Source organism: Dreissena polymorpha, chromosome 14 (assembly GCF_020536995.1).
Source record: "Dreissena polymorpha isolate Duluth1 chromosome 14, UMN_Dpol_1.0, whole genome shotgun sequence".
Classification (NCBI taxonomy): domain Eukaryota; kingdom Metazoa; phylum Mollusca; class Bivalvia; order Myida; family Dreissenidae; genus Dreissena; species Dreissena polymorpha.
The window spans coordinates 12,925,314-12,986,261 of record NC_068368.1 but is presented as its reverse complement, the minus strand read 5'-3'; the positions used below and the strand labels follow the sequence as shown (position 1 = coordinate 12,986,261).

The window sequence follows — 60,948 nt, the reverse complement described above, 5'->3', positions numbered from 1 at the left end:
AAGCAAACTTTCAAGTAAAAGATAGGCATTACATAAATCTAAGCATTAGGTTGTGAATTGTGGAGTGTGCATACTATATTATAGTTTACAAACCAACATTATCTAGGGTTTGGGAACATGGTAGCTTAGCAAAGAACGCCGACTTTGATATTATTTAACATTAGTTTAAACATATTTATTTCTTTTGTCAAGTACAATGTATCAAAATACACAATACAATATATATCAGAAAAGGATTGAAACGAAAGAAATAATTCTTATATGGTTTCTCTCCTTAAAATTATTTAAAATTAATTATTTAACATTGACGCTAAGTTCTATGAATGTTACTCGTTGGTTTCTGTCGATCATTGATTTTAATTCGCAATTGGTCATATTAATATATTTAGATATAATGTCCATAGTCATGCAAAATCTACCAAAAAACAATCACATTTTCTATTTATTAAATACTTTTTTTACTGTTTATTCAAATTTTAAGAGCTATCCTCTTACCACTAAGATACGTATTTATCCCTTTACCACTAAGATACGTATTTATCCCTTTACCACTAAGATACGTATTTATCCCTTTACCACTAAGATACGTATTTATCCCTTTACCACTAAGATACGTATTTATCCCTTTACCACTAAGATACGTATTTATCCCTTTACCACTAAGATACGTATTTATCCCTTTACCACTAAGATAAGTATTTATCCCTTTACCACTAAGATACGTATTTATCCCTTTACCACTAAGATACGTATTTATCCCTTTACCACTAAGATAAGTATTTATCCCTTTACCACTAAGATACGTATTTATCCCTTTACCACTAAGATACGTATTTTTACGCATTTGAAGTCCCTTAGAAAGTTACATATAATTAACTACCTTTCTTACTAGATTCAAGTTTTAAAGACTTCATTTCCAACCCTTAGTTACTGATGAGCAGCAAACAGCATAAAACTTGAACAGACTGCGAGTTACTCTCAGGCTGTTCGGGTTTTATGCTGGTCCCATGAGCCATTTTAACTTTGCTTCTTATGGGGGAAAGGTTTAAGGAGAATTTTGTAATAATGACGTCTGAATGCACTGTAATGAGATTTTGATTGAGGTCTGTAAAGAGACAAATTTTATAAACTTAAAAGACAAAAACATTGATAAAACTGGGCCACATCTTATTCAACAACATAAGGGTATATATGCCTAAAAATCATAAATTCTAAGCAACAACATTTATGACAACATGCACTCAATCAATTGAAATTAAACTAAATAAATTGTTATCAAATGATGATATAAATTGTTAACATGGTATGATATCTTAAATTCCCTTGGCCTTTAAAAATATAATGTGAGTATATGCCAGAAAAATCTTGAGTAACTCTTTAAATCTTAAGTTGCCAGGACCTTTCAACAATGAGCAAGCAACTAGGTATAACCTTAAACATTTCCAATTATGAACTAGAGCTTTGTCACAGACATGACGTATACCCCCACATGCCGCATTGACACAGACTATTTTGCATGCTATCTTAACAAAACAAGAGAATATAATTTATGGCGATTTTTAAGAATTATTATGCCATTATCATTTATGGCCCTTTTGACCCTTGAACTCTTGAATTCTTTCGCATGACACACCGTCCAATGACTGTGAACAAAATTAATGTACAGAGTCATTTTAAAATCTCACAATGAATGACATAGTTATGGGCCGGACCAACTCATTTATGGCCATTTTTTACTTTTTAACTCAGAGTTTGGCCTTGACATTGCAGATATTGATGTAATTCTTTTGTGCAACACACCGTCCAATAATGGTGAACAAATGTGCCAAATGATTTTAAAATCTCACAATGAACGAAATAGTTATGGCCTGGACAAGCTCATTTTTGGCCATTGTTGACCTTTGAACTCAAAGTGTGACCTTGACCTTGGAGATATCGACATAATTCTTTCGCGCAACACACCGTCCAATGATGGGGAACAAATGTGCCAAATGATTTTAAAATCTCATAATGATTGACATAGTTATGACCCGGACAAGCTCATTTATTGCCATTTTTGACCTTTGAACTCAAAGTGTGACCTTGAAGATATTGACGAAATTCTTTTGCACGACACAATGTTCATTGATGGTGAACAAATGTGCAACATGATTTTTAAATCTCACAATGATTGACATAGTTATGGCTAGGACAAGCATTCAACCTTTGAACTCCAAGTGTGACCTTGACTATGGAGATATAGACGTACTTCTTTTGCACCACACACCGTCCTATGATGGTGAATAAATGTAACAAGTCATTTTAAAATCTAACGATAAATGACATAGTCATGGTCCGGACAAACTTTTGGTTTTAAACGCACTAAGTGACCCTATGACCTAGTTTTTGATCCGGCATGACCCATAATCAAACTTGACCAAGACATCATCTAGATACAACTGCTGACCAAGTTTGGTGAAGATCGGATGAAATTTTTGAGACAGACAGATCGACAGATAGACAGACCGACAAAGTGACACCTATATAGCCCCCATTACCAATGGTAATGGGGGTATAATTAACTGGACTATGATAACAGACTTTGGATCATTTGCTTTACCTTCTAAGAGAGGTAACAGGCATTTATAAAGTTTTGTTTTTCAAATGTTCACGCACAGTAACAATGTAAGAGGCCCCTTTTATTGGCTCACATTGTTAACATTGAATATACGCAACATAAAAAATAATAACAATAATTATAACAATAACATACTAAAATACTATTTTTGATATTGGTTGCAATCATACATGTATAGGCACAATTCTATGTAGAAAACACATAAATAATACCATTGTTATTTACAATATTAACAAGAGATGTGTTTGACAGAAACAAAATGCCTCCTAATGCACTGCTTTGAAGCCATATATTTTACCTTTGACCTTGAAGAATGACCTTGACCTTTCACCACTCAAAATGTGCAGCGCCATGAGATACACATGCATGCCAAATATCAAGTTGCTATCTTCAATATTGCAAAAGTTGTGACCAAGGATAAAGTTTTGTGACAGACCCACAGAATGACAGACAGACAGGCCAAAAACAATACACCCCTGATTATGCGATCCAGGGGCATAAAAAGTATCTATTTTCAAATTGCACATAATTCACAATAAACAACTGGTTTTTGTTTAATATGCATTAAATAATTTACAAAAAGACTGTTTAAATAATGGTTAAAATATCTAACAATTGCACAATGACTGAAAAAGAAAATGTTGCATTTAAACACAAAATATCCCATCTCAAGAAACAAAAGAACTTGATGACTCTGTTCAACAATATAGAGATCATTTTAAAAGGTCTTTATTATTCCTGCAAAAAATAAACCTTTATAAAAAAGTGATAATTCGATTAGTCTTATATATCCAACTAAGCCTTGGATACAAAAGTACATTGGGTCTTTTATCAACCAAATATTTTGTTACACAAATGAACACGTAAAAACTTTTAACAAAATTGAACAACACCGCTGAATTTATTTTAAACAATAGCAAAAATAGATTTTTCTTAAAGCTTATAAAGTTTTGACATAAAACAGAAAAAAGTGAAAAGAAGTGGGCTTCATGTATGTGCGTAAGTGTCATACCAGATTAGCTAGTGGTAGTAGTGCTGTCTGCACGGGCTTATCAGGGACAACACTCTCCACCGGGCTTATCAGGGACAACACTCTCCACCTACACTGGATTTTCATTTAGAAGAGATCTTTTTTGAATGAAAAATTCCAAACAAACTAGAAGTTTTGTCCCTGTGCTGACTGCACAGGCTAATGTGACCACACTTTGTGCACAGGCATTAAACCCAAAAATGCATTTTCCAAACATAAGGCTCCTTTTAAATTTAATTCATTTTGTATCCTTAAATCTGTGCATTCTTTCAACTGTATCATCCTTTTCAGAAAAAAAATTAATGTCTAAAGATGCTTTGAGAAATTAACCCATAAATAAAAAATAAATAAAGAAATCCTAAAACAACTGCAAACAAGCACATTTGTTGGACTGAAATCCCCCACCAAGTAAATTTTGTTGATGGATGGGTGCAAATCCCTTGATATATGGTAGAATCTTAACAAAACTAAGGGCAATAACTCTTATTTAAGAAAGTGTAGGGTTACTGCTCTAGTGGATAGTACTCCTTCTTACTGATATCTATACACCCATGAATTTTCATGTTGAAATCTTGCATCGTATCTGAGATATAGCACTGAAAAGTTACATCACATTAAAACAACAAAGGACAATAACTCTTTGTGTTTTATAAAGTGTAGGTTTATGGTTCTTGTGCATAGTACTTCTCATTGATATCTATACACCCATGAAGTTTCATGTGGAAATATTATATACTTTCTGAGATATAGCCCTAACGAGACATAAGTTTGTGAAGCACAAGGCCCCCTACGGCGCTTTGGAGCCGCAGAGCAGCTATTAAAGTCCCAGGCTCATAACTTCCCCAAAAATCAATGAACCAATATAAAACTCACTCTTCATTTGTAAGTCATTCAGGTAAACTCACATACTGAATATAAGCTCAATATCAGAAAGTATTTCATAAAAACCTCAGGAAAACAGAAAATGTTGAAGTCTAAGGCCCATAGCTTCTCCAAAAATCAATGGACCAGAACAAAACACTTCATCTGTAAGTCATGTAGGTAGACTAACATACCAAAAATCAGCTCAATATCTGAAAGTGTTGCGCAAAAAAATGCCTGAAAAGAGTTATTACAGGGAAAAGTCCAAGGCCCAAAATTTGCCAAAAGTTAATTGATCGGAAAGAAGCTCACAATTCATCTGTAGGTAATGCAGGTAGCACTCACATACCAAATATGCTCAATATCTGAAAGGATTTTAAAACAGAAAATGTCTAAGTCCAAGGGTCATAACTTTGCAAACAATCAATGAACCAAAACAAAACTCACACTTTATCAGAAAGTCATGTACTACGACGCACATACCAAATATCGGCTAAATATCTGAAAGCATTGCGTAAAAACCTCTGGAAAAGGAATGCTGGACAGACAGACTGCTATAATTATGCCACCCTACCTGAGGCATAGAAAGTGTGCCACAGACAAACTCACAGATTGACGGACTGACATAGAACATCAATACTATATCCCTACGCCTTTAAGGGAGATAAAAAGCATGCCACTATCAAACATGACTGTACAACAACCCAGATCTTCGAGACTTCACTGCCTGTAGACGTTTGCCGTGCAAGCTGAACTGTGTCCAGACGATAAGCTGAAGGACAGCACACGCGACTGGCACATATATGAGAAGGTTAAAACAACCCTGTTTGAATGTGTCGTCCCTTTGAGATGTATGTGCCCCATCATTGTTCAATGGTTTGATTGAACCCATGTCATGACCCGATTGGAATATATCGTGACCTGGAAGTAACACAAAGTTAATTATTTATGTTGTTATAACAGTTATCCATTCAGTGACACTGATCAATGTTTGAGTGATGTGACCAACCGATTGCCTAATAGTATCAACCGATTGCGCAACAGTATCAACCGATTGCGCAATAGTATCGACCAATTGCAAAAAAGTATCAACCTATTGCGCAATAGAATCATCCGATTGGGCGATAGTATCAGCTGATTGAATAATACCTCCAATTTGGCATTTAAAAAAACGGGGGTGCATTTTATTAACTTAACCCTTACAATGCGGGAACCGAATTTTTAAGGCCTTTGCAAACAGTTTGGATCCAGATGAGACGCCACAGAACAAATTTCCCAGCATGCAAAGGGTTAATGGAGGTTTATAAACATACAAACATTAACATTGAAGCTAAGCTGGTTACAAGTACATTTAATTGATTTTGTGGGTTGACAAATCAACAAATTAAACACATCTGAAAATGATCTACCCTAATTCCTCTTTTTTTTCCACCCAAAATCAGAAATGTGAAAATGTACTTGCCCACAAGAAGTCAACTTTTCACAAACACCAAATTTCATGCCAAAGAACATGAGTGGCTTTTCTGTATATATATTGCCAGCACTCACTCAACAATAATAAGAGGTTAGGGGCAAATAGTTGTAGAAATTGTTGCATGAACTGTTTCCTCATCACAAGTTAACCCTTTCCCCCATCAGAGGCAAAGTGAAAATGGCTATGTGCAACCAGCATAAAACCAGAACAGCCTGCAAGTAACTCGCAGTCTGTTCAGGTTTTATGTTGTTTGCTGCTCATCAGTAACTAAGGGAAGAAAATAAAGCCTGTAAAACTTGAATTTAGTTAGAAAGGTATTTAATTAAATGTAACTTTCTAAGGGACTACAGATGTGTCAAAATACGTATCTTAAAGGTAAAGGGATAAAAACAAATCTAAGTGGTTAAGGGTCAAATACGTATCTAAGTGTTAAAGGGATAAGATGGAATGATCTAAGGTCGCGCCAAACACTGAATGACAATCCTGTTTTCTACCAACTGATCAAGTCAGACTGGCATGTTAACCGTTGCAAACACATCATTTCCATTTTAGCCGGAATAAAAAAGCAGCTTGTAAAAAATAATTGAAATTAGCAGAAATTATTTCTATGGGTCTTGAGACATATAACAGATTCTTGTAAAATAATGATTGTGTCAATTATTGTGGCAAACATTGTAGTTCTATAGAGTTAATTGCTAGTAAAGCCCCTGAAGTAAATTTGTTGAATTGATATCCCCTGCTGAATAAAATGTAATCATCAATAGGTGCAGATGGATTAACAGGGCAATAACTGTACAAAATAATGGGTTGCATAATCGTGTTATGCATTGCAATTCTCATTAATATCTAAACAGACATAAAGTCATGATGAAATCTTGTAAAGTATCTGAGATATAGCCCTGAAAAGTTGCATCATAAAACAAGAGGGCCTGAAAGGCCCAAAGTTGCTCACCTGAGATAACAAGATATTATTGGGACATATCTTCTGACCAAGTTTCATGAAGATCGGAAAATAAATGTGGCCTCTAGAGTGTTAACAAGGTTTTACTATAGCCATATTAGGAAAACTGCCCCGCCCCCTGGCAGCCATGTTTTTCAACCAACCAGCATCATTTTTGTACTCATCCAAGATCTTAATGGGACAAATCTTCTGACCAAGTTTCATGAAGATCGGAAGATAAATGTGGCCTCTAGAGTGTTAACAAGGTTTTACTATAGCCATATAAGGAAAAATGCCCCGCCCCTTGGCAGCCATGTCTTTCCACCAACTGACATCATTTTCAAAATCGTCCAAGATATTATTGGAATTAATCTTCTGACCAAGTTTTATGAAGATCAAACAATAAATGTAGCCTCTAGAGTGTTCACAAGATTTTTACTATAGCCATATATTGCCATAATAAGGAAAAATGCCCCGCCCCTTGGCAGTCATGTTTTTCAAGCAAACGTAACCATTTTCGAACTCATCCAAGATATCATTGAGGCCAATCTTCTGACCAAATTTCATGAAGATGTGGCCTTTGGAGTGTTCACAAGGCAAATGTTGACGGCGCACGACGCACGGCGGACAAAAGGCGATCACAAAAGCTCACCATTAGCACGTTGTGCTCAGGTGAGCTTAAAACAATAAAGGGCAATAACTCTTTTTTAAGAAAGTGTAGAGTTATGGCTCTTGTCCATGGATCTAGATATCTATACACCCATGAAATTTTATGTTGAACTCTTGAATCGTATCTGAGATATAGCCCTGATAAGGTATGATGATGGCATTTCAGTTTCTGAGATATTGCTCTAAAAAGTGTGTGACAGACAGATGGACTGATGGACAGACAGATGGACAGACAATGCCAAAAGTATATCACTATGCCTTTGGCGGGAGATAATTATTAAATTCACGCCAAGCTTACAATAATGTAAATATTTCATTCTAAAGCACTTTCAGACATAAACGCAATTAACAAAAAAAAAAAGCAATTAAATGCAGTTTTTCAGTTAAATAAACACACTTTTAGTGTGCATTAAATTATTTTAACCCTTTACGCTCAGAAGCAGAGAGAAAATGGCTACATGCAACCAGCATAATACTAGAACCCCCTGCCAGTAACTTGCAGTTTGTGCAGGTTTTACGCTGTTTGCTGCTCATCTGTATCTAAAGCTTCGAAATTAAGCCTTTTAAACTTGAACATAATAATAAAGGTGTTCATTTTAATTTTATTTTTTAAGAGACTGCAAACGTGTCAAACGTGTGAATCTGAGTAGTAATGGGATAAATGGACAGCAGCTTTTACAAAGACTGAAAAGCACAAAAGGACCTTCAAGAGGTCGCCATGGCATAGTGATTATGGTGTTCACCTAGTGACCAGGGTTTTGATCCTCACTGTGGGAGCGTTCTTTAGATCTCCCCATAAGAAATCAAGTAGTGGTTCTTCCCAGGAAATATACTTGAGAGCATTTCAATAAGCCTTAGGCTTTCAGAGCAATCAAGGTAAAATAAACTTAAATGACCCACCAGTCTGTTGTGCCAGAAGCCATGTGCCGACCAGTGGTGCTAGCGTCTGACCCGGTTTAGAGAGCAGAGCCGCAGTGCCGAACATCAGCGCAGACACTGCCTGGGAGCGATGGTGCAACACGAAGTCCTCGTCGACTAGATCACTGATGACCAGAGTCAGTAGTTTGCATGTGCCCTCTGTGAACACTCGATTACTGTGAACAGAACAGACCTGATGTGAACAAATCAAACATTGTCATGGAGCAGTGAATTTGTTTGTTTATCATGAAAATTGGTGCATTGTGAGGACTATATTTAGTAGTTTTCATGTACCCTCTGTGAACACTTGATTACTGTGAACAGAACAATATGATGATTATGTTGAACAGCCATGATGCAAACAAAGCAAACATTGTTGTGGAGAAGTGAATTTGTTTGTTGTTTTTTTTATTATGAAAATGGGTGAATTGTGATGACCAGATTAAGTAGAAGGGAGGGGGGTGGGTATGTCATATTTGGTTGGTGAACATTCCACATAATTGTGAACGAAAACAACTAAACCTCTTTGCTGTGTATAGAAATGATTTGTCATTTATCAGGACAATAATGCAAACCTGCCACAACATACACCCTTTTAAAGATCATGGTAAATTGGGCACATTTAAGATAATTGAAGAGAGTTAAGAGTTTTAGCTGGTTATTGTACTTGGCCAAGATTTTAGACCAACAAAAATTATGACCAATTGTGATGCAGATACAATCACAAGAATATTTAATTTAATTGGCTCACACATTTAATTATGCAAATTATTTATAATTAACCCTTTACCACTTAGATACGTTTTTAACCCTTTACCACTAAGATACGTATTTAACCCTTTACCACTTAGATATGTATTTAACCCTTTACCACTTAGATACATTTTGTCACGCATTTGTAGTCCCTTAAAAAGTTCAATTTAAATAAAGACCTTTTTTTTGGCTAGATTCAAGTTTTAAAGGCTTCATTTCCAACCCCTAGATACTGGTGAGCAGCAAAAAGCATAAGTTACTCAGTTCAAAGAGAACCTGTATGTACCTGAGGAAAAGAGGAAAAGTTAAAAGAGAACCTGTATGTACCAGGAAAAGTGGAAGAGTTCAAAGAAAACCTGTATGTACCAGGAAAAGTGGAAGAGTTCAAAGAAAACCTGTATGTACCAGGAAAAGTGGAAGATTTCAAAGAGAATCTGTATGTATCAGGAAAAGTGGAAGAGATCACAGAGAACCTTTATGTACCAGGAAAAGTGGTAGAGTTCAAAGAGAACCTGTATGTACCAGGAAAAGTGGAAGAGTTCAAAGAGAACCTGTATGTACCAGGAAAAGTGGAAGAGTTCAAAGAGAACCTGTATGTACCAGGAAATGTGGAAGTCATAGTTCAAAGAGAACCTGTATGTAACAGGAAAAAGTGGAAGACAGAGTTCAAAGAGAACATGAATGTAACAGGAAAAGTGGAAGACAGAGTTCAAAGAGAACCTGTATATACCAGGAAAAAGAGGACGAGTTCAAAGAGAACCTGTATGTACCAGGAAAAGTGGAAGAGTTTAAAGAGAACCTATATGTACCAGGAAAAGTGGAAGAGTTCAAAGAGAACCTGTATATACCAGGAAAAGTGGAAGAGTTCAAAGAGAACCTGTATGAACCAGGAATAGTGGAAGAGTTCAAGGAGAACCTGTATGACCAGGAAAAGTGGAAGAGTTCAAAGAGAACCTGTATGTACCAGGAAAAGTGAAAGACATTACTGATTTGTTTAATCTTACCCCCCAATTGCAATCTATATATAACGACTGTTGTCGTCCTTTCATGATAATGTCACTGTAATTTAATTCAATTTTTTTCTGGCTATGAAAAATTTCCTCTGGCTATGACATTTTTAAAGTTTCATAGCCACAATGGCTACAAAGACAAAAAAGTGAGTTTTGCAGACTGAGACAGAGTTTGAATTGGTTGCAAGGGTGAAAATATATGTACTGTTAAATGTGTAACCTGGCGTGTCAGTAGCCAGAGATTGACATAATGACGTCACTTGTGTGAACAGGTGTGGAAAAGTGAGAGAATGAGTACATCAGGTATTAAAGCCCAAGAAACACTCAAAATCAACATATATTTTGTTGTTAATGTTCGAATATTGTCGTGGGAAATAAAAATGGATCATATAATATTTTTGTCCAACAAAAAATTAAAAACAAGCATTTGTATCTCCTTAAATCTATGTTACAAGACCACATCTAGCGCTGACATTTTGGCTATTGCTTTAAGGAACACTGATTTTGTATGGGTTTACTTAATTTGACAAATTAGTTAACAAAATATTCATAGATTTTTTGTGTTTATGGGGCTTTACAAATCTATACTGTTGATATAATTTATGCATGGTTACATGTATGTCTTTATGAATAATTATAAATTAACAAACAAAATAATAAATACAATAAAAACTGAAAGCTTTGTCACAAATGTTATTCATACTCACCCATGGCTTGTCCGCTATTTTCAAGGACAATTAAATCGGGAATGTATGGATAACAAAGTTATATTGATATCTACACTTCATGAGGATGGCATATTTTAAATTTTAGCTTTCCATTTAATTGGTTACCAAATGTGTATGAACTTAATTAACTCCACAAGCTTAATTCTGTTTACTCAGCTGACAGAGGGCATTATTAACAAACAACATAACAATTACATTTCCAATGCTACAGCTAAGCTTATGCATTCTGCACAGGCAAATCAGAGAGGACACTTTCCACTTTTATGGTATTTTTCATTTACAGAAAGTTTCATCCCTCATTAGCCTGTGCAGACTGCAAACTTTACGAACATGCATTAAACCCTTTTTTTCACAGAGCGCCGCTCATATGTATATACATGTATACATATCTTACACATGCTAGATTGAAAATATGCCAAAAAGATAATATGACGCACCCTGCCCTTTACTAATCCAAACTGGGGCACTGTGTTTCTAATTGAAAGTTGCTCTGGGAAGACAGGGTTTGATGCATGTTAGAAAAGGGTTATCTCAGGTTAGCCTTTGCAGCATGCACAGACTCATCGAGGACGACACTTTCCGCCTTATCTGGATTTTTGTTTAAAAGAGACTTACAGTAAATAAATTTTTTGAAATTGTCATCCCTGATTAGCCTGTGTGGACTGCACAGGCAAATCTGGGATGACACTTTATGTATTAAATCTCATTTTCCCAGTGTGAAGCTCAATTTTAATACGCACCTTGCAATGAATATACACAGTATCCAGACGTGGGAAGGGCCAGAGAGGAACATGAACAAGCTGAGCACCAACTTAACGATGAACAACAGTCGTATGACGGCATACACCCCATAGAGTCGACATAGAGACAGGAAGTAGAGGTTGTTGACATGAGGCGCAACAAACGAGATCCCTGAAACATAAGAACCATAGAGTCGACATAGGGACAGGAAGTAGAGGTTGTTGACATGGGGCGCAACAAACGAGATCCCTGAAACATAAGAACATGTACATGCTTACCTTGCTTTACCTTGACCTTGAAAACTGGAAATGTGAAGCACGAACTTTCGTGTTTATACAAAAAATAATGTACATTTGTTTTGTTTTTATTTTGCCTGTTCATTCTCGGTTTGTGTTAAATTTGTGGAACTTTCAGTCCATTATATCAACAAAAACTAATGTCCACTAATAATAATTATATATGTTTATTGGAGTACAAGTCCTTCTCCCTTAACGAATCAAAGTTTACAAAAGGCTGCAAAAGCATACTTCATGGACAGAAATACCTGACAGAATCAAAATAATAGCTTAACTAAGAGTAGTGAACTCAACTGAGACGCTTTAAAAGAACATCATTTTGTTGCCTTACACTTTTGAAAATACTTTGAACAAAACTTCCACAATGCAATCCCAAATCATAACTTAGGTTCTTATTTTAAAATTAAGAAACAAACAAACTTGTTACCAACAGAACACAACATTTGCAACAATTCTGACTAGACCAAATGCTGACTAAAACACACTCACCTATCAAGAATGGCCCAAATCCTGGGCTAATTGAATCTCCCAGCAGACTCTCCAGAAATAAGGGGAAAAAGTTGCTGTTAAAATGACAATGGAAAACCTGAAAATGAAACAAAATGTTACCTTTCTGAAAAGAGAACAAGAGGGCCAAGATGGCCCTAGTTCGCTCACCTGAGAGGAGTCAGTTCATTCAATCTTTACCTTATGTCAAACATGACCTAGATATTAACCAGACAACCATCCTGTTCAAGTTTCATCATTATTGAAGAAAAACTCTGGCGTAGGGAGTGTTTTTGTTTTTGTAAGATTTGAAATGGTGACCTATATTTTGAGTTGACCCCCCAAACATCAAACTTTGCTTACAAGGATTTTGTATAATATAATGAAAATTTGGACAATCTAAGGGCAATAATAATGGCATTAATTATGTGATTTTGCTCATCACCAAACTTGACTGAGATCTTTCAGCAACTTTGATAAAGATTGCTTGAGAAATGTGAATGCTAGAGTGTTTACAAACCAAATGTGGACGGACGGACAGCGGACAAAGACCAATCCTTAAACCTCACCTGAGCAATCGGGTGAGCTTAAAAGTGTGTTTCACCGATCTGAGCCATTTTCCAACTTGTCCAAGAAATCAATAAATGTGACTTCTATAGTGTTCGATCACAAGGTTTCTCTCTAAATAGTCACAGAAGGAAAACTGCCCCACCCCCCTGGCAGCCATGTTTATTGACCCATCAGGACCATTTGCAAACTCATCCGAGATATATATAAAACAAATCTATTCACCAAGTTTCATGATGATTGGGCAAAAAATGTGACTTCTAGAGTGTTCACAAGCTTTTATTTACTATAAAAATATAAAAAAACTGCCCCCACCCCCCGGCAGCCATGTTATTCAACTGACCGGAACCATTTTCCAACTCAACTCTCGTATGTTTTTTCACCAATTTGGACCATTTTCGAACTCGTCCGACATATCAATAAAACCAATATTTTGATTAACTTTCATGATGATTGGGCAAAAATTGTGACTTCCAGAGTGTTTACAAGGTTTCTCTATAGCTATATAAGGAAAACTGCCCCGCCCACTGGTGGCCATGTTTTTCAACGGACCGAAACCACTTTTAAACTCAACCAACATATCATTAAGACAAACATTTTGACAAAGTTACATGAAGATTGGGCATGAAATGTGACTTCTACAGTGTTTACAAGTTTTTTCTTTTTTTTGACCTAGTGACCTAGTTTTTGACCCGGCAAGACCCAGTTTCGAACTCGACCTAGATTTCATAGGGACGAAGCTTCTGACCAAGTTTCATGAAGATCGGACAATAAATGTGGCCTCTAGAGTGTTTATGAACAAATGTTAACGGACGGACGTACGACGGACAAAGACCGGTCACAAAAGCTCACCTGAGCAATCAGGTGAGCTAAAAATCCAGTACAAATGATATTGCGGCCAATGTTTGGTTAAATAGATAGATTATGTTGTCCTAACAAAATGACCTCAAAGACGTATGTAAAGTATACATGTATACTGAATATCTGAAGTAAAAACATGGAAATGTAATTATTGTTGGCTAGTTTCATTTTTTCATTTCTAAGTATTAAAGGGAATATTTCTTCTTCTTTTTTTATTGTTCAGGCATACCTGAATAAGATTCATTGCTGCAAACCAAAGAAAATTGGTCTGTCCTGAAAGTTCTCGTACAAATGACAGCAACTTGTGTTTATCCGATTCCATGGAGCTGAAAACATTATATTAAAAAAAAGAACACGAAAATAACAGCACTGAAGTTAAATGTGGGAAGACATGCAGTTAGCAAAATGTTTAGCTCTAGAACAAATAGCGCAATGGTGTAAGTCAACTTAAAATCTATGAATATATAGCCTAACTCTGGCATACAGGCCTTAATGCATGTGCGTAAAGTGTCGTCCCAGATAAGCCTGTGCTGTCCAAACAGGCTCATAAGGTTAGACATTTTCTTCCTAGACTTAATTTTTTACAAGACGAAACTTCCTTACCATGCAAAATTTCAGTTAGTCTGTGCTGACAGCACAGGCTATTATAAGACAACACTTTTCGCATGTGAATTTAACCCTATTTTAACCCTTTCAGCGTGGGAACCAAATTTTAAAGGCCTTTGCAAACAGTTTGGATCCAGATGAGACGCCACATAACGTGGCGTCTCATCAGGATCCAAACCGTTTGCTATTCTGATAGTATTCTTTGAAAAAAAATCGAAGAAAATGCTAATTTTAGAAATTCAGCAGACGACATTTTAGCAGATGACAAATTTCCCAGCATGCAAAGGGTTACCAGAGCGAGGCTCGTATGTTTAGAAGACACACTTTGTGTTATCAGATTTATATTTCGTAAATAGGAATTGAAATGTCATCGTTATTACAAAATCCTTTTTTAATAACTGCATTTTGATGTAAGGATTTTTAAATAATGAAATATATATGGGTCAAATACATTTGATCCGTCTCCTCTTTCAGTTCGATCCTCTCCACGTTCTGTAGGAAAGCCTTTCTTAGCACCCTGGTCATGACGTAAAATCCGACAAGACTCAGAACCGCCAAGACGAGACAGAATATCCTGAATGTTCGCAGACTGTCTTTATTCCAGCAAGCGTAGGACAGAAACACTGATCCTGATCCTAAGATGCTGAACATGGATGCTCGAGAATTTAGCTTAGTACGTGTCTCAGCCGCTATTGCCAGGTCGGCTAACAGCGCGGAATGATGAAGGTCTACCATGGTTAAAAATCCATCGTAAAGGCATAGGCAGGTTACAAACTGAAGGCCAGGGTTGGTCCATTGGATCCAAAAAGATAAAAACGATAACGCAAAGAGAGGGCCTGTCCATGTCAAAGCATCCATACGCTGTAGAACGACTTGTTGGAAACCAGTTGCTTTTCCCGCACCCGCTGACAAATAACGCCTGTCGCTAATCCATCCGAAAACTGGGTCGTTTAAAGAGTTCCACACTAAAAATACCATTTCCCCAATCCAAAATGATGTTTTGTCTATTTTGTAAACTGAGACGAACATGTCGACGTGGTACAGGAGGAAAATGTTGTGTAGTATCGTTGTGAATAATGCCAGCGATCCATATGCCACGTCCATCGGAACAGAGAATATGTACCTATTCTTTGGCCACATGATTATTTGTTTAATTATCTGCTTTCACACTTTTGATTTAATAAATAAATAATTTGTAACTTTTCATAAAATAAATTAACAACTTGACACTTTTGATGCCTCATTAATGAGCACATTATTCATGCAAACTTTTGATAGGATCATTATTTAAAATAATTTTCAATAAATCATATGCAAACCTAAATTAATACATTATTTTGTACAAAGTGTAACATCATATCACATAAATATATCACACTAGCCTTTTGAATTCTAATATCACAATAAATTTATTTTACCATCAACCCATCCACAACTTAAAAATCAATGCATTTCAATACTGTTCATTTGATGCATTCATTTTTTTTTTTATTTTGAGTTTTTTTCTTTTTTTAATCCATGTAAATGTCAGAACTATGAATGATTTTATAAAAAGTTACAGTTTCATCTATCTACCACACCATATTTCATTAAGTTTTGCTGATGTGGCTTATTTAAATCATAGTAATTTAGTCATGTACACGGAAATTGATCATGTGCATAATAATGTAAGGTAATTATATGCAATCCATCTTCATTTAACAAATACATGCCGCTGTTTCTCTAGCATTACAGGTCATCAATTTTCTGATTCATCGTTGCATGTTCAAGAACTTGAACATTTACAGGTAGTGTGTTTTTTTCACTAAAGGCTGGTTTCAGTTTTGGAGATACCTGCTTTTTTCATATCTTCTTTAGCCTTTTTGTCAGACTGCTTGTTTTCTACAACGAAATAAAATGCATTAAACTCCAATTTATATTGTTAACTAGTTACACTGATACTAGCATCAGCATGCCATTGTGTTTTTTTTTTACACAATTGAATATTGAACAATTTAAAGGGCTTTTTCTTAGATCATTCAAGCTTGCTATATTTAATGTGTCGTCAAGTATTGCTACATGCAAACGTAAATTATTGATTTAAGTTAAAGTGAGAAACCACCAATAACAGATAAGACAACATTAAATTGGCAAATTTAAATTGCAACTAGAAATGGCGCGGCAGAGGCCGACGCGTATCCCCACGCCGAATGTTTGACCTAGGTGTGCCCCAGGGTTGGTAATGGGGCCATGCATAGCTGAGATTGACCGTATTGTCATAAGAGAAGTTCATCATCAATTAGAAGTGAATTGGTGTAGAAATGAAGAAGTTATAGTAAAAGGCAATTTTGGGTGGGTGTGACATATGTGGGCAGGGCGCCCCAGGGTTGGTAATTGTGCCATGCATAGTTGAGATTGACCGCATTGTCATAAGAGAGGTTCAGTATCAATTTGAAGTGAATCGGTGTAGAAATGAAGAAATTATAGTAAAAGGCAATTTTGGGTGGGTGTGGTCTATGTGGGCGGGGCGCCCCAGGGTTGGTAATGGGGCCATGCATAGTTGAGATTGACTGTATTGTCATAAGAGAAGTTCAATATCAATTTGAAGTGAATCGGTGTAGAAATGAAGAAATTATAGTAAAGGCAATTTTGGGTGGGTGTGGTCTATGTGGGCGGGGCCCCAGGGTTGGTTATGGGGCCATGCATAGTTGAGATTGACCCTAATGTCATAAGAGAAGTTCAGTATCAATTTAAAGTGAATCCGTGTAGAAATGAAAAAATTATAGTAAATGGAATTTTTTGGTGGGTGTGGCCTATGTGGGCGGGCGCCCCAGGGTTGGGATTGGGGCCATGCATAGTTGAGATTGACCCTAATGTCATAACAAAAGTTCAGTATCAATTTGAAGTGAATCCGTGTAGAAATGAAAAAATTATAGTAAATGGAAATTTTTGGTGGGTGTGGCCTATGTGGGCGGGGCGCCCCAGGGTTGGGAATGGGGCCATGCATGGTTGAGATTGACCGTATTGTCATAAGAGAGGTCCAGTATCAATTTGAAGTGAATCGGTGTAGAAATAAAGAAGTAAATGTAAAATAACCTAAAAAAATGAGTGATAATTTCTGACGCGGCCCCACCCCAACCGCTATAACTTTTGACCCAGGGGTCAGATCAAAATTCCAAATAGTGCAGGGTCGCACATATGCTCATGGCTACCATGTGTGTAAGTTTCAAGGTTCTAGTGCTTTTAGTGTAGGAGAAGATAGTGGCCAGGACGGACGGACAGACAGACAGACAGACGGACGGCGGAGATAACCACAATATCCCCACCTTTTTTTCAAAAAGCGTGGGGATAATAAAAAATTAAAATTTTAATTGGATAATTCAAGGGCAACAACTCAGAAATGCTTAAGGGAATCTGGCTGAATATTAATCTAGGTTAAGATATAATGCCCATAAATACTGTAACCAAGTTTGATGATGATACAATTACAAATTTTTTAATTTTGGAGCAGACAAGGTCTATTTTGCCATTTTTTTAAATAAATAATTTAGGGGTGATTATTCTGAAATTCTTCATGCTATCTGGCTGGGTATCAAAGTTGGCTGAGTTATTATGCCCTCGAACTGTATCACTATCGTTCATTATTACTTATGTCTTATTTAACCCATTTATGCCTAGCTCTAGAAAAAGGCCTTGGCAAACAATGTTGTTGCGCTGTTTGCTTAAAGGAATTTCTGTAAGAAATATTCTAAATATAGAAATAAATATACTAGAAAGCCCTTATTTTGGAAATAAATTGATCTAATTTAGAAGGATGGGAGAGTTCACTAGGCATAAATGGGTTAAAGTAAATTGTAAATTAAAACTATAAAATGCATAAAGTGCAAATTGTAAAGCAATAAAAAAACATATATTTTGGATTGTTTCTGTTTTTCAGTCAAAATTGCTGCCAATGTGTGGATTTCTTAACGAACTTGAACTTGTCAATCCCTATGCTTACAAATGTCAAGTTAAAGAAACATTTATGTTTGTTAAAATATAAATAAATCTGTAAACAAGTTCCTGTAAACATTCAAAGATGATTGTTACCTTTAATTTAATTATTTAAGGGTTGAACAAATGTTCCAAGGTAATGATGAATTGAAATTAAACAAGAGGGCCTGAAAGGCCCAAGGTATCCCCTCCAACATATGCTTTGTTTGAGGATGGGTGCAAATTGGATGGATGAACATAATGATAGATGGACGGACGGAGGATAATAACACAAAACTAAGACAAAGGAAGGTTCTTAAGCACAAAAGTGCCGGACGGACAGCCGGACGGACGGACAACGCCAAAACAATATCCCTCCGCCTCTGGCGCGGGAATATATTCATACCAAGTTTCAAAGAAATCCGCCAAAGCGCTTTCAAGATATGGCTCCGGACACAAAAATACCTATAGAAAAAGCATTTTTTCAAGATACAAAGGGCCATAAGTCTGCTTTTAACAGATGGTGTACAATGCCATTTGGCGTGCATCATCCTCTTATGCATATATATACTCATACCAAGTTTAAATGAAATCCGCCAAAGCACTTCCAAGATATGGCTCCGGACACAAAAGTGCCTATAGTAAAAAGCATTTTTTCAAGATACAAAGGGCCATAAGTCTGTTTTTAACAGATGGTGTACAATGCCATTTGGCGTGCATCATACTCTTATGCATATATATACTCATACCAAGTTTCAATGAAATCTGCCAAAGAACTTCCAAGATATGGCTCCGGACACTAAAAAGCATTTTTTCAAAATACAAAGGGCCATATGTCTGTTTTAAACAGATGGTGTACACTGCCATTTGGCGTGCATCATCCTCTTATGCATATATATACTCATACCAAGTTTAAATGAAATCCACCAAAGAACTTCCAAGATATGGCTCCGGACACAAAAGTGCCGGACGGACGGACAGCCGGGCGGACGGACAACGCCAAAACAATATCCTTCCGCCTCTGGCGGGGGATAACAAAAATTATTTAAACATCAAGATGTAAATGTACAATTGTCATATAACTTTAGTAGTGAATACATGTATACAACAGTTTTACACTCAACTTTTGTGTGTATAAATAAGTAAATGTATAACAGATGACAATACTTTATTGACAGTTTCTAAAAAAATATATTATGTTTGTAACAGCATTGTACAAATATATACCTTTAAAACATAACCAGGAAAAGTGCATCAAAAGCAGAACAATCAAGTTCACCAAAAAGTATTCAGTATGTTTCAATGAAAATAGTAACTAATTAACTATTATCTTCAGACCCCAGTGAGTGGATATAGCACTTCTAATCTTACTTTGGTCAACACATAAGAGCTATAGTCATTTAGATAATTTATGAAACCTTTCAGTGCGGGAACTGAATTTTGAAAGCCTTTGCAAACAGTTTGGATCCAGATGAGACCCCACAGAACGTGGCGTCTCATCTGGATCCAAACTGTTTGCTATTCTGATAGTATTCTTTGAAAAAAATCGAAGAAAATGCTAATTTTAGAAATTCAGCAGATGACATTTTAGCAGACAACAAATTACCCAGCATGCAAAGGGTTAAATAAGACTAGTTAAAAATGTCCTTACCAATTTATCAACTTACACTATACAAAAATTAAGCCAATTAATTATAGAACCTGATCAGAATTTTTTCATTATTGGATTATGGGAAACAAAAGCAAATTATATCAGATAATGACCGGCAATGAATTTATTCCAACAGTTACAGGACATTAACAAGCTTCACGTGTCCAAAAAAATATCAGTCTTAAAATAGGCCAACATTGTGTGCATTTCAAGGTTATTACAAAAACTGAAACTACAGTCCAACTTGAGAAGAATGGTCAGTCAAGGGCCAAAGTGACCATTATAGACAGGTGACTGCTGTTCTCAGTTGACTACTTTTATGATGGTTGGTGAGTTGGTAGTATTGTCAGGTCGTTACCCTACCCAGTTGTTTGCACACAGTGTTATGGAAACGGAGGCTTACTCAATTCTCAGATGCTAAGTATGATAACATAAATTATTGCTATTGAAAAATTACAAATAAACCGTTTTAATTTATCAAAATTGATACCTATTTTTAAACTTATAAATTAATTAATTATTGTTTACACCGGCATTTCGTTCATACAGTTAATCTGCCAGTTTGTATTATCTTCATTGGAAGATATTTTAAAATTACAGTTGTTATTTGTCTTTTCTGAAACACTATAAATAGCGGATTCGCTGTTAACTAATATGCTTAACTTTAAATGAAAAAAATCCACTTTCATCATAACTGAAGTAGTTATAAAAGTTGCAAGAAAGATCACTAATCCTTTTGTCTTACTTAAATTTTGCAATCATTAAAATAAATAGCTGAGTATTTTCACAAAGTGAAACTTTGAAATAATTAAAAAAATACTTACACAATTTAATATTTAAATGAGTTGCATATTCTTTGAACACAAAACTTAAAGATTCATTCAAGAAAAAGTCAAACTTTAATATACAACTAATTTACATTCAGTCTATACAGTTATTTTATATGGATTGTTTGAAATTGTTTTGCTTAAAAAATTACTAAGAGTTTTAAACTTAATCAATGAACAAGACCTGGGTTTGTGAAACACAATGCCCCCTACTACTGAGGCTTTGAAGGCACACAGCAGCTGTTTTAGAGAAAATTGTTCAGAAAAGGCCCATAACTCTGCCAAACATCAATGGACCGTAACAAAACTCACACTTCATCTGTAAGTCATGTAGATAGACTCAAATACAACAAGAGCACCGCCTTGCAGGTGCAGACCCCTCATCTATTTTTCTTTTAAAGGTGAAGGGACCTATCTCAATACTTCAATCACAAAGGAGGGAGGGGTGGGGTGGAGAGGGGTGTGTAGTGTGGGTGTGTGGTCATTTATTACATTATCTTCCAAAAATAAGAAAAAAAAATGCAAAAAAAATAAAAAATAAAAATTTGGGGAGAGGGGTATTCTTGGGTGGGATGGTTGGACGGTATTTTAAAAATAAAATAATAATAAACATTTTGTTTTTTAACCATGTTTAAAAAAAATGTGGGGGGGGGGGGGGGGGGGGAGAAGGGCAGTGGGGGGTATAGTGTGAGGGTGTAGTCATTTATTAATGATCTTTAAAAAAAAAATGAAAAAAAAAATTGGGGGGGGGGATTCTGGGGTGGGGGGTGGGGGATGGTTTGGGTGGAGTCTATTGTGGTATGTCAGGTAAGAGTTGTTATGTCAAAGTATCAATCAAATCTAATCATAAATAAAGAAGTTATGGCAATTTTAGCAAAATTTAATAATTTGACCTTGATAGTCAAGGTCATTCAAAGGTCAAGGTAAAATTCAACTTGCCAGATACAGTACCCTCATGATAGCATTTAAGTATTTGAAGTTTGAAAGCAAAAGCCTTGATACTTTAAAAGTAAAGTGGATCTAAACACAAAATTTAACCATATATTCAAAGTTACTTATTAAAAAAAGGGCCATAATTCCGTCAAAATGACAACCAGAGTTATGCAACTTTGCCTGCACAGTCCCCTTAAGATAGTTAGTAAGTGTTGCAAGTATGAAAGCAATAGCTTTGATACTTTAGGAATAAAGTAGACCTAAACACAAAACTTAACCAACTTTTCAATTTTCTAAGTATAAAAAAGGGCCCATAATTCTGTCAAAATGCCAGTCAGAGTTACATAACTTTGCCTGCACAGTCCCCTTATGATAGTTAGTAAGTGTTGCAAGTATGAAAGCAATAGCTTTGATACTTTAAAGGAACAAAATGGACCTAAACACAAAACGTAACCAAATTTTCAATTTTCTAAGTATAAAAAGGGCACATAATTCTGTCAAAATGCACGCCAGAGTTATCTAACTTTGCCTGCCCAGTCCCCTCATGATAGTAAGTAAGTGTACCAAGTTTGAATGCAATAGCGTTGATACTTTCTGAGAAAAGTGGACCTATACACAAAACTTAACCGGACGCCGACGTCAAGGTGATGACATTAGCTCATTTTTTTTTTCAAAAATAGATGAGCTAAAACTCAGCCAAATATCTAAGACTGTTGTATAACTAGGGACAAAATTGTCATAAAATCAGGTTTTCAATTTGAAAGAAAAAGTCTGATAAATATAGGGAAACAAATAAAACAAGGGCCACATTGGCCCTGAATCGCTCACCTGAACAAATTTAATAGCCTTAGGCCCAATGGTAATTGACAAGAAACAAATTTTCTTGAACAAATTTTTAGGGGAGCCTTTAAGGATCATCCTTGTAAAAAAAAATGAAAATCCGACGAGCCCTTTCTGACAAGAAGATTTTTTAAGGTATTGACCATATATGGGCATGGCGGCCAGCTTGGTTATGTGACCAAATTTTTTTTAACAATATTTTTTTTTTCGTGACGTAGGAATGCTCCACATGAAATTTGGTTGAAATTGGCTCAATGGTTTAGGAGAATATGATCTGCTCAGGTACGCTAAAAACTTAAACATTGAGATAAAAGGAATTTTTGCTTGTTTTGAAGAGATTCCTCCTTTTTCTCAAAATTGACAAGATATCATCGACTAAACAGGCAACCCATGTTTGCATAAGGATAAATCCTTTTACCAATCAACATATTTTGGACTGAACAATTCCTCAATTTCCCACGATGATTCAACCCTACCAGAGCAATTTCCTAAGCAATAATCACCTCCCATTTTAAAGGAAAAATAATTTCTCATCAACAAAACTACAGCATTAATTGATTTCTGGTAGTTAACCCTTTTCAAATTGAAAGAGGTTGCAGACGACAAATTAAGTTATTATGGAATAAGAATAAACAGATTTAATAGGGTAGGAAGCATTGTGATGAAAGGAGAAAATGCTAATTTCAGCAATTTCTCCTTTTATTTCAATGATTTCCACAGTCACAAACATTTGCAGAAAGAATTAACTGTTCTGGGTTAAGGGTTTATGTGGTCTGCAGCAAAGCCATCAGAAGAGAATCGTGTCAGAGAAACCTGGCCTGTAGCCAGCAAATCCTTTACTCTAATAGCACTATTAATTGGAAAAAAGAGTACACTATAATTATTTCTAAATCTGCCATCTCAAGGAGATAATTCTGGACTTAATGGTCCGATGTTGCTCATTTCCGACAGTGCTCGAGTTTTCATTGATATGAAGACACTGTGCAAGTTTGGAAAGAATTGGATGAAAAATTTGGACTTTATTGCATAAACACCATTTTCTCAATTCAAGGGGAGGTAATTCTGTACTTCATGGACCAATAATGCTCATTTTTCGTAGGGTTCGTGTCCTCATTGATATAAAGACACTGTGCAAATTTGGAAAGGATCGGACAAAAAATGTGGAAGATTTTTGAAAGTTTTCACAAAATAGGCAAAAACGAATAAACATGCAAAGTTCAACGAGCTCCTGCGGCCATGTTTTTTGACGAATCAAATTTCTTTGAACAACTTTTTCAGGGGAGCCTTCAAAGGTCATCCCTGTGAAATTTTTTGAAAATCTGATGAGCGGTTTCTGACAAGAAGATTTGTTAAGGTTTTTACCATATATGGTCATGGCGGCCATCTTGGTTATGTGATCAAATTTTTTTTAACAATTCTTTTGTCCCATGACCTAGGGATGCTCCACATGAAATTTAGTTGAAATTGGCTCAATGGTTCAGTAGAAGAAGATGTTTACAAATTGTTTACAGACAGACAGACAGACGGACGGACTGACGGACGGACGCCGGACGGTGAGTGATCACAATAGCTCACCCCGAGCTATCGCTCAGGTGAGCTAAAAAGTGCATTTTTACTGATTGTTCCTAGTAACCCCCCTTGTGTCAAATTCAATCTAGTTTTAGTTGTGGCAACCTTGATTTTGACCAAATCATAAAATCATGACAATATGCGCTAGGGTACTTGGTTACAATCATGTTGTGAAAGTTTCATTGAATTCCGTTGGGAAATGAAGGAGGAGTTGCGCTAAGAAGAATTGTTCCGCCTGCCGGCCCGCCAGCCGACATTCACCAATCTAATAACCAGTTTTATCCTTCAAAAAACCTGGTTGAAAAACCTCTGGAAATGGAATGCAACGCACACTTCATCTGTAGGTCATGTAGGTAGACTCACATACCATAAGTCAGCTCTACATCTGAAAGCCTTGTGTAAAAACCACATAAAATGGAATGCTGGACAGACAAACTGACAAACATAATAAACCTATTATAATACTAGGTTGGCGCTAAGGCTATTTCCAGAGCAAATCTTTTTTTTGAAAATTAGCCTTTTTTTGCTTTGCTGGTGAGCCACTTGCTGACATTTTGCAGCCGATTTTGTTTTTGTTTACATAGACACCGGAGGCGTAGTGATAATGATACATTAACACATTAAACAGTTTTCAGTACATGTGGTATTTAGGTTAGAAACCGCTAAAACAGTCCGCCCGTCTCAGTAGTAATTATACATTTTATGAAATCCAAACATTACTTTTTTCATCATTTTTGTTTGTTTTTGAAGAAATGTGTGAGAAATTACTAAGTCAGCGTGAGACCGTCATTGCATGTCAAAAACCGTGAGACTTGACAGGTTTGATTTCAAAACTGACTTGGGCTAGCATCCGATGTCTCTCATTGGAGTTATGCAGGGTTGCATCTAAAAAAACATAGATAGGGGTTCTGGCCCCCCTCACTTTCAGGAAAAGGAGGGCTTGATCCCCTCTTACATTTAAAAGAGGGGGGACTCAAATAAAATATTAATTAAACCCACACAAATCTCTTTTAAGAACCAACATTGTATAAATTAGGAATATGTTCAACGTATGTTCATATTGAAACTATCCTGAAATTGTCAGTTCATACAAATTGAAGAAACAAATTCAAAAATATAGTTAACTTTAGAACTTTGAAACTGTTTTAAACTGTTTATATACACTGGTTAGATAAGACGTTTCCAATTCTGCATTCGCGTCTGCACTATTTGAAACATCCTCTGATCGCGAACCTAACATTTGGTCATTTCCTGAGCTAACATTATTCTGTCTGCTTTCTTTTCTAAAGAATTGTGTTAATTTCTGTTGCTTCGACTTTCCTTTTTCTTTCCAAGCATCCATTTTTCCCGGAATCTGCCACTCACTTTCTAAATTGGTCTTTTAAATCGCATAGCGACTGTAATGGGAAGTTACTCTTATCAACTTTTTTAGCCAATCAAAATCGCTGTTTCTTGGGAAATTTTATAGTGGCTATGTCAATAATGCCATAACTCCACCCATCTTATTAAATGACAATTCCATACTGGTCGATTCAATAATGTTGAATTGCAACGATTTACATCTATATGTCATTACACGGCACGCTTCAGTGATTCAGTTATCACGTAAATCGCCGAGTAACTCAAATGTTCGAAAAAGTCTGGTCGCAGTGCAAAGTGTGACAAATTAAGACATTAACCATGTGAATTATCGACCTAAGCGGTCGTCATTATCCCCTGGGGCCTTTCAGGTACGGGTGTTATCTGTGTAATCTTATCGATGTTTCTGGCGATTTATACTTCCTGCAAACAGGCATTTAGATTGTGCATTTTTCAATCGCCAATTTAATGAAAATCTTATTTTTAATTGCCAGCCAGGATTTGTACTTGCCAATGGCGATTTCGGCGATCGGTAACGCTAACGTAGGTATAATGAACAAGGTAAAATAACTAGCAAGATTAATTTAAGACATTTTTCAAAATACGAGTTTCTCAAATGTTGCTTTAATTGCATTTAAAAAATCTTTTAATAAATTATTTTATTTCAATATAATGGTAGTGTTGTGTAAATGAAATATGGCCACTTCTTTGATAACAAGATGTGTTTGTGAAACACAATGTCCCCCTATATGATGTTTGACATTGTAGGATGACCTTGACCTTGTAAAAGGATGACCTTGACCTTTCACCACTCAAAATTTGCAGCTCCATGAGATACACATGCATGCCAAATATCAAGTTGCTATCTTCAATATTGCAAAAGTATTCATAAAATAAGCGAATTGGGCCATATATATTTGACCTCTGACCTTGAAGGATGACCTTGACCTTGACCTGTCACCACTCAAAATGAGCAGCTCCATGAGATGCACATGCATGCCAAATATCAAGTTGCTATCTTCAATATTGCAAAAGTATTCATAAAATGAGCGATTTTGGCCACATATAATTGACCTCTGACCTTGAAGGATGACCTTGACCTTTCACCACTCAAAATGTGCAGCTCCATGAGATACACATGCATGCCAAATATCAAGTTGCTATCTTCAATATTGCAAAAGTATTCATAAAATGAGCGGTTTTTGCCACATATATTTGACCTCTGACCTTGAAGGATGACCTTGACCTTTCACCACTCAAATGTGCAGCTTCATGAGATACACATGCATGCCAAATATGAAGTTGCTATCTTCAATATAGCAAAAGTTATTGCAAAATGTTCAAGTTGGCGCAAACAGACAGACCAACAGACAGGGCAAAAACAATATGTCCCCCACTACTATAGTGGGGGACATAAAAACTAAAAACATTTGGTGATTGTCAATGACACATGTAGGTTTATGCAGCCAGATCAAAAGGGTTTGACTAGCATAGTGTTACTTATAATAACTATAACTATATTAATCCTTTCACATCCTTAAATGGTCTTTTGTTAATGATATTTAAACCCATGCACTTTTTCATAAAACATATTACTCAATTCTTTTCACGGACATTTAATTAAAACTGCACGTAATTAATCCGAACAGGACTATCCGAAAAATAACTACCTTACTACAACACATGCAATTCGTCATATATTCATCAATCTGGATAATAAAATCCATAGAACTTATTTATCTTGTATCTTTACACGTGATGATATAATTATGTCAATCGTGTAGTTCTTGTTTATACCTTTAGAATAAAAAAATATGTACCAAGTCCACTTTCTTTTTGATACCGGAAAAGCATCACCGCTCCTTACCACCCAAATAGAAACGGTTACACACAACTATTATGTTTACAAACCAGGGTGTTTTCGTCTGCTGCATAGGCGAGTAATTATTTTGTTTTTTTCTAATTTAAGTTTTCACAATATGAGCAATAAGTGAATAATCGTTGAAAGATTAATACAACACTTGTAGAGCGAATCTTAAGGACAATCAAACTGATATTTTATAAATTCATAAACATAAGGCTGAAAACAGAGCAAAACTAGAGCTTTGTCACAGACGTGATGTATACCCCGACGTGCCGCATTGACACAGACTATTTTGCATGTTGTCTTCACAAAACAAGAGAATCTAATTTATGGCAATTTTTAAGAATTATTATGCCTTTATCATTTATAGCAATTTTGACCCTTGAACTCATGAATTCTTCCACATGACACACCGTGCAATGACTGTGAACAAAATTAATGTACAGAGTCATTTTAAAATCTCACAATGAATGACATAGTTATGGTCAAGACAAGATCATTTATTGCCTCATTGACCTTTGAACTAAAAGTGTGACCTTGACCTTGGAGATATTGCATAATTCTTTCGCGCGACACACCGTCCAATGATGGTGAACAAATGTGCCAAATGATTTTAAAATCTCACAATAAACGACATAGTTATGGCCCAGACAAGCTCATTTATGGCCATTTTTGACCTTTGAACTCAAATTGTAACCTTGACCTTGGAGATATCGACGTAATTCTTTCGCACAAGACGCCGTCCAATGTTGTTGAACAAATGTGCCGAATGATTTTAAATTCTCACAATGAACAACATAGTTATGGCCCGGACAAGCTCATTTATGGCCATTTTTGACCTTTGAACTTTAAGTATGACCTTGACCTTGAAGATATCTATTCTTTCGCGTAACACACCGTTCAATGATGGTGAACAAATGTGCCAAATGATTTCAAAATCTTACAATGAATGACATAGTTATGGCCCTGACAAGCTAATTTATGATCTTTGAACTCAAATTGTGACCTTGACCTTGGAGATATCGACGTAATTCTTTCGCGCGACACACCGTCCAATGATGGTGAACAAATTTTCCTTACGATTTTAAAATCTCACCATAAATGACAAAGTTATGGCCCGGACAAGCATTTGACCTTTAAACTTAAAGTGTGACCTTGACATTGGAGATATCAACGTACTTTTTTCACACAACACACCGTCCCATGATGGTGTACAAATGCACCAAGTCATTTTAAAATCTAGCGATAAATGACATAGTTATGGTCCGGACAAACTTTCAGTTTAAAACACACTAAGTGACCCCGTGACCTAATTTTTGACCTCGCATGACCCATATTCAACCTTGACCTAGACATCATCTAGATACAACTTGTGACCAAGTTTGGTGAAGATCGGATGAAATTTCGGGACAGACCGACAGACTGACTCCTATGTAGCCCCCATTACCAGTAATGGGGCTATAATTAGTGATCTCCAGAAAATACCAAGCAACGTTCTGTACACTAGTTTCTTTTTAAAAACTGAACATCATATCGTAGAGTACACATAAGTAATCATATGTTACATTAGTTATCGCCAAAGTAAGAAGATAAGTTGCAACTAAATTTGAGTTTTTGTTTAGGGTTAAATTCTAACCAGAGTTGTTTCTAAAACATGTAGGTCGTCACATTTTTTAAAAGTGTTTTTATACTGCTGACCATATGGCCTGACCCCTGATATGTACGGTGGCATAAAGGGGACATAGGAAATATTTTATTTAACGGTCTCTATTACGTGCACACGTGATAGCTATGACGTGCCCATGCAATAGCTATGATGTGCGCACGCGATAGCTATGACGTGCGCACGCAATAGCTATGACATGCTCTCCCCTTTATGCCACCGTTGATATGACTAACAACAGGGCTTGACACTAACTTCTACAGATTAATGTCCACAGGGAACCATGCCTATTAAAATAAGAGCAAAATCCTGGGAAAAACTGGTGTCCCTCACAGGGATGGAAACTAACGTTTTACAATTGGTTGCCCACACGGGCAACCATCTTTAGTATTTTGGTTGCCCAGCTAAAGACTAACGAGCCCAGTACGATGTACATGTAGGGTCGTGTGTATATAAGAACTTCTTTAAATAAAATAACAGATAAGCAAACAACAATATTTCTTAATTGACAAACTTTCTGTGTATTATGTCCTAATATAAGTCTAAGTTAAATCATTTCATTGGCTTTGATAAATGAATTTTATTAAACTAATTATTAACTCACAGTCACCATTTTCAAGTTTTAAAAGCAAGTTGCCAAGCCGGACTACTAACTTTTGAATTGAGTTGCCCAGGCCAAAATGTATTGGCCCTATGCTCACAGGCAACCACTAATTTCCATCCCTTCCTCACCAAAATTTGGGGGTCTCGGGTTCCCAGGACACTGTTAGTGTCAAGGCCTGAACAAGAATACATTTATATGATCCTAGGTGAAAACATTTACTACAAAAAGACAAACAAAATAATTTAAGGTAACCTTTACATTTGACCTCGAATGTTATAGGCTTCTTCAAATCCTCCCGAACAACAATTGTTCTATGTTGGATTACTTTAGGTCAAATTTTTCAACATTCATAAAGGTCAACAGACCAACCAAACGTCCAAGGAATAAGTGAAAAGCGACACAACCGCACATCTTTGAAATACCAATTATCTCTCTTTGTAAATGTCAAATACTAACTTACTAGTAACAAGACCATCATCAACAAGGCATGTTTTCAGTGTATTTTTATTGCTACCGGTATATCTTGTCAATGCAATAAACACCAAAAACATAGCACTTTATGCCCACACACCTATAAATAATAACTCTTTTATTAACAGGTTATTTACAAAATAGGTACTGTCAATAACAGTGGTTAATGAAAATAATAGATATAATAAAACATATAAATATACAACAAAAGACAAATTTAGTTGCTACGCTAACATAAATCATCATTTCACCACAAAACAATTACTATTAAAGAGGCCGGGGAGAGGTAATGATTTCTACTGTTGGTATTCTTTTAATATAGTGACTTTATATACAATGGTACAAATCAATTTGCACATACTTATCTAGAAATCTTAAAAATTGATCATTGTATCAAATGATTCAATTTTCATGGTGATACAGTGTGGAATCTTTGAATGCAACATAATTAATATACATAACCTATCATGGACAATTAATCACTGATTATTCATTATTGTAAAGTATGATAACTTATGTCTGCAGTTTTTGAACACACAATGACTTTGTAATCAATCATACAATAGAAATGATTTCCAGACCTAATCTAGATTAGGGGAAGAGAACTGTCCTTCATAGTTGTTCATACTGCACATACCAATATGGGGCTACACTTAACACACATTCATGAAGCCCTGTTGTCCAATATTGTGCTCATATATAATACAGTGGTAGAGGAAATTAACAACTATTATAATAACATGTGTTTCAGCATTGTAAAGAGACAAAAACTACCAGTGTTATATTTAAATATTCAATTACAATAAAACTTTGAACAATTGATAAAGTTACTTTTACTCAATTAAAGGGGAGTATTAAAAACAGTCAATATGCATATAAGAAAATATACACTGTTCAGTAATTAAATGATATAATCATATGGGGATTGTGAAATGTTCATGCATAATCATTTTCAGAATAAGTCACTCCCTCTGACACTAAAAAAATACAACAATACATGTATATCAAGTAACTTAATACTGGTGAACAATTGCTATTTTCAAAAGTCGCCTACACAAAAATATAATTTTCATGGGGTGATTTTCTGACCCTTTCCCACGCAGAAGCAAAGCGAAAATGGGTATATGCAAACAGGATAAAACCAGAACAGCCTGCAAGTAACTTGCAGTCTGTTCAGGTTTTATGCTGTTTGCTGCTCATCAGTATCCAAGGGTTGGAAATGAAGCCTTTAAAACTTGAATCCAGTAAGAAAGGTCTTTAATGAAATTAAAATTTCTGAGGTAATACAAATGCATCAAAATACGTATCTAAAAGGTAAAGGGTAAGGTCGTCTGTGAGTTTATTGTACGAGGTACAAACAGTTGTTTCCTTTAGCATGCCTTGTTTTGTTTGTGCTAGTTTGTTAAAACTGTAACATATTAATCTGAAGTTTAATTTTTAGCAGAATGACAAGCAAGTGTTTAGAAAAAAAATATTTTTTGTGTTGTTAGTAGGAGACTTTATCATACTGAGTACATACATCAGTGATGTAAAAATCTGTTAAAGCAACTTGCCATGCAGAGCTTAAACCTAACAACATTAGATTGCCTTTATTTTGTAGTAGACCTAGGTTTTGTTCTGATTTTTCTCCAAATCAAGTGTTCATGCCTATCTATTTTGGTATTTTGTGGAAAATAAACACTGCCCACCTAAATCATTACCATCATGTGCGCATACGCATTATTGTAGATAACAAATGAGGGAATGAAAACACCTTGATCAATTATAAAAAAAACAAACAAACAAGAAATATCTATAAAAAAGATATATGGCGTTGCTTGTGGTTAGAGTTGGTGAAAGGTAAAGAGTCTAATGAATGAGATCAAAGATAGCGAATGTCTTTTTCCATGCAGTTCTTAGCTGCATCACATGCAGTACGGGATGTTACGCAGAGTTTTTGTGGCTTATTTTACATTATTACATATTGCTTATCATATATCTATAGATACATAACAGAAAAACAAAAGAAGAATGGAAGTGAAATTAAAACATACAAGTCAACCGGCCACACGCAAAGTACCATACATATTTTAAATATTTATTGCGCGTTCTTCGAACAAACCTGTTTCAGTGGTGTGTCAGGCTTTGCTTTTTCATTCGATTATAAACAGTATCAGGAATCATCGCGCTCATGCTTAAAAAATTGGTCAAAATGGTGGAATAATGCTTGTTTAATTATTCAAAAATAATATTTATCATGGTATTGTTGAAGACACATTAAGAATCTATGATTGACCTACTATAGTTATATTGCCGAGTATCTTCATTTAACATATTTCTGGTCTAAATACAACTCCAGTTCACCTAGTTAACGCCGATAGCGCCTATATTATATAACGATCAATTTACTGGCCGCAAACTGACCCGGATACCTTGCGGGTAAGAATGCAATTCATTAAAGTGAGGTCAAGATTACACTGCTGGAACGACGGCTTGTTTAAAACTTTATACTTTTACATGTATAATGTTCAATTTTCAAAATAATTAAAAATGGTTATGCCAAAACAAATATCAGGATAGGGAAAAACGATACTTTTATGAAATAAAATATACTAGTACATGTACACAGGCAGCAATATGGTAGTAATTTCTCAATATAAGAACATAGCCTTTAAGTACAAACGCTCTGGCGCTTACAATCCTCTGAAAATAAAAGGTGCACGCACAAACTGTATTGATGTCAAGAAATGAGTGTAAAACTGTTCTATCCATCAAGCCTGTTCATTAGAGATAAAATTGTTTCATGCTCAACACGCAGTGAAACATTGTTACACGCTATACTACAAAGACGCGGTCATGTTTCCAATGGGTGGGAATTATTCTCATATCAGCCGATGGCATAAATGAAGTGTATTCACTCGTATCTAGCCGCGCGAAATTTTATTTGAATTTTATTGGACACTTACAAAGGTCAGGTAAGGTGAAAAGCTTGCTAAAACAGCTACGCCGAAAAAAAACTACCGTATACAATGAAACTCATTTTACGCATCCATATCCCAGAACAAAGCATTCGCCTCATTCCATAGCAATACAAGCTGTTGAAATGAGAAAGCCCAATTTCAATAACAAACATGAGTGTCACCATAGGATGACATATGCCCCCTATAAACGCTTTGATAGAAGTTATAGCATTTTAAGAAACCTAAACGCAGATTTCGAAACCTAAACGCAGGCCCTAAGTTCAAGGTCACAAGGATCAAAATTTTTGTGCGTATGGAAAGGCATTGTCCATTTAAACATGCATACCAAATATTAAGGTTATATCTCAAGGGACATAGAAGTTATGAGCATTTTACGAAACCTAAAAGCAGACCCTAAGTTCAAGGTCAAGGTCACAGGGGTCAAAATTTTTGTGCGTATGTCAAGGCCTTGTCCATATACACATGCATACCAAATATGAAGGCTTTATCTCAAGGGACATAGAAGTTATGAGCATTTTTTGAAACCTAAACGCAGATCATTTTGAAACCTAAACGCAGACCCTAAGTTCAAGGTCAAGGTCACAGGGGTCAAAATTTTTGTGCGTACGGAAAGGCGTTGTCAATATAAACATGCATACCAAATATAAAGGTTATATCTCAAGGGACATAGAAGTTATGAGCATTTTTCGAAACCTTAATGCAGATTTTGAAACCTAACGCAGACCCTAAGTTCAAGGTCAAAGGAGTAAAAAAATGTGTGCGTATGGAAAGGCCTTGTCCATATACACATGCATACCAAATATGAAGGTTATATTTCAAGGGACATAGAAGTTATGGGCATTTTTCGAAACCTAAACGCAAAGTGTGACGGAAAGACGGATGGACAGACAGACGGACAGTCCGATCACTATATGCCCCCTTTTCTTTGAAAGGGGGCATAAAAATTTAATACTTAAAGGGCACAATAAATCAACAAAGCTCTGTTTAAATCATCATGATCATCATCATCATCATTCTCTTGACTGGTCGTGCTGTTGGTGGGAGATGAGGGACGACAGCACATAAATCCTCAGCCAGTTCAGTATGCTGTGACATTTCAAATAAGTTTCCATATATGTTAATGTATGTAGCATGATGTTGCTATTCATTCTACTTGTTTGGAAAATCATAATTATTATTGCTATTATTTAAAATAGATTATTACTTTTTCTGATTTTTGATACATGGAATGAAACTCTAAACAAAGTTATCAGATTTAATGAAAAGGGAACATTTAATACAAGATGCTTCGTGTATTCTGTACCAGTGCACATTTATAATCCATGATAACTATGATTTTATGAGTATCATTCATTTTAACTTTCATAAACAACTTGAGCTTTGTCACAGACGTGACGAATACCCCCACATGCCGCATTGACACATAATATTTTGCATGTCGTCTTCACAAAAAACAGCGGACACCATGCTCAATTTTTAAAACGCACTAAGTGACCCCTTGACCTAGTTTTTGACCCAGAAAGGCCAATGTTCTAACTTGGCCTTAAGATCATCTCCATAAAACTTCTGACAAAGTTTGGTGACATAGGATGTAAACTACTTGAATTAGAGAGCTGACACCATGCTGAATGTTAAAAAACGCACTAAGTGACCCCGTGACCTAGTTTTAGGCCCATAATGGCCGATGTTCAAACTTGTCCTAGCAATCATTTAGATAAAACTTGTGACCAAGTTTGGTGAGGATTGGATGAAAACTACTTGAATAAGAGAGCGGACAACATGGTGAGGTTTAAAATGCACTAACATACCCCGTGACCTAGTTTTTAACCCGGCATGACCCATATTCAAACTTGAACTAGACATCATCTAGATACAACTTCTGACCAAGTTTGGTGAAGATTGGATGAAAACTACTTGAATTAGAGAGCGGACAACATTGTGATGTTTAAAACGCCCTAAGTGACCCCGTGACCTACTTTTTGACCCGGCATGACCCATATTCAAACTTGCTCTAGATATTATCAAGATACAACTTCTGACCAATTTTGGTGAAGATTGGATAAAAACTACTTGAATTAGAGAGCGGACAACATGGTGAGGTTTAAAACACACTAAGTGACCCCGTGACCTAATTTTTGACCCGGCATGGCCCATGTTCAAACTTGACCTACACATCATCTAGTTACAACTTCTGACCAAGTGTGGTGAAGATCGGATTTAAACTACTTGAAATAGAGAGCGGACACCATGCTCAATTTGTAAAACGTACTAAGTGACCCGGTGACCTAGTTTTTGACCCGGCAAGGCACATATTTAAACTTGGCCTTAAGATCGTCTAGATACAACTTCTGACCAAGTTTGGTGAAGATCGGATGAAAACTACTTGAATTAGAGAGCGGACAAAATGCTGAATGTTTAAAATGCACTAAGTGACCCCGTGACCTAGTTTTTGACCCGACAAGGCCCATGTTCGAACTTGGCCTTAAGATCGTCTAGATAAAACTTCTGACCAAGTTTGGTGAAGATCGGATGAAAACTACTTGAATTAGAGAGCTGACACTTAATACGGACCGACAGACAGACCGACAGACAAGCTCACTCCTATATACCCCCCTAAACTTCGTTTGTGGGGGTATAATAACATCCATAAAGAAAACACATTAAATAAAAACATTTACAAGGTGCCTGTTAAATACTGACATGGCTTAGAGTACAATTTAACTTTCATTGCCTAATGAATCATAGCCCTGGGACATGGTAAATGAATATAATATATCTGAGACAAAATGTTTGCACAAATGGCATATTAGCCCAGGGTGATTAAGTAGTAAAATCTATCTTGGCACTAGGAAATCTGGACTAGTAACCAAAATGCAATTTATACAGATAGAAATATATGAAACTGTACAAAATCTACTTCTATTTAAAACATTTTCAGCAATTTTAGTACCAATAGGACATTTCTGCTGTGACTCAGGTAGTGCTAAAACAGAAAATCAGTCCAACAAATCTACGACAGAATGCTTGGGTTATTCGGACACACATCTGTTGTGTGGTCGGTCTGGTGACATGAAAAACACCGCCGTGCCCCTGGCACCCATCTTGGCCTCGCTGCAGTATCAACCTGTGCCTCCACTACAGGCAGGTACTCCGCTAAAGTCAGGCTGGGTGAGACTTGATGAGCCCTTCCTGCATTTGAGCTGAATCCAACATCTGGTACCGAGTACGGTCCAGGGTTACGAATCACTGAATGTAAATCTAAGTTTGGGAATTGAACCTCATACTCAGGGTCCGCTTTCCCGTTGAGCTCAAAGTCGTCTTCATCGCTGCGCCATTCATCTTGAACATCGAAAGCGAACTCATCTTTGTAACTTGCTACAATCTCTGGCGGACCAGAAACAAAGTTTGTCGCAACACCTTTTTGGTCAAACACAATTGATGCGTCACTTGTATTGTTTATCTCAATTTCATCACACAAGGAAACACTTTTCTCAGCTTCCGCGCGGAGATCATTTAAATCGAAGTCTTCTTGATTGCCAGTGATGTCCTGTTCAAGTTCATCTTCGATAATAACATCTGGGCCATTGTCTGTAAAAATACCACATGAGCTTGTCACTCCTGGTATGACACCTAGTCCCTGTGGTTCAACGTCACTCCACCAGTCTATATCCTTACTGTCATCTGCCCTCATAACTTTCATATTTCTACTATCATCCCCTTTACTGCCATCTGCATTAATCACTTTGGCATTTCCACTAACATCCCTTTCAGCGCTTGCTCTACCCTTCACTTTATCAACATTTTCATCTTCTCTGATAACCTTTCCATTTCTTCCATTAACCCTCTCAATGCTTTCTCTACCCTTCACTTTGCTAATATTTTCACTATTTTCACTCACCACTGAATAGTTCTCATTCCTGAAACCAACATCCCAATTTTCTTCCAGTGCTACCTCAGTAATTCCCTCTTTAGAATTCACTGCATTTCCTTCCTTCTTCGCTTCAACGGCACTTTCCTTTACAACTGATTCAGGATACAACTTTTCAGTTTTTTTAGTATCCTGTTCACCAAGATTTCTCCCTTTCTGTTTTTCCTTTTTACTTTTTGTTTTGTGCTCCTGTTTTTGCGATACTAACTTCTTATCCATTTCATTTTGTATAATTTTCATCGGCGACACTACCTTCTTGTCCATTTCATTCTGTATAATGTTCATAGTTGCAGACTCTAGCTTGACGTTTGTCTTCAACTTCTTCTCTTGAACAGTTTTAGCAAGATCTCCTGGCTGTGGCTCAAAATCAAACCAATCAACAATGCTTCTCTCCTGATAACTGTCTCGCGCCTCTTTCGTCTCTTTAATACTGGGTTTAGCTGCTTCATTTCCATTTAGCCTGGAGTTGTTTGAGTTATTGCTTGACTTATTGCTATTGGAACTGCTTTTTGTTGACCCATTTTCAGAAGCAGAATTCTGATCATCAGCATCAGAAGCAATACAAGTCTGTTGATTAAAAGAAGCAAGCAGATTCTGCTCTCCTGAGAAAGATTTATCACTTGTTTCATTCCCATCACGTGGGTGTTCAACTTCGTTTGGTGTTAAGTAGATACTGTCTGAGGGATTTGAATACACAGAACTGTCCAGGGAAACATTTACAACATTTGCATATGTATGACCGATGCCACTTCTTTCAGCTCCAACGCTTGCAGTTTCCACAGAAACTGGTTTAGATTTCCGGCCCCTACCTCTGGGACGAAGACTGATATTTGGCTCTGGGGTACTAGAACGCTCCCCTATATCTACAACAACTGCTTTATTGGACTGAGCAAGAGATGTGGTTGTCGTAGCAACCGTTTCAGTGTCCATACAGAAGTAGTCTTCATTCTGCCAGTCTACAGCAGTAGAACACCCTTTAAAGTAAAAACACAAAGTGATTAAGAATAAGAGGTAAATATGTGAGCTCCCTTTTAAAGCATTAGTTACCAAAATATCAGACACAGACAACTTTTGAGTGGGAAAAAAAGTGTCTTGTACTCCGAAAAATACATTTATTTGTTAAAACCTAATTATTTCAGCATGAGAGCATTACAAGCCTATGGCTTATTAAGATTTGAGTTCATTTCCAGGGAAGAACCAATACTTTGAAAATTTTGACAATTCTCCTAAAGACAGGATCAAACTCCTTATCTCCACATGCCAAGATTCATATCATATCCATTTCATCCTTCTAAAGTATGGGCTTTTGCAAGGCATCACCCTGGCAGATAAATTGAAACTTTTGTCATGCACTTTTCCCATATAACTGAATTTTACATTATTTGTTTTGAACATATACCCAAATATTTTAATGTATCCTGCTGGGGACAAATGACTAAAAAATGTACAACATGGCAAGTAAAAAACAAAAACGCAATTTAGGGAGGGTTTAACTAGTATGCAAATATTGTGCACAACACAAGATAAAGACCAACTCTTAACTGTTAAACTGTCCAATTGAGTCTTGTTTTGGGAAAACTGGGCTTAAAGCATGTACCTAACCCTAAGAAGTCCGCAAAATCTTTCAATAAAAAAAAATTGATTAATGTGCAGACTGCACAGGCTTATCTGGGAGGACACTTTACACACATTCATTAAGCCCAGTTTTTTCACACCAAGTCTCAATTCATCCCAATAGACACGTACCTTGATCTCTAGTGGCTGGTTTGACCTGACACGATGATGGAATCATAGTCTTCCGTGGTGTCTGAGTCGTAACATCGTGACCTTCCACTTCTCTCGTAAACAGCCCCAGAAATATGTCCCTCAACAGACTCTCACGAATATGTCTACAAAAAAAGGATACCTTGAAGATGTTTTTAACCCTTTTCTGCTCAGTTCCCTCTTTTTACGGGTTTGTAGTCCCTTAGAAAATCATATACAAGACATTTCTAACTAGATTTTACTTTTAGAGGCTTCATTATCAACGGTACTGTAGTGATGAGCAGCTAACAGCATACAACCTGAACAGACTGCGAGTTCCTCTCAGGCTGTTCTGGTTTTATGCTGGTTGCTTATAGAGTTCCTCTCAGGCTGTTCTGGTTTTATGCTGGTTGCTTATAGCCATTTTCTGAGCAAGACATTGTTAAGAAATGTCAGCTATAATTTTTACATTAAACGTTTGTGTTGTTGTTCAATAGGATTTAATCAAACTTATGAACATACAATGTGGAAAATCAGGAAGCCATCTTTTTGTTTCATTCTTATTTGAAGTGTGTGCGTTGTTTTTTTTTGCGTAAAACTCACTTAAATAGCATTGGCAATAATAAGATTAAATAAAATGGAAATTTTTACACAAACACAAATATTATCCTGCAACACCAAACCTTTAAAAATATGCAAATTTCCCTTAAAACAAACTTGTACATAGTTTGATAGTGGCAACTTATGCTTGTCTCAGAAGTTATGAATAAGCAACTCATGGCGCATTTCCTTATAAGTGGCATATATAAACAGTAATGTTCTTAGTTAAACAAAATGCATAACTTTTGTAATGATTAAGGTACGATGATATAAATAGCACATGCACACATTTTTTTATTTGATAAGGAACACTAAGTGAAAGTTTGAATGTAGGATGCTGAAGTTACTTCATCCGCCATGTATGTGTGTACAGCCAGAAAAACAGACAGTCAAATTGACATCCATGGCAAATCAAGTAAACCTCACCTTCCTATGAAATTTTATCTGAGATTATAACTTGGGCGTTAGGGTAAAAAACTAGGCCACCAGGTTAAATTAAAGAAAAAGCTTGTGAACTCTTTATAGAGTCCTGATACATTTTTTAAATAATTTGCTTATGCAAAGAAATTCAAAAGTCCAAAACAAACACTTCTTATTTTGCCTTTGATTCATAAATTTCCCATTGCCATGGTATTCCCTGTATTTTCAAAAATATTACAAATTTCAAAACATTTAACACTTGTCATGTTCACTGGCCCTGATTGGCAGCAGTGGGAGTCAACAGGTACAAGTCACATCATCCTACAACTTCAAACATCTCGCTGTGGTGCAGTGGATACAGTGTCCGCTAAGCGTCTGAGAGGCCACAGGTTCTGTCCAAACCATTGGAGTGTTGTATAGACCTCCCAAAAAGACACCAAGTACTGGTTCTACCCAGGAAACAGACTCAAGTGTTTCAATAAGCCTTAGGCTTTCGTTTCAATCGAGCTAAAATAAAGAAATTTTAACTACAACATCCAACAGACCTGGACACGCTTTCATTCAGGATCTTCTGCATCAAGTCCTCTTTGATACGATTGCAGAACGCACGGTCATATCGCACTGATTTCCCAGAGACCTCAAAGAAAGCTGTCACACATTCTGTGTAAAGGTCATCTTGGTCTATTTTACTTTGACCCTGAACAACAAAATGAAGAACATCATAGATCCAAGGTTATTCTAAAGGTCATGATTGCTACTATTAAAATTGAATGCAGAACTTCAACTGTCACAGTCTGGCCTGAAACCCCCCCCCCCCCCACCCCAGGATGCCTTTTCTTTCAATTACAATCAATACCTAAAATAGTTTTCAAGGTATGCATCTGACTAAATTTAAATATTTGAACATATAAAGAAACATTACCTAAACCTATGTCAGCAAGATTGATAATATTTTAGTGCTGCATTTCCTCTCAATGAAATCAATAAACCGATGGATTTTTATGTTGATTCATCTTAAAGTTTACGAGACACTCTCAGGATACAATTTTAATGTAAATGTAAACAAAGGGCAATAACTCATAAATATGGAAGCAACAGTTACGGCTCTTGGACATTGCACTGTTCATTGTAAAATGTAGGAGAACTGTGTTGGATAAATTTGTAACTTCACACACATACAGAAAGACATACAGACAGACATTTTAAATCCAGAATACACTCCTCTACTTTGTTAACCCTTTACTGATTAGATACCAATTATGACTCATGTGTAGTCCCTTAGAAAATCAAATAAATAAATTTTATTTAATACCTTTCTTACTAGATGGAAGTTTTATAAAATAGGGGCCTTTGTTTTAAAACCCTAGGACACTGATGAGCAGCAACCAGCATAAAACCAGAACAGACTGCGATTCACTTGCATTCTGTTCTGGTTTAATGCTGGTTGCTGGTTGCATAAAGTCATTTGGCAACCATCATCTGAGCGAGAAAGGGTGAAATAGGGCACAATAAGACGCAGCCAAAAAGAGGTTGCCAATACCTTCGCATTGAATATAATCCATCTTTCAAATGTTTGAAGTATGCACTCTTGAATAGCATTTCCTCTGAAAGTAAAACAATATTTGTATTGGGCATTTATAATTCACCATATTTAAAAACATAAATACATACATTTCTTTAAATGACCATTAAAAACAAGAGCTGTCTCCATAGGATGACATATGCCACCGATAAACGCTTTTATATTAGTTATGAGCATTTTTCGAAACCTAATGTCATTTTTCGAAACCTAAACGCGTACCCTAAGGTCAAGGTCAAAGGGGTCAAAATTTGTGTGCGTATGGAAAGGCCTTGTCCATATACACATGAAACCAAATATGAATGTTACATCTGAAGCAACATAGAAATTATGAGCATTTTTCAAAACCTAAATGCAAAGTGTGACTGACAGACAGGCGGACGGACAGACAGACAGTGCAATCACTATATGCCCTCCTTTGGGGGCATAAAAATATGGATTTCTTTTAAATTAACACTGCATCATGACTATAGTTGTAGGTTTCTTTTTCAACAAACATTTGGTATTATAACTAATGGTAGGTTATAAAAAACATGGTGCGATGTTTTGAAGCTAAATACAAGCAGATTTTTATTTTGAATGGTGGATTTGAATGGGGGATACCAAAATAGCTTTTAACTCATTTTAACCCAAAATGTAACAGTCTCTAAAAGGGAAGCGCATCTATCCTAACCTTAGGCTTTTAATCAATAAAGCAAAAATGTGTTCCTCATTCTGGGAAAACTGGGCTGAATGCATGTACTAAAAGTGTTATCCCAGATTAGCTTGTTTCATCTGCACAGGCTTATAAGGGACAACACTTTCCATCTAGACTGCATCTTTGTTGAGATTGGGGTTCCTTTACAAGAAAAAAAATATACATAATTGATCAGCCTGTGAGGACTGCACAGGCTCAGTGTCCGACAAATCCATTGCTCAGAGCCCGGGGGCTACCGAAATTTTTCATCGGGCTACTGAAATTTTCCAGCTGACGCCCGCCGGGCTACTGTAAATCTATAAGAGCGGTAGCCCGGTTAATTGACAGACATACGTAGAATAAACACGCTGACCATGTGTTTGTACACTGTGTATTGCTCATAATCCGATAACAAAGTGCAATCAATTATCTATTCAGTCACCGATCACTTGCGGTAATGTCGTAAACAGTAACAATGTATTATAATCATCCAATCAGAATCAACATTTGTCATCTGCTAATAATATCATGAGAGCCGGTTAGATAGTTGGCGCACATGATGCAACATCATTTCGCAGTTTGGAATTCTTTGTTAACCGCAACAATGAGTAATAGCGACAACGTTTTTGATGTCGTTAAATATCCAAGGACGCCAAACATTAAATAAATAAAAACAATAGCGGATTCTTCAAAACTGTACGAAACCGAAAATGAATATTAATAACGGTGTGAACGTGGTTAACGCCTGCTAATTAGTTTGCATAGTCAATTAATAATTGGATTAATCGACTGTTAATCAATATTCCCATATATGCCCGATTTATATTTTTAAAACCAAATTATGGGTGGGTAATAAAGACGATAAGAGTCATAAACACACACGTTTGAAATTTTTAAAGTGTCAAATGAATTTCGGCATATGGGTCTATTTAAAGATATGATGAAATAAGCTACCAATCAGGACCGTTGTATTGCAACATGCGTATATCACCTGCCATGGTTTGCACGCGTTGTGTACAGCTATTTAAGGTTACAAAATTCTACAGTTAATAAATGAATTTCTTTGTCCAGATAAAAAGCGCGCGAAAATTGGCGTGGGTGTATTTATTTGTAAATAAAAATTTCGTAGAGGGTACAACATTGAGATCATTTAATTTCCATTAAAAGTTTCGTTGTGAATTTCAACTAAAGTACTGGGGTATCTCGCAAATTATTTGGCATTGACATTTCCTCTTAATAAAATATAATGTAAACACGCTGTATCGTTACTGTTACGCTGTATCAGTTCCTTCTTTATTGAAACAATTATTGTATTGTATACTGACTGCACACAAGTGTCGTAACATACGGATGAAATACGTAAATTCGGACAGGACTTAAAGTCGGACACAAGTAAATAAATGATTTAATACTCTTGATTTCTTGAAACTCGGTGTGTGTTGTTAAAAAGGGATTGCATTGATTAACACCATATGAGCCAATCGTATTGATCATCTAAACGCTTTATTTACGTTACCGACTTAACGTGCTGTCCGAATTTAAATACACATACATGTGCACATACATGTAATATCTACATGTAGTATATGATTTTCTTTGGTACATTTACATTTAAGTACACGGTGCCTGTACTGTAACATTAATTTACGATATTGACTGTGGACATCAGACTACTTGCTGTATTATGTATATGTATGTATACATATTATGTTTATGTAAATGAAGAAATAAAATAAAGATGAGAACCTGCCTCTTATCACTTTGTAGGAAAATTTTATGGGCTACCAAATATTTTTATTGGTAGCCCAGTGGGCTACCTGAAAAATAAGAAATTTGTCGGACACTGCAGGCTCATCTGGGATGACACTTAATGCATATGCATTAAAGGGGCCTTTTCACAGATTTTGGCATTTTTTAACTTATTCATTAAATGCTTTATATTGATAAATGTAAACATTGGATCGTAAAAGCTCCAGTAAAAAATCAAGAATAAAATTAAAAAAAGGAAAAGAACATTGCCCGGAGCAGGTTTCGAACCAGTGACCCCTGGAGTCCTGCCAGAGTCCTGAAGTAAAAACGCTTTAGCCTACTGAGCTATTCCGCCGAGTACACATACTTGCGTATTTTATACCTTATATAAGCAATCTTCGTAGTTTCACAAAATTTAACGACAAAAACAGAACTCTCCAAATTATTCAATCGTTTCGCGTTGCAACGCTTTATAATTTTTAGGTTTTAAAATCGTCAAAAGATGCATATAATGGCTATATTAGACCATGGTAAATGTTCAGTATTACTGTTTCCTCACAAATATCTTAACTAAAACGAAAATGTGCGAATCTGAAACAACTTTTTTCAATTTTGTCAATTTACCAAAGCGTGAAAAGATCCCTTTAAGCCCAGTTTTCCTGGAAAGATGCTTAATTAAGCTAAAATATTCAACATACTTTTCTCCCCAAAATGCGGCTGCCTCATAAACATGTGCAGTGACTCGTGCACAGTTTATATGCAGTGTGCCATGTTTCTTCCTACGGATGTACAGCTCTTGTTGCTCTTTCAGGGCCTGAACAAGACTCTCCTCAATGTCCATCTTGGCTGAAAAACACATGCACACTTTCCATCTACAATGGATTTTGGTTTAGAAGGGACCACCTTAAAAAAAAACAAGAGCACCGCCTTGCGGGTGCAGACCGCTCATCTATTTTCTTTTTAAAGGTGAAGGGACTCTCATTTTCAATCACAAAGGAGGGAGGAGTGGAGTGAAGAGGGGTGTATAGTGTGGGGTTGTGGACATTTATTACATTATCTTCCAAAAAAGCGAAAAAAAAAAAAAAAAAAAAAAAAAAATCGGGGGGGGGGGGGGGGGGGTATAGTGTGAGGGTGTGGTGATAATTTGTGAGATGATCTTAAAAAAAAAAAAAAAAAAAAAAAAAAAAATCAAAAAAAAAAATTTGGGGGGGGGGTGGGGGGGTGGGGTGGGGGTATAGTGTGAGGGTGTGGTGGTCATTTGTGAGATGATCTTATAAAAAAAAAAAAAAAAAAAAAAAAATTAGGGGGGGGGGGGGGAGGGGGGGGAGGGGGGGGAGGGCACGGGGGATGGTTTGGGTGAAGTCTATTGTGGTATGTCAGGTAAGAGTAGTTTCATCAAAGTATCAATCAAATCTAATCATAAATAAAGAAGTTATGGCAATTTTAGCAAAATTTAATAATTTGACCTTGAGAGTCAAGGTCATTCAAAGGTCAAAGTAAAATTCAAGTTGCCAGGTACAGTAACCTCATGATAGCATGTAAGTATTTGAAGTTTGAAAGCAATAGCCTTGATACTTCGAGTGGATCGAAACACAAAATTTAACCATATATTAAAAGTTACTAAGTCAAAAAAGGGCCATAATTCCGTAACAATGACAACCAGAGTTATGCAACTTGTCCTTTTACTGTACCCTTATGATAGTTTGTGAGTGTTCCAAGTATGAAAGCAATATCTATGATACTTTAGGGGTAAAGTGACCAAAACATAAATCTTAACCAAATTTTCAATTTTCTAAGTATAAAGGGCCCATAATTCCGTCCAAATGCCAGTCAGAGTTACATAACTTTGCCTGCACCGTCCCCTTATGATAGTTCATAAATCTTGCAAGTATGAAAGCAATAGCTTTGATACTGTAGGAATAAAGTGGACCTAAACACAAAACTTAATCAAATTTTCAATTTTCTAAGTATAAAAAGGGCACATAATTCTGTCAAAATGCCAGTCAGAGTTACATTACTTTGCCTGCACAGTCCCCTTATGATAGTTAGTAAGTGTTGCAAGTATGAAAGCAATAGCTTTGATGCTTAAGGAATAAAATGGACCTAAACACAAAACTTAACCAAAATTGTCAATTTTCTAAGTATAAAAAGGGCACATAATTCTGTCAAAATGCATGCCAGAGTTATCTAACTTTGCCTGCCCAGTCCCCTCATGATAGTAAGTAAGTGTACCAAGTTTGAATGCAATAGCATTGATACTTACTGAGAAAAGTGGAACTAAACGCAAAACTTAACCAAAATTTGCAATTTTTTAAGTACAAAAAGGGCACATAATTCTGTCAAAATGCACGCCAGAGTTATCTAACTTTGCCTGCCTAGTCCCCTCATGATAGTAAGTAAGTGTACCAAGTTTGAATGCAATAGCATTGATACTTTCTGAGAAAAGTGGACCTAAACGCAAAACTTAACCGGACGCCGACGCCAACGCCAACGCCAACGCCAACGCCAACGCCAACGCCGACGCCAAGGTGATGACAATAGCTCATAATTTTTTTTCAAAAAATAGATGAGCTAAAAATCCATAAAAGCACAAAAAGTAGAACCTGATCTACCTCTGCCCACTGCACAGGCTTATCTGGAAAAATACTGAATGCATATGATTTCAACCATGTCTTTCGACAGTGCAGCTCAATAATATATCATATCTCTGATGCCGTTAACACAATTTAAATGATGATGGAAATTTAAATAATATAGTTATTGAATATAATTTGTTAAGTAGTTATTGCAAGTTTTCAGCTGTGTTCAAAAGGCTTTGACATAGCCGTGTCAGAAAAACTGCCCCCCCCCCCCCTCCTCCAGCCAAGTTCCTCAACACACCACATTCCAGCAGGCCTTTTCCGCTCCATTTTGGGAAAACGCTACACTGTAATTTGGGAAATTTCATGTCCTGTAAAAACTTTCACAAAACTGGCTCAATTGGGAAAAATTATCACATGTAAATTGTGTTTCTTATATTTCAAAGAAGCTGTTAACTGGTAAATAAAGACTATTTTGATAACATTATTATTAAACTTTTACAAAATATAATGAACATGTGTGATAAGTGCAGGGCTTTTTATCTGATTATGGGGAAAGGGCCTGGCCTTTTTTGAGAGGAAAAAAATCGCATGAAACGCCGGATTCTGGGGAAAATAAGGAGAGTCTTACATAATCAATTTAACATATTTTACTGTTTTTAGAACAAATTGAAGGCAACTGATAATTTAATTATGCAATATTTTTCTATTTTTTGCACTGGATCAGGTTAACTTATATATTTAAAGGTTTAAAATAAATAAATATATATTTATTTTTTTTGGAACTGGGAATTTTTTTTTCAATTGGGAAAAAAATAACCAGATTTGCATTTGGAATGGGATCGATATTCCGACCCGTGGCATAGGGCGGAAAAGGCCTGCATCTTTTTGTGATCTCGGCTAAGATATATGCATCACATAAACAAGTTTAACAAGAAACCTTCGGAGATGCTCCCCAAAGGTTTTTTTTGTCACAATATTGCACTATATATTCAGATAAAAGGAAATGTCTTGAGGGGCATAACTTTGTACAAAATAATACGATGGATGGTTTAGCAACTTAAAAATTTCAAAGGGCCATAACTCTCTAAATAAATCATCTAACCAGAACCCACAAATAACATGCGCATCTCCTCAAGGTAAATAAGCTTCCCATAAAGCTTCATTGAATTTCAGTCAGTAGTTGGGGGGACAAGAATTGAACTATATGTACAGTTAATGGAAAATTTCAAAGGGCCATAAGCTCTGTGAAAAATCATCCGACCAGAAACCGCTGATAATATGCACATCTCCTCTTGGTAGTGAAGCTTCCCATAAAGTTTCATTGAATTCCGGTCATTAGTTGCTGAGAAATAGCCCGAACAAAAATTGTGCACGGATGGAAGGACACACGGACAGAGGAAAAGGCGACTATATGCTCCCCCCAACAAAATTAGGGGGAGCATGATAAAAATTTGAGGTAACATGTTACTTATTTATTGTTTTCGTGGTTTCAATATACCTATTGACAATAAACAGCTGCGCCATGAGCGCATGATACGCCCGTCGTTCGCCAATGAAGTAGTAAGGTAATAAATAACCCTTTGAATCATTTTTTTACTTCAGTTTATTTGTATTTGAATACATGGTTTATTTTATAAGTACATGAGCATGGAGCGCCGTCTCCTTGACATTCATACCATATCTTTTTTTGAGTATATGTATGCATTTCTTTAGAGGATATGGAGTTGAAGTAAACCTGTTATAGATATTTTGACCAATAATAAAAGAGAAATGTAGATGGGTAAGTGGTAGTGTACAATCGGAATAGAAAAAAGCTCACCTTGTTCAATTTTTCAGGGAACTAAAAAAAAAAAAAAAAAAAATCCATCGAAGGATATTTGAGCTACAGTAGGACATTCAATGAAATCACGAAATTTTGACGAACAAAGTCCCATAACTCTGGAACGACAATTCAGAATTCCGTCAAAAACGAAAGGGGATCAGGGTTTATCAATATTAAGATTGTGTTGAAATTTGAAAAAAATCCATCGAAGGATATTTGAGCTACAGTAGGACATTCAATGAAATCACGAAATTTTGACGAACAAAGTCCCATAACTCTGGAACGACAATTCAGAATTCCGTCAAAAACGAAAGGGGATCAGGGTTTATCAATATTAAGATTGTGTTGAAATTTGAAAAAAATCCATCGAAGGATATTTGAGCTACAGTAGGACATTCAATGAAATCACGAAATTTTGACGAACAAAGTCCCATAACTCTGGAACGACAATTCAGAATTCCGTCAAAAACGAAAGGGGATCAGGGTTTATCAATATTAAGATTGTGTTGAAATTTGAAAAAAATCCATCGAAGGATATTTGAGCTACAGTAGGACATTCAATGAAATCACGAAATTTTGACGAACAAAGTCCCATAACTCTGGAACGACAATTCAGAATTCCGTCAAAAACGAAAGGGGATCAGGGTTTATCAATATAAAGATTGTGTTGAAATTTGAAAAAAATCCATCGAAGGATATTTGAGCTACAGTAGGACATTCAATGAAATCACGAAATTTTGACGAACAAAGTCCCATAACTCTGGAACGACAATTCAGAATTCCGTCAAAAACGAAAGGGGATCAGGGTTTATCAATATTAAGATTGTGTTAAAATTTGAAGAAAATCTGTCAAAGGATATTTGACGTAGCGTACGACATTAACAGACGGACGGACAGACGGACGCGGGGTATACCATAATACGTCCCGTCTATGACGGGCGTATAAAAACTGCTGCCATGTTATTCAGTGCACTTGAACCAGTTTTGTACATGGCTGAGATATCATAAGAACAATTACTGTTTGCCAGTTTCATGACAATTGGATTAAATGTGACTTCTAGTGTTATCACCAGGTTTCTCTATAGCCATATAAGGAAAATGACTTGCTTTACTTCAGTTGGCTATGTTATTTTAAAAGACCAGCCTCCTTTTTTTTATTCAGCTGTAATATTATTACAACACATGTTCTGAGCAATGATGATTTGGTAAACAAAAAGTAATTTCTAGAGTAATCATAAGGTTTTATAATAGCCATATCAGGAAAACTTTCCTTCCCCCTGGCACCCATGTTTTTTATTGGACTGGAACCATTTTCTTAAGTTCAAATGTTCTCCCCAAGTTTCAAAAAAATAAAGATTGGGCAAATCCTCTGGCCTCTACAGTGTACACAAGCCTTTCTTTAATTGGACCTAGTTTTTGACCCCAGCTGACAGAGTTAAAAACAGATAATGGGACAAATGTTGTGACCATGTTCTATGAAGGTTCAAAAGTCAATCAAGGGATGCCAGTAAAAAGACAACGGACCATGGTCAGATGGCAATTACGAAAGCTCAAAATAAGCATGTTGTGCTCAGGTGAGCTAATAACAAAAATCCATTCCTATACCCTTTTCCACTCAGTAGCAAAGTGAAAATGGCTATGTGCAACCGGCATGAAATTTGAACAGTCTGTGAATAACTTGCTATTTACTGCTTATCAGAATCTAAGGGTTGGAAAGGAAGGCTTAAAAACTTCAAAAGTATTAAATTAAATTTTCTTAGGGACTACAAACAGGTCACAGAGCTTTTCACTCTTATATAACAGAGGCAGAAATTCTGCTACGTCCCAATTCAAAATAAGGTCATTTTTTCCCAAAATTGATAAGAGGAATTTCCCAAATTTGTTGTTTACTTAGACATATTGGGCACCTCCCAAATTGAAAGCAATAAGCTCTAATGATTTAGAATGCATCACAATGTTTCCCTTTAATACTTCTGCACAATGAAAAAGAACCTGTTTCAAAATCTTTTAAAATCTTTTAAAAACACATTCTTCCCAAATGAGCAGTTATCGCGCATGAAATTCCCAATTTGAAAGGCTAGGGCCTCTTCCCAATTTCCTGATGACAAACCCTGGGTCAAAACGAGTATCTAAGCGGTAAAAGGTTAACTGTTATACAGTCTGTACTAAAAGCTTTTCACTCACCATGCAGTGATGATAGTTCTTCCATGACCTCAGTGTAGAACACGTCATAATCCTTGATGGCCCTTGACAGTAGCACCTGTATCACGTCACATAACTGCTTCTCTGTACAACCCTTGGTCACTTGATAAAACAAGCATAACAAATGAACTAAAATTTGTCTTAAAATGTCTGTAGCATATACATGGATTTTGTCACATTAAGGCCACAACATATTGATGATGTGTTCTACAGATTTTAGCCAACCAGAAATTGAGCGAGCGAGCGAAATAAAAATAAATTTACTTTTATTCTTTTTTTTTTTAAATTGCAGGCGAGCGAAAAGCGAAAAAAATATATTGTTTATATTAATTGATACTATATTTTAACAAAGCACATATATTGGTCGAATTTGAGTGCCAAATAGACTAGTATACATTCTAGTATAATGACTAGTACTATTTTATATATTTATAACAATAGCAGTACAACAATAATTTTTTAGTCAAATCAATTTAAAAAAGCAAATTTGTTGAATTGATATCCCCATCCAATATACTTCTGGACACAAAAGTTTTCTGGATGGATGGACAACGCAAACGTGCATCATCCTTTTATCCATATATATACTCATACCAAGTTTCAATGAAAACTGTCAGGCACTTCAAAGATATGGCTCCGGACACACACAAAAGCATTTTTTCAAGATCCAAAGGGCCATAACTCCGTTATTATCCAATGGTGTACAATGCCATTAGGCATGCATCATTCTCTTTTCCATATATATATATATACTCATACCCAGTGTCAATGAAATTCGCCACAGCACTTCCAAGATATTGCTCCGGGCACAAAAAAAATTATTTCAGGATACAAAGGGCCATAACTCCGTCATTAACAGATGGTGTACAATGCCGTTTGGCGTGCATCATCCTCTTTATCCATATATATACTCATACCAAGTTTCAATGAAATCCCCCAAAGCACTTCCAAGATATGGCTCCGGACACAAAAAAGCATTATTTCAGGATACAAAGGGCCATAACTCCGTTATTAACAGATGGTGTACAATGCCATTTGGCGTGCATCATCCTCATATCCATATACATGTATATACTCATACCATGTTTCAATGAAATCCCCCAAAGCATTTCCAAGATATGGCTCTGGACACAAAAGTGCCGGACGGAAGGATGGAGACAGACGTACAACGCCAAAACAATATCCCTTCGCCTATGGCGGGGGATAAACAAGAGCACCCCCTTGCGAGTGCAGACCGCTCATCTATTTTTCTTTTAAAAGGTGTAGGGACCTATCTCAATTTCAAACACAAAGGAGGGAGGGGTGGAGAGGGGTGTATAGTGTGGGGGTATGGTAATTTATTACATTATCTTCCAAAAATGCAAAAAAAAAAAAATTTGGTTTTTTTTGAAGGGGGGGGGGGGGGATTCTTGGGTTGGATGGTTGGACGGTATTTCAAAAATAAAATAATAAAAATAAATATTTGTGTTTTTTGACCATGTTTGAAACAAGAGATGTGTTCTTCAGAAACACAATGCCCCCTATTGCGCCCCTTTAAAAAAAATTTTTTTTTTTACCTTTGACCTTGAAGGATGACCTTGAACCTCCACCACTCAAAATCTGCAACTTCATGAGATACACATGCATGCCAAATATAAAGTTGCTATCTTCAATATTGAAAAAGTTATGGCCAATGTTAAAGTTTTCGGACGGACAGACGCCATATATTTGACATTTGGTCTTGAAGGATGACCTAGACCTTCACCTTTCACCACTCAAAATGTTCAGCTCCATGAGATACACATGCATGCCAAATATCAAGTTGCTATCTTCAATATTGAAAAAGTTATGGTCAATGTTAAAGTTTTCAGACAAACGGACACCATAAATTTGACATTTGACCTTGAAGGATGACCTTGACCTTTCACCACTCAAAAGGTGCAGCTCCATGAGATACACATGCATGCCAAATATCAAGTTGCTATCTTAAAAACTGAAAAAGTTATGGCCAATGTTAATGTTTTTTTCGGACGGACAGACAGACTGACTGACACTGACCGACAGTTCAACTGCTATATGCCACCCTACTGGGGGGCTTAAAAAATATTATTTTGGGGTGGGGGTGGGGGGTTTAGTGTGAGGGATAAATAAAGAAGTTATGGCAATTTTAGCAAAATTTAATAATTTGAACTTGAGAGTCAAGGTCATTCAAAGGTCAAGGTAAAATTCAACTTGCCAGGTTCAGTACCCTCATGATAGCATGAAAGTATTTAAAGTTTAAAAGCAATAGCCTTGATACTTTAGAAGTAAAGTGGATCTTAACACAAAATGTAATCATATATTCAAAGTTACTTAGTCAAAAAAGGGCCATAATTCCGTAAAAATGACAACCAGAGGTATGCAACTTGCCCGTTACTGTCCCCTTATGGTAGTTTGTGAGTGTTCCAAGTATGAAAGCAATATCTATGATACTTTAGGGGCAAAGTGGACCAAAACACAAAACTTAACCAAATTTACAAGTATAAAGGGCCCATAATTCCGTCAAAATGCCAGTCAGAGTTACATAACTTTGCCTGCACAGCCCCCTTACAATAGTTAATAAGTGTTGCAAGTATGAAAGCAATGGCTTTGATACTTTAGGAATAAAGTGCCCCTAAACACAAAACTTAACCAAATTTTCAATTTTCTAAGTATAAAAAGGGCACATAATTCTGTCAAAATGCCAGTCAGAGTTACATAACTTTGCCTGCACAGTCCCCTTTCGATAGTTAATAAGTGTTGCAAGTATGAAAGCAATAGCTTTGATACCTAAGGAATAAAATGGACCTAAACACAAAACTTAACCAAAATTTTCAATTTTCTAAGTATAAAAATGGCACATTATTCTGTCAAAGTGCAAGCCAGAATTATCTTACTTTGCCTGCCCAGTCCCCTCATGATAGTAAGTAAGTGAACCAAGTTTGAATGCAATAGCATTGATACTTTATGAGAAAAGTGTACATTTACGCAAAACTTAACCGAACGCCGACGCCAAGGTGATGACAATAGCTCATTTTTTTTTCGAAAAAATAGAGGAGCTAAAAATGCTTTAAAAAGTGCTTATTTTGGGCTTCAAAAGTGCTTGAAAAACTCACTAAGGGTAAAAATATATAATTTCCAAGGATCATATTTTTTCGGTTTTGTCGGTCCTAGACCGATTGGGGTCATGAAAGACCGATTGAAAATCCTAAACAGTCGGTCTGATTCTGTTTGCTAAAATTCCCCGTGTCATAAAAATGATTACACAGTGCACATGCTAACCCCCCCTAATGGCATTCTTATCTCGATTAGGTGTGATAAACCATTCGCTGCAGTCTCTAAACCAGTCAGGACCGGTTTATTGCACGTAAGACCAAGAATCAAAAACTTGTGAACAGTGGATTGAAGACGCGTCCGAAATTAACGAGGGTGGTCGAAAATTGTGCACCTTATACACAGAAAGCACGCGCTGTAACTAAACAAAACATGCCGATACACTTTTCACCAGCGTAATAATCCAGTAAAATAATTATGAATGAAAGTCGCGGATCTGGTCGACAGAACAGCCGAAAGTTATTTTTATGGGCGGAACTTTACATATAACAGTTCACAAGAAAAATAATATACATTGTATAAATCTTTAGTAAAAACCGCGTTAGAATCGAAATAATTCGTGTACTTTATAGTTTGTTGTTGAATAACCCACGACCGGAAAACTAGATGCGTGGTTTAATATCACTCGTGCTTCGCTCTCGTGATTTAATCCCTACGCATTTAAACCATCGGCCGTGGGTTATTTGACAACAAACTATAACGTACACAAATTATTTCTTAATTATTTTGTTTTGTTATTGTCAGTAGCCAACCCATGTGCGATTGTAGCCAACCTACGCACAGACGTTTGTTTGATTCAGTGCATGTTTGTAAGCTATTATCGAGTTGGCAACGATTTAAAACGTCGGTAAAGACTTGCACAGATTAATTATATTGACAACGATGAAAAAAAGTATGATAAAACAGCACACGAAACAACAATGAAATAGCAAATGATAAAACCAGTTGAAAAAACTCGTATGTTCCGTTAAAAAAATGACTAAGGGAATTTTACTGGTATATTTATTATACCACCTTCATGAATGGCAAAATCAATGGTATATATTTTAACGTAATTTGTCATAATTTCGGACATAAATTTTCGGATACTTTTTCCCCATTTATATCCAGACCGATTGATGTTGCGGGAAAATATGATCCCTGATAATTTCATATCTTTTTCATGAGTCCAAAGTGATCGTGTTTTTTCCACGATTTATGACGGTTCCGATCTGTTCATACTGGCAGGTACTGGATTGGTATGGGTCGGTATGGGTTTTAGAACATAAGGGAGGCGACTACTACTAATCTTCCTACTTCAACTTCAGTTTTTTTACGCATTTACAGTGCTGACAAGTTGAAATATGCCAATGAATAAGTGCATTTTTCAGAAAGGGTGGCTTTTGAAGTACCCTTGGATTGTTGACAACGCCCATTCTAAAGTCAAAGCATCTTGTAAAGTATGCAGAAAATATATAGAGATCGCTAGAATGGGGGAATCCACGTTGAAAAGCCACCAGAAGAGTGAACATTTAGAATACATATTCAATACAAATAACTGGTTTTGTTTTGGTATGTGTAATGCCTTTGGTCTATTACTATATCATAATGAAATATCTCACTTTTGATTAAACAGTTGTTACTGTAGCAGGGTAGTGCAGACTGTTGTAAGTCACATAGAATGTTAAGCAAGAAGAGACCAATTTCTATAGAACATTAACAAAATTAACTTTCATTTTTTCTTTACCAAACAGAAATAATTTTATTTCACTTCATAGAAAATAACTTAGAAAATGTGCAAAAAGTACAACTACAACTAAATGTTCGTGTCATCAAAGCAAACTTACGTGACTCGAACACATTGTCCAGTAGAGCTTTCATGTTCTTCACTTGACCGTCCTGCTTTGTGAACTGGAAGACCTGAAGAAAACAAAAGCTGTTTGTGGTGTTTGTAGAAACTGTTATCCCTGAACAAGTTCAAATATTATTTAAGTTTACCAAGATCGTTAAATTCCAATCAACTTCTCCAATGGCAACTTCAATTTTGCTTTGAGTGAATACATGTAATATACCCAATTTATTCCCCATTTTCTGATCTGTTTATTTTACTTTGAAATAGTTCCTTTTCTGGAAGTGAAGTGATCTTGAATTTTTCAATTTGTTTTGGTGTTTAGGATATATGTATATTAACAGCTTTTATCTTTAACTTTGTACAATATACTCAAGTGGAATTAAATTAGGTTTTAAGTAAGGTCTGAATGTGAGCTATCTACATCAAATTTACAGAACAATAACTCAATCCGAACTAAAGTTATTGAGCAGAAATCATTTTTCTATTTTAAGCAACAATAACCTTAATCTTAATGGCCCTGAATGCTATTTCATCCTAGGTTGGCATGTAAGCAACACATAAACAAACCAACAGCACAATATTTCCCTCTAAAACAAAGTTACAAAGGAAAAACTGTTTCCATTTTTAGAAACAGCGACCTTGAATCCTTTCTTCAGTTATTCAGTATTTATTTTTAGCAAGTGACTTTGATCTTGACCAATCTGACACCAAATGTAACCCAAGATCTGCATGTCATCTAGAGATAGGAGTGGTTGCACACACACGCTTACCTGCATTTTTTAGTACACAAAGAACAATAAGGGGCATACTTTGGCTAAATTGCAGCTCATACTTACTCCAGTTACTGGCCTTTGTCAGTGACCTCACCTGCTGATCCGCAAAACATAAAGACGTTTATCCTAAGCCTCCACACACACTAATCAGGGACAACTCTTTCAGTCGAAACTAGACTTTCATTGAGAAGAGACCTTCCTTTTCAACGAAAATTTCCATAAAGCGGTAAGTGTGGTCCCTGATTAGCTTGTGCAGACCACATTACCGTAAAAACCCAGTCATAAGTCGAGATTTTTTACCTCCAAAATTTGATTAAAAATACAGTATCGACTTATGAGGTCAACCACGAAAAAAAAAAATGAAATTCGACAAAGATTGATCCCCGCAGCAATTGTTGTTGTTTAAAAAAACTCGTTGATTTACGACACATGAAATGTCGTCTTTTAACTGATACTAACTAATTAATATAACCACAGTTTGCAACATTTCCATTGTTTTTATTTTCATAATTTAATCCAAAGTTTTCATGTTAGCAGGTGTTTTTTATAACTCGACGCGTAAACAAAAGATCAGGTCATTTTTAAGGTCGAGCGATAATTGGCAACCTGTGTGAATTGACTTCCTGTCAAGAAGCCATAAAGCATCACCCTTCTCGCCGATAAAATAAGATTCCTTTAATTTGTGAAGCGACAAGTTTAGCCAATCGCGAGTTTGTTATTCACTGGTAATTGTCCAATTATGTTTGAGCACGTGCATAGCTCCGCCTTTTAAACTGTTATGTAGAACAAAGGTGGAGTTAGCGGTCTATTGGTTATGTCAATCATTGTAATAAAAACGTGTTTTACCGAGGAAGTAATCAATTGTTTTGATAGATAAAAAGTGCAAAGATTTGATAACAGTGATCACAGTGTGTCATCGGTTTATAACTTTGTGGATTAATACTAGCGTGGACAATTTAGTGCAAACTTTATAATAATTTATTAATTTGACTAACACATTTGATTTGTGAAAATGACTGGAAAACGCAAACGCCATGCGAATGACAATGCCTTTAAAATACCCGTGATAGAATTTGCAGAGCAATCAAATCATAATACTGCTGCTGAACGCAAGTTTTGTGTTTCGTATGTCGTTGTTGTTTAAATTACGATGTACATGTGTATACGTCTTGGTTTCCTTTGTTGTTGATTTTGTTTTTTTTATGTGGTTCATAATGTTTGCTTGTCAATATTTTTATCTATTATTTTCGATTTCCTAAATATATATCGTATTGATTATATTACACAAAAAACATTATAATACACGTGTCCGCTATGTCTACGTCACACAGGACTATAATGACGTCATGGTCTATGTATAGAATAAAAACTTCCCGTACATTTAAAATGGCGTCTGTTTATGAAATTCGTGGACGGACAATTTCTGACTCGACTTATGACTTGGACATATTCAAAATCTTCGATTTTCGTATCTTTTTTTAACCCCTGACTTATGAGCGGGTAGACTTATGACTGGGTTTTTACGGTAAGCCCTGTTTACCAAGATTGAGCTTCACATTTCATGAAAATTCATTGAAATATATCCAATACTTGCAGACTTATACTCCACACAAGATACATGCTGTTCAAATTAAAAACAAATGACAATAATTCCAAAAATACTCATAAGAAAGTTGTGGTTTATATACTCTGCACTTGCTCTACATGAACTCTATCATTTCTTATTTAAATCCCTCCAATTCTATAAGAGTATTGTCCCACAAAGAAAATGTACAAAGCAGCAATACTATGGTAAATGTTGAAGAGTGAGTATTGGTTATTATACTCTGCACTTCCTGCTTCAAGCCCTCTGTCATTATACAAGATTTCATTTGAATCCCTTCAATACTATAAAATAGAAGCATTATGAACTGACAGACGGAATGACTGACAATGCGACGAACAGATGCATCCATTAAGGGGCATACAAATATTTGCCTGAAAAATTATACTTAGCACTGCACTGGACCTTTATTCACCAACCCAAATTTAGACTAAAGACCACACTTACAACCAAGAAAAATAAGTCCAGCCTTAAAATATATACTGGTTACTACTGGTGATAATGTCAATTACAAATTGTTCTACAAGAACAATTATGAAGGTTGAGGTGGTTAATGCAAAGTATTACTCAAAATTAAAGAAGTATACTTGGATATTCCAATTTAAAGAATAATCATGGGCTAAAGATTAAGAATGCGTTGGTGAATAAGGCCCAGGTCTACACAAAGCCTTACATACCTCCTTGACAGCTTGTGAGAAGTCGATGTCCGCCAGATGTCTGGGTATGTTGGGTAAATACGGCCCAGGTCTACACAAAGCCTTACATACCTCCTTGACAGCTTGTGAGAAGTCGATGTCCGCCAGATGTCTGGGTATGTTGGGTAAATACGGCCCAGGTCTATACAAAGCCTTACATACCTCCTTGACAGCTTGTGAGAAGTCGATGTCCGCCAGATGTCTGGGTATGTTGGGTAAATACGGCCCAGGTCTACACAAAGCCTTACATACCTCCTTGACAGCTTGTGAGAAGTTGATGTCCGCCAGATGTCTGGGTATGTTGGATAAATACGGCCTAGGTCTACACAAAGCCTTACATACCTCCTTGACAGCTTGTGAGAAGTCGATGTCCGCCAGATGTCTGGGTATGTTGGGTAAATACGGCCCAGGTCTACACAAAGCCTTACATACCTCCTTGACAGCTTGTGAGAAGTCGATGTCCGCCAGATGTCTGGGTATGTTGGGTAAATACGGCCCAGGTCTACACAAAGCCTTACATACCTCCTTGACAGCTTGTGAGAAGTCGATGTCCGCCAGATGTCTGGGTATGTTGGGTAAATACGGTCCAGGTCTACACAAAGCCTTACATACCTCCTTGACAGCTTGTGAGAAGTTGATGTCCGCCAGATGTCTGGGTATGTTGGATAAATACGGCCCAGGTCTACACAAAGCCTTACATACCTCCTTGACAGCTTGTGAGAAGTCGATGTCCGCCAGATGTCTGGGTATGTTGGGTAAATACGGCCCAGGTCTACACAAAGCCTTACATACCTCCTTGACAGCTTGTGAGAAGTCTATGTCCGCCAGCTGTCTGGGTATGTTGGGTAAATACGGCCCAGGTCTACACAAAGCCTTACATACCTCCTTGACAGCTTGTGAGAAGTCGATGTCCGCCAGCTGTCTGGGTATGTTGGGTAAATACGGCCCAGGTCTACACAAAGCCTTACATACCTCCTTGACAGCTTGTGAGAAGTTGATGTCCGCCAGATGTCTGGGTATGTTGGGTAAATACGGCCCAGGTCTACACAAAGCCTTACATACCTCCTTGACAGCTTGTGAGAAGTCGATGTCCGCCAGATGTCTGGGTATGTTGGGTAAATACTACCCAGGTCTACACAAAGCCTTACATACCTCCTTGACAGCTTGTGAGAAGTCGATGTCCGCCAGATGTCTGGGTACGCTGGGTAAATACGACCCAGGTCTACACAAAGCCTTACATACCTCCTTGACAGCTTGTGAGAAGTCGATGTCCGCCAGATGTCTGGGTATGTTGGGTAAATACGACCCAGGTCTACACAAAGCCTTACATACCTCCTTGACAGCTTGTGAGAAGTCGATGTCCGCCAGATGTCTGGGTATGTTGGGTAAATACGACCCAGGTCTACACAAAGCCTTACATACCTCCTTGACAGCTTGTGAGAAGTCGATGTCCGCCAGATGTCTGGGTATGTTGGGTAAATACGGCCCAGGTCTACACAAAGCCTTACATACCTCCTTGACAGCTTGTGAGAAGTTGATGTCCGCCAGATGTCTGGGTATGTTGGGTAAATACGGCCCAGGTCTACACAAAGCCTTACATACCTCCTTGACAGCTTATGAGAAGTCGATGTCCGCCAGATGTCTGAGTACGCTGGGTAAATATGGCCCAGGTCTACACAAAGCCTTACATACCTCCTTGACAGCTTGTGAGAAGTCGATGTCCGCCAGATGTCTGGGTATGCTGGGTAAATACGGCCCAGGTCTACACAAAGATTTACATACCTCCTTGACAGCTTGTGAGAAGTCGATGTCCGCCAGATGTCTGGGTACGCTGGGTAAATACGGCCCAGGTCTACACAAAGCATTACATACCTCCTTGACAGCTTGTGAGAAGTCGATGTCCGCCAGATGTCTGGGTATGCTGCGTAAATACGGCCCAGGTCTACACAAAGCCTTACATACCTCCTTGACAGCTTGTGAGAAGTCGATGTCCGCCAGATGTCTGGGTATGTTGGGTAAATACGACCCAGGTCTACACAAAGCCTTACATACCTCCTTGACAGCTTGTGAGAAGTCGATGTCCACCAGATGTCTGGGTATGTTGGGTAAATACGGCCCAGGTCTACACAAAGCCTTACATACCTCCTTGACAGCTTGTGAGAAGTCGATGTCCGCCAGATGTCTGGGTACGCTGGGTAAATACGGCCCAGGTCTACACAAAGCATTACATACCTCCTTGACAGCTTGTGAGAAGTCGATGTCCGCCAGATGTCTGGGTATGCTGCGTAAATACGGCCCAGGTCTACACAAAGCCTTACATACCTCCTTGACAGCTTGTGAGAAGTCGATGTCCGCCAGATGTCTGGGTATGCTGCGTAAATACGG

General features: G+C 36.6%; 2 protein-coding genes across 6 annotated transcripts in view; both read right to left on the bottom strand.

Annotated features, from left to right (window-relative positions):
* Positions 1-669: 669 nt before the first annotated feature.
* On the bottom strand, positions 670-27,555 carry LOC127857115 (transmembrane protein 180-like). 3 transcript variants are annotated; one of them, XM_052393474.1, is made up of 7 exons: positions 27,508-27,555; positions 15,009-16,438; positions 14,181-14,277; positions 12,527-12,623; positions 11,741-11,912; positions 8,492-8,685; positions 670-5,429 (listed from the first exon to the last, which is right to left on the bottom strand). In XM_052393474.1, the coding sequence occupies exons 2-7, from the start codon at positions 15,695-15,697 to the stop codon at positions 5,191-5,193; spliced, it is 1,488 nt and encodes a 495-aa protein (XP_052249434.1). In that variant the 5' UTR covers positions 15,698-16,438; positions 27,508-27,555; the 3' UTR covers positions 670-5,190. The 3 variants fall into 3 exon arrangements, with proteins under 3 accessions (XP_052249434.1, XP_052249432.1, XP_052249435.1); XM_052393472.1 differs by having other exon boundaries at positions 27,485-27,552; XM_052393475.1 differs by lacking the exon at positions 27,508-27,555 and adding an exon at positions 24,660-24,714.
* Positions 27,556-30,308: 2,753 nt separating this feature from the next.
* The window catches only part of LOC127858047 (uncharacterized), a 71,597-nt gene continuing 40,957 nt past the window's right edge, over positions 30,309-60,948 (bottom strand). For all 3 annotated transcript variants that reach the window (XM_052394914.1, XM_052394916.1, XM_052394915.1), the window contains exons 12-18: positions 55,488-55,560; positions 50,533-50,652; positions 44,643-44,790; positions 41,481-41,544; positions 40,486-40,637; positions 38,924-39,066; positions 30,309-38,151 (exon numbers count right to left, since the gene is read on the bottom strand). In XM_052394914.1, coding sequence (XP_052250874.1) covers positions 36,260-38,151; positions 38,924-39,066; positions 40,486-40,637; positions 41,481-41,544; positions 44,643-44,790; positions 50,533-50,652; positions 55,488-55,560 — 2,592 coding nt within the window. In that variant the 3' untranslated portion in view covers positions 30,309-36,259. The remainder of the gene's footprint in view (positions 38,152-38,923; positions 39,067-40,485; positions 40,638-41,480; positions 41,545-44,642; positions 44,791-50,532; positions 50,653-55,487; positions 55,561-60,948) is intronic.

What these genes read in the sequence shown, in the direction of transcription:
- LOC127857115 (XM_052393474.1), bottom strand. Translation starts at nt 15,697, where the DNA reads ATGTGGCCAAAGAATAGGTACATATTCTCTGTTCCGATGGACGTGGCA. An exon ending in AAAGAGGAGACGGATCAAAT is followed by an intron (nt 14,278 to 15,008) that starts GTATTTGACCCA and finishes TAATGTTTTCAG; the next exon opens with CTCCATGGAATCGGATAAAC. An exon ending in GCTTCTGGCACAACAGACTG is followed by an intron (nt 5,430 to 8,491) that starts GTGGGTCATTTA and finishes TGTTACTTCCAG; the next exon opens with GTCACGATATATTCCAATCG.